The sequence below is a fragment of the Oncorhynchus masou genome, chromosome 9 (genome assembly GCF_036934945.1).
Source record: "Oncorhynchus masou masou isolate Uvic2021 chromosome 9, UVic_Omas_1.1, whole genome shotgun sequence".
Lineage (NCBI taxonomy): Eukaryota > Metazoa > Chordata > Actinopteri > Salmoniformes > Salmonidae > Oncorhynchus > Oncorhynchus masou.
Window position 1 is genome coordinate 74,263,257 of NC_088220.1, and position 72,089 is coordinate 74,335,345.

At 44.6% G+C, this 72,089-nt stretch overlaps 3 protein-coding genes across 4 annotated transcripts; 2 read left to right on the forward strand and 1 right to left on the reverse strand.

Moving 5' to 3' along the window:
* Nucleotides 1–7,320: 7,320 nt before the first annotated feature.
* LOC135546619 (retinol-binding protein 2-like) lies at nt 7,321–17,408 on the forward strand. 2 transcript variants are annotated; one of them, XM_064975190.1, is made up of 4 exons: nt 7,321–7,482; nt 15,935–16,113; nt 16,940–17,041; nt 17,207–17,408. In XM_064975190.1, exons 1-4 carry the CDS (start codon nt 7,410–7,412, stop codon nt 17,258–17,260), a joined length of 408 nt encoding a protein of 135 aa, XP_064831262.1. In that variant the 5' UTR covers nt 7,321–7,409; the 3' UTR covers nt 17,261–17,408. The 2 variants fall into 2 exon arrangements, with proteins under 2 accessions (XP_064831262.1, XP_064831261.1); XM_064975189.1 differs by lacking the exon at nt 7,321–7,482 and adding an exon at nt 9,760–9,922.
* Nucleotides 17,409–18,199: 791 nt separating this feature from the next.
* Nucleotides 18,200–38,430, forward strand: LOC135545085 (coatomer subunit beta'-like). Its single transcript, XM_064972726.1, has 13 exons — nt 18,200–18,448; nt 19,539–19,575; nt 19,731–19,877; nt 22,134–22,399; nt 30,327–30,446; nt 30,556–30,686; nt 31,350–31,412; nt 31,523–31,604; nt 32,231–32,341; nt 35,968–36,166; nt 36,480–36,600; nt 37,416–37,532; nt 38,026–38,430. The coding sequence occupies exons 4-12, from the start codon at nt 22,304–22,306 to the stop codon at nt 37,420–37,422; spliced, it is 930 nt and encodes a 309-aa protein (XP_064828798.1). The 5' UTR covers nt 18,200–18,448; nt 19,539–19,575; nt 19,731–19,877; nt 22,134–22,303; the 3' UTR covers nt 37,423–37,532; nt 38,026–38,430.
* Nucleotides 38,431–42,299: 3,869 nt separating this feature from the next.
* Nucleotides 42,300–58,834, reverse strand: mrps22 (mitochondrial ribosomal protein S22). Its single transcript, XM_064975191.1, has 7 exons — nt 58,683–58,834; nt 52,029–52,180; nt 51,702–51,866; nt 51,287–51,514; nt 50,595–50,740; nt 42,965–43,073; nt 42,300–42,843 (listed from the first exon to the last, which is right to left on the reverse strand). Exons 1-7 carry the CDS (start codon nt 58,807–58,809, stop codon nt 42,754–42,756), a joined length of 1,017 nt encoding a protein of 338 aa, XP_064831263.1. The 5' UTR covers nt 58,810–58,834; the 3' UTR covers nt 42,300–42,753.
* Between the last annotated feature and the right edge of the window lie 13,255 nt (nt 58,835–72,089).

Sequence of the window (72,089 nt, forward strand, 5' to 3'; positions counted from 1 at the left end):
AAACCCAGCCTTTTTCCTTTTTGTAACAAGCTGTCATACCTGTTTCACCCGCTAGGGACGTTTTCCTTTATGACGTACAACCCTGTGTAGATGAACTAGTGAGAGCTGATCAAACTTTTAGCCATTCTCAGTGCAGGTGGTACATAAAGCCCTGAAATCCTTAGATCAGAGAAAACCTGCAGGTCCAGATCTTTTGGATCCCTGCTTTATAAATCTGGAAGCTGATTTCATAGATGAGCCACTTACATATTTGTTCAATCTAACCCTGGAATGTAATGAAATTCCAAAGATCTGGAAATCAGCTGCCCGATTTAAAAAGCAGGGATCCAAAAGAACAGGACCTGCAGGCTTTCTCTGATCTAAGGATGTCCTACCACTTTTAAAAGGGGGACATCCAACTCTTTTAAATAATTATAGGCCAATCTCAAAGCTGTCACCCCTGGTGAAAATACTTGAAACCCTTGAGTAAACAGCTAAAAGAGTTTTTTACTAACTGTATTTTATCAATGTACCAATCGGGCTTCAGGAAGAAGCATAGCACAATTACAGCAGCCATGGAGGTTTTAAATGATATCACTGAAGCCCTTGACAAAAAACAGCACTGTGTCTCACTTTTTATTGATCTAAGGCTTTTGATACAGTTGATCATGCTATACTAAGGCAGAGATTGTCGATTGTAGGTCTTTCGGAGCATGCAATTGCATGGTTTGCTAACTATCTGTCTAGTAGAACTCAATTTGATGGGTTTATGTCTGTTATATTGTCTGTCTTTAATGGTGTGCCCCAAGAATCTGTACTTGGTCTTCTCTTATTCACTATTTATATAAATAATTTAGACAAAAATGTCCAAAATGCGCAACTTCATTTTTATGCTGATGATACTGTTATTTACTGTTGTGCCTCTGTTACGAATCCCTTTTGGCCCGACAGTCTAGGGGGGGGATGGTAATGAGACCCGTAACATAACTCATGCAAATTATTGTGACAAAGTAAAAGTGTGAACGAAATAACCGTCAAACTCCAGGTTTATTTATAAACACACGGTAATGGGGGGAGCAGGAAAAGGGGCTGAGCTGGACCCAAGGAAAGAAACAGTAAGTTTCAAAAACACCCCTAAGCTAGACTAGCCTACTTTAACAACAGCTAACTAACCAAAAATACAGTGGGTGGTCCGCCCAGTTCTAACTAGTGTATTTAACAAAGTTCACCTACGGGTAGTGTATGCCCATGGGTGACTTGTCTTGGTTTCCCCCTTTCCCCACCAGCAACAAACAAACATATAACCAAAAACAATACTCACAGGTGATGACAAAGTGCTATGAGGTGCTTAAACAAAAGAGAGGTTAAGACACAAAGCGAGAGTGAAACACAGAGACCTACAGACATGGCATTTACAGAGAGATTGAGCTCTAGAACAAACAAATGATGGGGTTTTTAAACCATGGAGAAGGAACTGTGATAGGTTAGGAAATAGGAGGAGGTGTGTCTTCTGATTGATGATTGATTGTTGACTGATTGGGGAGTGATGATTTTCACCTGTGAGGGGAGAAGGAGAGAAAATAAACACACACACAGGATACACACACAGACAGGATAACTGTATCCGTAACACCCTCATCTCTTACAAAAGCTTTCCAGAACTTGCAAACTGCTTTTTATACTGTTCAACATACCTTGTGTCAATTGAAGCTTATCCTCAATACTGACAAAACTAAACTAATGGTGTTTTCTAAAGCAAGAACTAGACCTCTGAACTTTTCACCTATTATGACCTGTCAGGGCATTGAGATTGAGACTGTAACCTCTTATAAATATCTTGGAATTTTAATTGATTACGGCCTCTCTTTTAAATTGAATAAGGCCTGTTTTTCTTTTGAAGCCAGGAAGCTCGTATCAAGTACATTTTTGCCTTTACTCGACTATGGGGATATTTTATATATGACATTTGCAAGCAGTCCATTAGATGGGTTATAGAACAGACTCCTGTGTTAGACCATGAGGATGTGGAATGGGCTGAAGGGAGAGACAGAGAGATAGAACGTCTGATCATGGGAAGAGCATACGTATAGAAATAAAAATGTATTGTTTTTCATGTTACAATACCTCCATCGTGTGGTTAAAATATGGAACAATCCATGTTTGGCATTGAAGTTGCTGGTGAGCCATGTCAATATCAAAAGTAGGGGCTATTGCACAGGATCCTCTATGGCTAGCAGGTAGCCTAGTGAATAGGGTGTTGGGGTAGTAACCAAAGGTTTGCTAGTTTGACTCCCCGAGCTGAAATAGTCACTTAAGCCTAATTGCTCCATGGTCAGACCCTTGCTATGACCCCACTCTCTGAGGGTGTCTCTTCACACATGTACCGACACACAATTGTACATGTGTGAAATAGGAAAACATAAATCACCCACCTAATTAATATGAACCCTCTACTGCATACATTCTTGTTGAAATATATATTCCATCCAATTTTTTGGAAGTTTTAGGCTCTGATAATGTATCAATAATAAAAACAAACGTTTACCCCCCACAGCCAGAATCTTTTTGGGTTGTCTCAGGGCATTGCTGTGCCATAAGGGTACTAAAACACAAAGGAAAACAAATAATAAAAAATAAATCTAATATTTTCAGAACATTCATTAAGTGAAACAGTAGAAACAAGCCCACTGTCCCCAAACCCACTGTCCTCAAACCCACTGTCCTCACTATTAAAGGGTATGATTCCAACTGCTCGATTAGGCTCCTCGCCAATAGAAAATATTCTGTTGCCCTTGGGCAACGATGTGCAAGTAGAGGGTTAAGTACTTGGATGGGTATTCTCCAGGCTTGTGGTTTGGAAATAAAGCAGAATGAGGGAATAGTACTCAGTTGCATAAAAACAGTTCCGTTCCATGACACTTTACTAAGTTGTCAATGCTGGGGTGACAGTTCAAATGATAAGTGTTATTTTAATCTTATCAGAGGGATGATACATTTCAGACATCGACCTTTGACCCCTTCAAAGCAACTCAAGTGGTCAAGTCACATCACAGTCTGTAATGAACACGAGGGGAGACAGAGAGCTGGTTTCAAGTGCAGGTGTTTATTGCAAAGGAGCACAGGAGGAGGCAGGTGGCTGGGTCCAGGGGCAGGCAGAAGGTCATACACAGGAGGAGGCAGGTAGCTGGGTCCAGGGGCAGGCAGAAGGTCATACACAGGAGGAGGCAGGTCATACACAGGAGGAGGCTGGGTCCAGGGGCAGGCAGGAAGGTCAGGGGCAGGCAAACAGGAGGAGGCAGGTAGCTGGGTCCAGGGGCAGGCAGACGGTCATACTGGGGTCCAGGGGCAGGCAGAAGGTCATACACAGGGGGTCCAAAAGGACAACAGTACAGACAGGGAGAAGGCTAGTAACGTAGCGCGGGAGATCAAGCAATAGGTAGATAACAGGAAATCTGATAGGCAAAAGGTGTCATTAGTGGGGCTGGCCAAAACTATCATACACAGGATGAGTAACTCACAGGAAACCCAGTGCTCCAAAAGACATGTGTCACAAACAAACAATACCTCACAGTGATGGGGTGCAAAGAACTGAACTAAATAGTGTGTGATAATGACATACAGGTATGTGAACAGGTGATTAGAATTCAGGTGATTGGGATCTGGAGAGTGAGCTGCGTTCAGGGGATCTTTGCGTTTGTGGGTGTGCGTTGGAAGCAGACAGTACACAGTCAAACTGTCAAACTGTTATTTTGATGTGATGCAAATGCAATAATCGCTGGTTCTAAATAACTGCACAATTTCAATTTGAATTCAGTTTCAACTTTATTGTCCCCGCAGGTAAATGAATTGTGCAGTCAGGAGCACAGTACATACAACACAATCTATGCAGAGCCGTTGTTCAACTGCTGTTGATTGCAATATGGAATAGGATTTATGGAATAGGATTGTGGATTTATGGAATTGTATGTTTGTGGAATAGGATTTTGTATTTATGGAATAGGATTGTGGCTAAGTTGACCCTATCTATTGTCTTAATGCACTGTTTATGAGCTCAAGGTCACATTAGGAATATTAAATGACTATGGGCCAAGGCAGAAACATCATGCACATTACTGTAAACATATGGAAATATCATGAACATTACAGTAAATATAACATACAAATTACTGTAAGCATACCATGGCAAAAACATCATGCACATTACTGTAAACATGCCATGGAAACATCATGCACATTTCTGTAAAAGTGTAATGGAAACATCTTGCACATTACTGTAAACATAATATGCATATTACTGTAAACACACCATGGCAGAAAAATCATGCACATTACTGTAAACATACCATGGCAGAAACATCATGCACATTACTGTAAATATACCAAGGCAAAAACATCATGCACATTGCTGTAAACATACCATGGCAGAAACATCATGCACATTACTGTAAACACACCATGGCAGAAACATCATGCACAGTACTGTAAACATACCATGGCAGCAACTTCATGCACACTACTGTAAACATACCATGGCAGAAACATCATGCACACTACTGTACACACACCATGCAACAAGTTCTTCATATGCTTTAGGTTTGAAAGATAGAGGCATATTATTATTTTGTCTTTGTTTTAGACCTTAAGAGAGGTTGAATTCTCTCATGTTCACTTCCTCTCTCTCTCAATGTCTCTCTCTCTCTCTCTGTCTGCGTGTCCCTCTCTGTCCCTCTCTCTGTCCCTATCTCTGTCCCTATCTCTCTCTGCCTGTTCCTATCTCCATTGATTATGGGGCCATCACATAGGGCTGATAACAAAGTAATCAGTAATCTGGAGAGTGAGCTGCGTTCAGGGGATCTATGTGTTTGTGGGTGTTGGAAGCAGGCGTTACACAGTCAAACTGTCAAACTGTTATTTTGATGTGATACAAATGCAATAATCTCTGGTTCTAAGTAACTGCACCATTTCAATTTGAATTCAGTTACAACTTTATTGTCCCCACAGGTAAATGAATTGTGCAGTCAGGAGCACAGTACATACAACACAATCTATGCAGAGCCGTTGTTCAGCTGTTGTTGGTTGTGTGTATTTAGGGAATAGGATTGTGGCTAGGTTGACCCTACACCAAGCTCATGCATTATCTATTGTCTTAATGCACTGTTTATGAGCTAAAGGGCACATTATGAATATTAAATGACTATGGGCCAAGGCAGAAACATCATGCACATTACTGTAAACATATTATGGAAATATCATGAACATTACAGTAAACATAACATACAAATTACTGTAAGCATACTATGGCAAAAACATCATGCACATTACTGTAAACATGCCATAGCAAAAACATCACAAACATTACTGTAAACATGCCATGGAAACATCATGCACATTACTGTAAAAATGCAATGGAAACATCTTGCACATTACTGTAAACATAATATGCACATTACTGTAAACATACCATGGCAGAAACATCACGCACATTACTGTAAACATATCATGGCAGAAACATCATGCACATTACTGTAAATATACCAAGGCAAAATTATCATGCACATTACTCTACACATACCATGGCAAGAAACATCATGCACATTACTCTAAACATACCATGACAGAAACATCATGCATATTACTGTGAACATCATGCACTTTACTGTACAAATGCAATAGAAACATCATGCACATTAGTGTAAACATAATAAGCACATTACTGTAAACATACCATGGCAGAAACATCATGCACATTACCATAAATATACCAAGGCAAAAACATCATGCACATTACTGTAAACACGCCATGCACATTACTGTACACATACCATGGCAGAAACATCATGCATTTTAGTGTAAACCTATCATGGCAGAAACGTCATGCACACTACTGTAAACATACCATGGCAGAAACATCATGCACACTACTGTAAACACACCATGCAACAAGTTCTTCATATGCTTTAGGTTTGAACGATACAGGCAATTATTATTTTCTATTTGTTTTAGACCTTAAGAGAGGTTGAATTCTGTGTACCCACTCTCATGTCCACTTCCTCTCTCTCAATGTCTCTCTCTGTCTCTCTGTCTCTCTGTCTCTCTCTCTCTCTCTCTCTCTCTCTCTCTGTCCTTATCTCCCTCTGTCTCTCTGTCTCCCCCCTGTTCCTATCTCCATTGATTATGGGGCCATCACATAGTGCTGATAACAAAGTAATCTGCTTTGTATCTCTCTCTCTCTCTCTCTCTCTCTCTCTCTCTCTCTCTCTCTCTCTCTCTCTCACACACACACACACAGATAATCTCTCACTCACAAATCAAATTGACATTAGCATTAATCATGACAAAGGATTTCAAGTCAGAAATATGGTAGGTTATTGTAATTCCTTAGGAAGACTTGAAGTCAAAGCAAATACAACTACAAACCATTTATAGCTACAGAGGTAATTGGCAAATATGCAATCAGAACTGGTGGAAGTGTACAGAAAGGGTTTCCTCTTCCCCTGCAGATTGCATCTAGCCTGGTTGCCAGATCAGTTTCCCAAATGTATTTATGTTTTATTGATTTATATTTTCAGGGAAGATAATCTTTAGTAGTGCAGAGATAGATTTAAATTCCATCAATGTAATTGTCTGCATCATTTCCCTTCAACATATATTTTTTTGTAAAACATATTTTCCTTCATTATTTTCCTCTAACATTATACACCCCTCTCCTAATTGGAGTAATCTAATGGACAACAACACTTAGGCTTCTACTTCCAGTTTATACATATTCTATACCTTTTACAGACACAGTTGTCTGTTTGTTTTAATCCCATCCCTAGCCAGTTTCCCTTAGCTAAATCGTAGGAGTTAGCTAAAGCACGAACACATCTGGCAACCAGGCTACATTGCAGGTTAAATGCAAATGCCAGTGTGTTGCTTTGACTTAACATGAAGAAAATAGTCAAATGGAATCCTATTCTTTTTTCAGAAGAGAGAAATTACTTTCTGACCTTCTCCTCAGCATTGCTTTTTAGTGTCGGTGTTTACAGGTGACAGTGGAACTAGCTCTCATTGTTCTAGCTGGTGCTCTCCATCTTGTTTCCTTTCTGCATCAATACAATGAACAAGTGATCCGGATAGCCTGTTAAGAGTCAGTGGGTTAGCTGATGCTAAGTGCCTCCACACTTGACACACACACACACACACACACACACCACACACACACACACACACACACACACACACACACACACACACACACACGCCCCTTCTCTTTCAAAGAAATAGAGTGCAATCAGGCGAACCCTGCCCCTTAATTCCACACGTAAACAGGCTGTATATAAAGGGTTGGGCCAATAGAATCTACCTCTTGCATTGTGTTTGCGTGTGAGAAAAATCCCCATAGACATATATAGGGCATATACAGTAGCACAAACCCAGCCGTTGCCAAGATGCCTGCAGACTTCAATGGACAGTGGGTGATGGTCACCAACGAGAATTTTGAGGATATCATGAAGGCCATTGGTAAGCTGTTCTTCTAATGTCTGTTGGAAAATAGCAGAGATACAGACATGCAGAGAGAGATGGTGGAGAGGGAGGGAGGGAAGGAGTGAAGAAGAGAGAGGGAATTGATAGAGAAAGAGTGTGTTGTGTGTGTGCATGTGTGCATATGTCATTGGGTTTGTGTGCAAGAGTGTGTCTGATTGAGAGGAGGATGTCGGAGATAACGTTTGTGTAAAGACTATTTAAGTGTGTTGGTTAGTGAGATTGTGATAGACAGTGAGAGTGTGTGAGGGAGAGAGGAAGAGAGATAGAAAGGATTCTCTAGTGCTGCTTCATTTACTTACTGAGCTGCTGTCATGGCGACTTAACCTTGACTGTTTGTGTGAATGGGTCATACTTGTTACCACGTTGAATAAATATAGATTTACTCTTTTCCACATTTAACATCCTCCCCATTCCCATTCCCCTCCCGAGCTCTGCCAAGCGGCATCTGCATGTCACTGGCAAGCGAAGGCCCCCATCCATCCATTCAGCATGGCGTTGATCAACCACAAGTCTTTTATTATTCACGACTTTATCTGCAATTCATAAGTCCCTCCCGCTCAACCCAGAAAAATCCCCCAAAACAAACAATCCAAGGCGTCTCATTCCGTGTCGCTCTCTCATTTCCATGAGCGGATCGAAAATTACACCCATATGGAAATAGAGGGAGGAAGAAAAATATTTGGACAGGTAAATAAAAGAGCCTCATCAAAAAGAGAGATGGGTAGAAATTGAATTTGCACTTTGTGGCCAATGCAATATGAATATCAAAATGAAAGAGGCTGGCACTTCTGCAGGCTCACAGTTTACCTTATTTAGCTCTATTTCTGGTACAGTGCTATTTTTAAAGGGTAAATTAGATTGTCAACAGAGCTGGTTTGAGTGGAATAGTAATTCTAGGACTTGAGCTGCAGTCTCATAACTGAAGAGGAGGACTGGTGGCTTATGCACAAGGGAGCACAATAAAACGTATACTATACACACACCTCACTGTCCAACCAAGGTGAACAGAATCTATATGAAAACAGACTGGATACTTATCCTGAGTGTACAAAATATTAGAAACACTTTCCTAATATTGAGTTGCACCCCCTGTTGCCCTCAGAAATGCATCAATTTGTCAGGGCATGGACTCTACAAGGTGTCGAAAGCATTCCACAGGGATGCTGGCCCATGTTAACTCCAATGCTTCCCACAGTTGAGTCCAGTTGGCAGGATGTTCTTTGGGTGGTGGACCATTCTTGATAGACATGGGAAACTGTTGATCGTGAAAAACCCATCAGCGTTGCATTTCTTGACACACCAGTGGGCCTGGCACCTACTACCATATCCCGTTCAAAGGCACTTCAATATGTTGTCTTGCTCATTCACCCTCTGAATGGCACACAGACACAATCCCTGTCTCAATGGTCCCAAGGCTTAAACATCCATATTTAGCCTGTCTCCTCCCCTTCATCTATACTGATTGAAGTGGATTTAACAAATTAAATTAAATGTATTTGTCACATGCGCATCAGGTGTAGACCTTACAGTGAAATGCTTACATACATGCCCTTAACCAACAATGCAGTTTTAAGAAAATACTAAAAAAAATAAAGAGATAAGAATAACAAATAATTAAAGAGCAACAGTAAATAACAATAGTGGGGCTATATACAGGGGGTGCCGGTACAGAGTCAATGTGCTGGGACACCTGTGTCGAGGTAATTGAGGTAATAAACTCAACAAAAAAAGGAACGGCCCTTTTTCAGGACCCTGTCTTTCAAAGATAATTCGCAAAAATCCAAATAACTTCCCAGATCTTCATTCTAAAGGGTTTAAACACTGTTTCCCATGCTTGTTCAATGAACCATAAACAATTAATGAACATGCACCTGTGGAACGGTCATTAAGACACTAACAACTTACAGACGGTAGGCAATTAAGGTCACAGTTATGAAAACTTAGGACAGTAAAGAGGCCTTTCTTCTGACTCTGAAAAACACCAAAAGAAAGATGCCCAGGGTCCCTGCTCATCTGCGTGAACGTGCCTTAGGCATGCTGCAAGGAGGCATGAGGACTGCAGATGTGGCCAGGGCAATAAATTACAATGCCCGTACTGTGAGATGCCTCCACACTTGACACACACACACACACACACACACACACACACACACACGCCCCTTCTCTTTCAAAGAAATAGAGTGTAATCAGGCGAACCCTGCCCCTTAATTCCACACGTAAACAGGCTGTATATAAAGGGTTGGGCCAATAGAATCTACCTCTTGCATTGTGTTTGCGTGTGAGAAAAATCCCCATAGACATATATAGGGCATATACAGTAGCACAAACCCAGCCGGTGCCAAGATGACTGCAGACTTCAATGGACAATGGGTGATGGTCACCAACGAGAATTTTGAGGATATCATGAAGGCCATTGGTAAGCTGTTCTTCTAATGTCTGTTGGAACATAGCAGAGATACAGATATGCAGAGAGAGATGGTGGAGAGGGAAGAGATAAGAATAACAAATAATTAAAGAGCAACAGAAAATAACAATAGCGGGGCTATATTTACATTTACATCATTTAAGTCATTTAGCAGACGCTCTTATCCAGAGCGACTTACAAATTGGTGAATTCACCTTCTGACATCCAGTGGAACAGCCACTTTACAATAGTGCATCTAAATCATTTAAGGGGGTGAGAAGGATTACTTATCCTATCCTAGGTATTCCTTGAAGAGGTGGGGTTTCAGGTGTCTCCGGAAGGTGGTGATTGACTTTGCTGTCCTGGCGTCGTGAGGGAGTTTGTTCCACCATTGGGGGCCAGAGCAGCGAACAGTTTTGACTGGGCTGAGCGGGAACTGTACTTCCTCAGTGGTAGGGAGGCGAGCAGGCCAGAGGTGGATGAACGCAGTGCCCTTGTTTGGGTGTAGGGCCTGATCAGAGCCTGGAGGTACTGCGGTGCCGTTCCCCTCACAGCTCCGTAGGCAAGCACCATGGTCTTGTAGCGGATGCGAGCTTCAACTGGAAGCCAGTGGAGAGAGCGGAGGAGCGGGGTGACGTGAGAGAACTTGGGAAGGTTGAACACCAGACGGGCTGCGGCGTTCTGGATGAGTTGTAGGGGTTTAATGGCACAGGCAGGGAGCCCAGCCAACAGCGAGTTGCAGTAATCCAGACGGGAGATGACAAGTGCCTGGATTAGGACCTGCGCCGCTTCCTGTGTGAGGCAGGGTCGTACTCTGCGGATGTTGTAGAGCATGAACCTACAGGAACGGGCCACCGCCATAATGTTGGTTGAGAACGACAGGGTGTTGTCCAGGATCACGCCAAGGTTCTTAGCGCTCTGGGAGGAGGACACAATGGAGTTGTCAACCGTGATGGCGAGATCATGGAACGGGCAGTCCTTCCCCTCCTATATACAGGGGGTAGCAGTACAGAGTCAATGTGCTGGGACACCTGTGTCGAGGAAAAACACCAAAAGAAAGATGCCCAGGGTCCCTGCTCATCTGCGTGAACATGCCTTAGGCATGCTGCAAGGAGGCATGAGGACTGCAGATGTGGCCAGGGCAATAAATTGCAATGCCCGTACTGTGAGATGCCCAAGACAGCGCTACAGGGAGACAGGATGGACAGCTGATGATCCTCGCAGTAGCAGACCATGTGTAACAGCACCTGCACAGGATTGGTACATCCGAACATCACACCTGCGGGACAGGTACAGGATGGCAACAACAACTGCCCGAGTTACACCAGGAATGTACAATCCCTCCATCAGAGCTCAGACTGTCTGCAATAGGCTGAGAGAGGCTGGACTGTGGGCTTGTAGGCCTGTTGTAAGGCAGGTCCTCACCAGACGTCACCGGCAACAACATCGTCTATGGGCACAAACCCACCGTCGCTGGACCAGACAGGACTGGCAAAACGTGCTCTTCACTGACGAGTTGCGGTTTTGTCTCACCAGGGGTGATGTTCGGAATCGCATTTATCGTCGAAGGAATGAACATTACACCGAGACCTGTACTCTGGAGCGCGATCGATTTGGAGGTGGAGGGTCCGTCATGGTCTGGGCAGTGTGTCACAGTGTCATCGGACTTAGCCTGTTGTCATTGCAGGCATTCTCAACGCTGTGCGTTACAGGTAAGACATCCTCCTCCCTCATGTGGTACCCTTCCTGCAGGCTCGTCCTGACATGACCCTCCAGCATGACATTGCCACCAGCCATACTGCTCGTTCTGGGCATGATTTCCTGCAAGACAGGAATGTCAGTGTTCTGCCATGGCCAGCGAAGAGCCCGGATCTCAATCCTATTGAGCACATCTGGGACCTGTTGGATCGGAGGGTGAGGGCTAGGGCCATTCCCCGCAGAAATGTCCGGGAACTTGCAGGTGCCTTGATGGAAGAGTTGGGAAACATCTCACAGAAAGAACTGGCAAATCTGGTGCAGTCTATGAGGAGGAGACGCTCTGCAATACTTAATGCAGCTGGTGGCCACACCAGATACAGACTGTTACTTTTGATTTTTTTCCTCCCCCCTTTGTTCAGGGACATATTATTCCATTTCTGTTAGTCACATGTCTGTGGAACATGTTCAGTTTGTCTCAGTTGTTGAATCTTGTTATGTTCATACAAATATTCACACATGTTAAGTTTGCTGAAAATGAACACAGTTGACAGTGAGAGGATGTTTCTTTTTTGCAGAGTTTATGTACATGTAGGTAGAGGGGGGATAGTGTGGGTAGCCAATCCATTAGGTGTCGAGGAGTCTTATGGCTTGGGGGTAGAAGCTGTTTAGAAGCCTCTTGGACCTAGACTTGGCACTCCGGTACCACTTGCCATGCAGTAGCAGAGAGAACAGTCTATGACTAGGGTAGCTGGAGTCTTTGAAAATGTTTAGGGCCTTCTTCTGACACGCCTGGTATAGAGGTCCTGGATGGCAGAAAGCTTGGCCCTGGTGATGTACTGGTCCGTACGCACTACCCTCTGTATTGCCTTGCGGTCGGAGGCCGAGCAGTTGCCATACCAGGCAGTGATGCAACCAGTCAGGATGCTCTCGATGGTGCAGCTGTAAAACCTTTTGAAGATCTGGGGACCCATGCCAAATCTATTCAATCTACTGAGGGGAAATAGATTTTGTCGTACCCTCTTCACGACTGTCTTGGTGTGCTTGGACTATGTTAGTTTGTTGGCGATGTGGACGTCAAGGAACTTGAAGCTCTCCACTTGCTCCACTGCAACCCTGTCGATGAGAATGGGGGTGCACTCGGTCCTCCTTTTCCTGTAGTCCAAAATCATCTCCTGTCTTTATCACATTGAGGGAGATGTTGTTGTCCTTGCACCACACGGTCAGGTCTCTGACCTCCTCCCTATAGGCTGTCTCGTCGTTGTCGGTGTTCAGGCTTGCCACTGTTGTGTCATGGGCAAACTTAATGATGGTGTTGGAGTCGTGCCTGGACGTGCAGTCATGAGTGAACAGGGAGTACAGGATGGGACTGAGCACTCACCCCTGACGGGCCCCTGTGTTGAGGATCAGCGTGGCGGATGTGTTGTTACCTACACTTACCACATGGGGTCAACCCGTCAGGAAGTCCAGGATCCAGTTGCAGAGGGAGGTGTTTAGTCGCAGGGTATTTAGCTTAGTGGTGAGCTTTGAGGGTACTATGACGGTGAACGCTGAGTTGTAGTCAATGAATAGTATTCTCTCATAGGTGTTCCTTTTATCCAGGGCTGAATGGGCAGTGTGGAGTGCAATAGAGATAGCTTCATCTGTGGATCTGTTGGGGCGGTATGCAAATTGGAGTGGGCCTTGGGTTTCTGGGAAAATGGTGTTGATGTGAGCCATGACCAGCCTTTCATAGCACTTCATGGCTACAGACATGAGACTAAGGGTCTGCTTAAAACATGTTGGTATTACACACTCAGACAGGGAGAGGTTGAAAAGGTCAGTGAAGACACTTGCCAGTTGGTCAGCGCATGCTCAGAGTACACATCCTGGTAATCCATCTGGCCTTGTGACTGTTGACCTGTTAAAAGGTCTTACTCACATCGGGAGCAGAGAGATTGATCACATAGTCATCTGGAACAGCTGATGCTCTCATGCCTTTTTCAGCGTTACTCTGCCTCGAAGCAAGCATATAAGTTATTTAGCTCATCTGGTAGGCTCGTGTCGCTGGGCAGCTCTTGGCTGTGCTTCCCAATGTAGTCTGTAATAGTTTGCAAGCCCTGCCACAACCGAGTGTCAGAGCTCGTGTAGTACGATTCGATCTTAGTCCTGTTTTGACGCTTAGCCTGTTTGATGGTTCGTTGGAGTCCCACTCCTTGAAAGCAACAGCTCTACCCATTAGCTCAGTGCAAATGTTGCCTGTAATCCATGGCTTCTGGTTGGGGTGTGTACGTATTCAAATCAAATCAAAAAATCAAATCAAATTTTATTTGTCACATACACATGGTTAGCAGATGTTAATGCGAGTGTAGAGAAATGCTTGTGCTTCTAGTTCCGACAATGCAGTAATAACCAACAAGTAATCTAACTAACAATTCCAAAACTACTGTCTTATACACACAAGTGTAAGGGGATAAAGAATATGTACATAAAGATATATGAATGAGTGATGGTACAGAGCAGCGTAGGCAAGATACAGTAGATGGTATCAAGTACAGTATATACATATTATTATTTTTTTACCTTTATTTTACTAGGCAAGTCAGTTAAGAACAAATTCTTACTTTCAATGACAGCCTAGGAACAGTGGGTTAACTGCCTGTTCAGGGGCAGAACGACAGATTTGTACCTTGTCAGCTCAGGGATTTGAACTTCCAACCTTCCGGTTACTAGTCCAACGCTCTAACCACTAGACTACCCTGCCACCCATATGAGTTTACTATGTAAACAAAGTGGCATAGTTAAAGTGGCTAGTGATACATGTATTACATAAGGATGCAGTAGATGATATAGAGTACAGTATATACGTATACATATGAGATGAATAATGTAGGGTATATAAACATTATATTAGGTAGCATTGTTTAATGTTGCTAGTGATATATTTTACATCATTTCCCATCAATTCCCATTATTAAAGTGGCTGGAGTTGAGTCAGTGTGTTGGCAGCAGCCATTCAGTGTTAGTGGTGGCTGTTTAACAGTCTGATGGCCTTGAGATAGAAGCTGTTTTTCAGTCTCTCGGTCCCAGCTTTGATGCACCTGTACTGACCTCGCCTTCTGGATGATAGCGGGGTGAACAGGCAGTGGCTCGGGTGGTTGTTGTCCTTGATGATCTTTATGGCCTTCCTGTGACATCGGGTGGTGTAGGTGTCCTGGAGGGCAGGTAGTTTGCCCCTGGTGATGCGTTGTGCAGACCTCACTACTCACTGGAGAGCCTCACGGTTGTGGGCGGAGCAGTTGCCGTACCAGGCGGTGATACAGCCCGCCAGGATGCTCTCGATTGTGCATCTGTAGAAGTTTGTGAGTGCTTTTGGTGACAAGCCGAATTTCTTCAGCCTCCTGAGGTTGAAGAGGCGCTGCTGCGCCTTCTTCACGATGCTGTCTGTGTGGGTGGACCAATTCAGTTTTGTCACTGTGGGGACGACGTCATCGATGCACTTATTGATGCACTTGTTGATAAAGTACTCCTCTATGCCATCGGAAGAACATGTTCCAGTCTGTGAGAGCAAAACAGTCCTGTAGATTAGCATCTGCTTCATCTGACCACTTTTTTTGTAGACAGAGGCACTGGTGTTTTTTGCTTGTATGCAGGAATCAATGGGATAGAATTATGGTCAGATTTGCCTTCTGGGGGGCAATGGAGAGCTTTGCACACATCTCTGTGTGTGGAGTAAAGGTGGTCCAGAGTTTTTCCCCTCTGGTTGCACATTTAACATGATGATAAAAATGAGGTAAAAGTGATTTAAGTTTCCCTGCATTAAAGTCCCCGTCCACTAGGAGCGCTGCCTCTAGATGAACGTTTTCCTGTTTGCCTATTGCGGTATACAGCTCATTGAGTGTGGTTTTAGTGCCAGCAACGGTCTGTGGTGGTATGTAGACAGCTACGAAAAATACAGATGAAAACTCTCTAGGTAGATAGTGTGGTCTATAGCTTATCATGATATACTCTACCTCAGGCGAGCAAAACCTCGAGAATTCCTTAGATATCATGCACTAGCTGTTGTTAACAAATATGCATAGACCCCCCCGTGTCTTACCAGAGGCTGCTGTTCTATCCTTTCGTTGGAGTGTAGAACCCGCCAGCTGTATATTATTAATGACATCGTTCAGCCACGACTCGGTGAAATATATAATATTTCAGTTTTTAATGTTCAGTTGGTAGGATATACGTGACAAATTACATCAATAAGGGATCATAGCTATCACTTGTATTCACCTGGACAGTCTGTGTCATGGAATGAGCAGAACATCTTTAAATGTTGACGTTGTTTCACTGTGTTTCCTCCAGATATTGACTTTGCCACCCGTAAGATCGCCTGTCACCTGACCCAGACCAAGGTGATCGTCCAGAATGGAGACAAGTTTGAGACCAAAACTTTGAGCACCTTCAGGAACTACGAGGTCAACTTCACCGTTGGGGAGGAGTTTGAGGAGGTCACTAAGGGACTGGACAACAGGACAATCCAGGTCAGAGAGACACTTTGTCACTGCACTCCGTTTCTCTCAGATTAGAATAAAAGAGATAGTCATAAGCACTGCTGTGAGTTGTTGACCCTGGCTTTATGGAAACATACACACATATCTTCATCCTGGACTAAGGGGTAGACGTAACATAGCAAACTAAAATCCTGGACACTCAAATTAGTGATGATATGTTACATTTGGTATGGCATTTATTAATTTCCTTCATCCATTTCCTATGATATGTTACAAATTGCAATTTGTGATATGTTATGAATAACATTTAGAACACAAAGCCATTAGCTTGCCAGACGTTGAAGTTACATGCCCACTCAGCCAACCCGACCAACTACCCTCCTTTAGTTTTTGCCTTTTTTATTTATTTTACTAGGCAAGTCAGTTAAGAACAAATTCTTATTTTCAATGATGGCCTAGGAACAGTGGGTTAACTGCCTGTTCAGGGGCAGAATGACAGATTTTGTACCTTGTCAGCTCGGGGATTTGAACTAGCAACCTTTCAGTTACTAGTCCAATGCTCTAATCACTAGGCTACCCTGCCACCCCTTTAATTACCTTCTGTCTTATGCAACAAAACCAAACGTAACATATACTTATTTGAGTGTCCCAAATGTTTATTATGCTACGTCTACTCTATGCTACCGACCTGATATCTTAGCTGTGGGGAATTTGGGCAAATGTGTGTCTACGGTAAGCTGACTGTGTGTGTGTGTGTGTGTGTGTGTGTGTGTGTGTGTGTGTGTGTGTGTGTGTGTGTGTGTGTGTGTGTGTGTGTGTGTGTGTGTGTGTGTGTGTGTGTGTGTGTGTTCTTCAGACACTGGTTACCTGGGATGGAGACAAGTTGGTGGCTGTGCAGAAGGGAGAGAAGGCCAACCGTGGCTGGATGCAATGGATAGAAGGAGACCTGCTACACCTGGTGACTGAGAGAAAGATGGAGGGGGGGGTTAGAAAGAGAAAAGAGAGGAATGTCCTAGACTTCAACGTCAAGATACAGAACATTACAGATTCTTCATACCTAAGACAAGGGGTATATGTTATTTGATTGTCTCATTGTCTTTCTGGTGGTCTCTTTTTCTTTCAGGAGATCCACGTTGAAGACAAAGTCTGCAAACAAGTATTCAAGAAGAAGCCCTGAAACATCTGACATAACCTTTTTTATTGTAAAATGACCTTCACGTGTTTCTGCCTGCATAATTATGTAATGTACTTATGATGTGATTGTACATACATTTAATAAATACGTCATGCATCCCAAGCAGATGGGAGGCATTGACTTTGGTCAATGCATTAACTGATTATTTATATGGGTGGATATTGACCAGAGGTAACACTACTTGCAAATATAAACAAACAATATCAACTTTTAAAAACACAACATACTGTACCTTCTCAAATTAGCATGTCATTGTGAAAGAACAGAACTATGTGTAAATGTGCAAATCCCAAATATTGTACAGTAGATGACCAGAACAAGACATATATGAATAGCGTACAGTATATGATGTTAATCAGTTGGGTTGTGAAGGCCTGCGACCTTATCTACTACTTCACAGGGACGGATCTACGTGATTATCAATGACAGAACACCAGGTCTACGAAACCTTTCAACATGCAATAGTGAGGAAGTGTGGACTTTGAATACAAGATTGGGAGATGATTCCTCACACCACCCAGTGTTTCTTATCAAGACCTGATTGATTTCAAAACCTCAACAGAGGGTGCAGTTAAATGATTTAAAGTAGAACACATCGACCATAAAGCTTAATAAGCACAGAGCTGGAAGCATATAACATTCTAATTGTTATGACACAAGTACTTCTTGCAACACCAGCATGGTTTGATTTCTGCGTGGACTATACTGGGTAGACCAGAGTACTGTAGCCTAATACACATCTGCAATACCATTCAGTAATCAAGTCAGTGTAGAAACGGAGATATCATTTGGACAAATAGGAATTTAGGGAATGTTTTATATGTTCAAATGAATTATTATCTTTATTATTCATTCATCTATTCGTTTTTATTTATTTATATATATATATATATTGAAGGGGTGAGTGGGTAGCTTACATGCAATTTGCCTGTAGCAAGCGTCCATACATGTCTCTGTAACCTGCATAAATACTGCATAGTATAGTCAAGTCATGCTAGGTACAGCCTGTACAGTACGAGTTCTCCACCGGATCTAGCGAAGTGCAGCCAGGAAGCTCAATAGATTCCACGTCGCTAAGACTCTCCGCTCCAAACCAATCTAACAGCCTGACTCGTGTCTCAGGGTGGTCGGGCACTTTGACTAAACACTATCTGTAGTCGTGGAAACGTGGTAAGGAAATGAAAACATAGATTTAGAATGAAGTGCAACATAGATTTAGAGTAAAATGCTATATAAAGATCTGCCGCGGCTCAGGCCAGTAGTTTTAGGCATTGTTTTCTTCTTTAAGATGTGCATTTGCGTATTTTACGATTGCTACCCGATTGAAAACATACATTTAGACCACATTCAATGAATAAACCTATGCCTGGCTAGTTGTGAATGATCGAGTATTTAAAGATATTGCAGAAACTCGAGAAATAGCAACAGTCTAACAATAGCAGTATGGTATTCAAAAGAGTCATGAAGTCGCCGATCGATTGGTCATCTAACATATGTTTTGTAACGTATGTTAGTACTTCAATCTTCAACTTCATATAACGATTTCAGATCAGAGCAAATCATTCATGCACATCAAAGTGGTGGAATGAACATCAGTAAACAGACACGCCCACTTATTAAACATCTCTGCACGCTGAACAGTTGTGGTTCGACTTTGTGTAACTTTGTATCTACAGTGGGCCTACGCGTGTATAGCTGTTATAGGTTGGATATACTTACAGTTTTATTTATATGCATAGTCAGACTAATTTGAATAGATGTAAAAATATATCTATATATATATGTTTTAAAAAATACATTCTGGTACCTGTTTCTGTCAAAGCAAACTTGTCTCAAATCTGGTCTCTGTCATATCAGATGTTTTATTTCTTGTTCCCGTTCTACTGATCTCCATATAAATAGGAGTAAAGAGTAATCTGGTTAATATCGAAATAAGATACTGTGTCTAGTATTGTTTCAGTGAGGAGTCAGAGGTAGAATATGACTTAATACATTGGGTTCTCTCTCAATTCAATTCAATTCAAGGGCTTTATTGGCATGGGAAACATGTTAACTTTGCCAAAGCAAGTGAGGTAGATAATATATAAAGTGAATATATAAAGTGAAAAATGTGAAAAAAGTGAGAAAAAAATTAACAGTAAACATTACACATACAGAAGTTTCAAAACAATAAAGACATTACAAATGTCATATTATATATATACAGTGTTTTTACAATGTACAAATGATCTCTCTCTCTCTCTCTCTCTGTCCCACTCAGCCTCTCCGGTTGGACATCAAGTGGAGAGGCTGGGGCAGTAAGTGTTATAACACCCTTATAACTGCTTAAAATGCATCTATTCTATTCAGAGTTCAGTGTTCTCCCATATCTCTCTCTCTGAGTTCTGCCATATTTTGACCTTCTCTACCCTGTCTCTCTTCACCTTCTCCTGCCCCTCTCTCTGGTACTTAGAGGATGACATGCAGATCTGCGTGTTTATCTACAACACTCTGGAGAGAGCTCACATGTCTCTCTCCCCCCTCCTCTCTCTCTCTCCCCTGCCCACTCTGACTACATCCGCTGCATCGCAGTTCACCCAACACAACCTTACCAGCAGCGGTATGTTGTGTTTCTCTCCCTCTACCTCTCTCTCTCTCTCTCCCTCCCCCTCTCTCCTCTCTCCCTCTCTCCCCCTCCCCCTCCCCTCTCCCTCTCTTTTCTCCTCTCTCTCTCTCTCTCTCTCTCCTCTCTCTCTCTCTCTGTCTCTCTCTCCCCCCCTCTCTCTCTCTCCCCCCCCCCCCCTCTTTTTCTCCCTCTCTCTCTCTCTCCCTCTCTCTCTCTCTCCCTCTCTCTCTCTCTCTCTCTCCTCTCTCTCTCTCCCTCTCTCTCTCTCCCCCTCTCTCTCTCCCTCTCTCCTCTCTCTCTCTCTCCCCACCCTCTCTCTCTCTCTCTCTCTCTCTCTCTCTCTCTCTCTCTCTCCCCCTCCTCCCCCTCTCTCTCCCCCTCTCTCTCTCTATCTCTTCTCTCTCCCACTTTCTCTCTTACTCTCTCTCTCTATATACATGAATTACAAACATCAATCACAGAATATTGTGAACATGGGTGTGTCTCTCTCTCTCCCCCCTACTCCTCTCTCTCTCTCTACCACTGACGTATCCCACCCCCTTCACTCTGGAGGGCCATGAGAAAGGAGTCAACTGTATCGACTATGACACTGGAGGGGACAAGCTCTCTCTCTCTCTCTATATATATATATATATATTTAAAAAATTCAGACACTCTCAAACACAGAATGAAACACATATGCATATGCACACCACACACACATTTCAGATCAGAATATACAGTGCCTTCGAAAGTATTCGGCCCCCTTGAACTTTGCGACCTTTTGCCACATTTCAGGCTTCAAACATAAAGATATAAAACTGTATTTTTTTGTGAAGAATCAACAACAAGTGGGCCCATGATCACTCTGGATGAACTGCAGAGATCTACAGCTGAGGTGGGAGACTCTGTCCATAGGACAACAATCAGTCATATATTGCACAAATCTGGCCTTTATGGAAGAGTGGCAAGAAGAAAGCCATTTCTTAAAGATATCCATAAAAAGTGTTGTTTAAAGTTTGCCACAAGCCACCTGGGAGACACACCAAACATGTGGAAGAAGGTGCTCTGGTCAGATGAAACCAAAATTGAACTTTTTGGCAACAATGCAAAACGTTATGTTTGGCGTAAAAGCAACACAGCTCATCAACCACAACACACCATCCCCACTGTCAAACATGGTGGTGGCAGCATCATGGTTTGGGTCTGCTTTTCTTCAGCAGGGACAGGGAAGATGGTTAAAATTGATGGGAAGATGGATGGAGCCAAATACAGGACCATTCTGGAAGAAAACCTGATGGAGTCTGCAAAAGACCTGAGACTGGGACGGAGATTTGTCTTCCAACAAGACAATGATCCAAAACATAAAGCAAAATCTACAATGGAATGGTTCAAAAATAAACATATCCAGGTGTTAGAATGGCCAAGTCAAAGTCCAGACCTGAATCCAATCGAGAATCTGTGGAAAGAACTGAAAACCGCTGTTCACAAATGTTTTCCATCCAACCTCACTGTGCTCAAGCTGTTTTGCAAGTAGGAATGGGAAAAAATTTCAGTCTCTCGATGTGCAAAACTGATAGAGACATACCCCAAGCGACTTACAGCTGTAATCGCAGCAAAAGGTGGCGCTACAAAGTATTAACTTAAGGGGGTGGAATAATTTTTGCACGCCCAATTTTTCAGTTTTTGATTTGTTAAAAAAGTTTGAAATATCCAATAAATGTTGTTCCACTTCATGATTGTGTCCCACTTGTTGTTGATTCTTCACAAAAAAATACAGTTTTATATCTTTATGTTTGAAGCCTGAAATGTGGCAAAAGTTCAAGGGGGCCGAATACTTTCGCAAGGCACTGTATATACAGTACATGTACAGTATTCTATATATACACCCAGTATGTAATTTAGCTTAGCAGATGCTTTTATCCAAAGCTACTTACAGTCATATGTGCATGCATTTTTATTTAAGGATGGCCCCGGGAATCGAACCCACAATCCTGGTGTTGAAAGCATCATGCTTTACCAACTGAGCCTTACAGGACCATTAATGTACAGTAAATGTGTGTGTGTCAGTGGAGGCTGCTGAGGGGAGGACGGCTCATAATAAAGGCTGAAATTAAGTCAATGGAATGGTTTACAAGTGCTTGATACCATTCCATTGACTCCTTTTCAGCCATTACTATGAGCCGTCCTCCCCTCAGCAGCCTCCACCGGTGTGCAATCAGACACTAACAAGTGTGTGTGTGTGGGTGTGGGTGTGTGTGTGTGATGCAGGTTTGTGGCGGTGTGTGAGGAACAAGAGCTTCGGTTCAGCACAGGAGTTTGTCTGGGGCCACGACTCCTCAGATTAAATCAAGTCAACCCCACCTAGACCACTCATACAAGTCCTCTGTAGTCCATCCACGGTCTAGTCTGGTCAGGCTGACTTAAACACTTTTGTTTCTATGGCAGGTATGCTACTCGGGAGAGCACCAGCATGGTCAAAATATTCAAAAACTTCAAGCAGAAGAAGTCTTTTAAACCAGACTCTGGGGCAGAAGGTGAGACAAACATATCACAGCGACCCAACCCTCCTCCATAGCGACCAACCCTCCCGTAACCCCTTACCACAGTGACCCAACCCCCCTCTAACTCCATCCCAACAACGCCCCAACCCTCCTCTAACCTCCTCCCAACAGCGACCCAACCAACCTCTTACCTCCTCCCCACAGCGACACAAGACTCCTCTAACCTCCTCCCCAAAGAGACCCAACCCCCCTCTAACTCTGTCCCAACAGCAACACAACCATCCTCTAACCTCCTCCCCACAGCGACCCAACCATCCTCTAACATCCTCCCCACAGCGACCCAACCCTTCTAACTCCATCCCAACAGCGAACCAACCCCCCTCTAACTCCGTCCCAACAGCTACCCAACCCTCCTCTAACCTCCTCCCCACAGCGACCCAATCATCCTCTAACCTCCTCCCCACAGCGACCCAAGCCTACTTTAACCTCCTCCCCACAGCGACCCAATCATCCTCTAACCTCCTCCCCACAGCGACCCAAGCCTACTCTAACCTCCTCCCCACAGCGACCCAATCATCCTCTAACCTCCTCCCCCACAGCGACCCAACCATCCTCTAACCTCCTCCCCACAGCGACCCAACCATCCTTTAACCCCCTCCCCACAGCGACCCAATCATCCTCTAACCTCCTCCCCACAGCGACCCAATCATCCTCTAACCTCCTCCCCCACAGCGACCCAATCATCCTCTAACCTCCTCCCCACAGCAACCCAACCATCCTCTAACCTCCTCCCCACAGCAACCCAACCATCCTTTAACTTCCTCCCCACAGCAACTCAACCCCCCTCTAACCTCCTCCCCACAGCGACCCAAGCCTCTTCTAACCTCCTCCCCACAGCGACCCAACCCTCCTGTAACCTCCTCCCCCACAGCGACCCAATCATCCTCTAACCTCCCCCACAGCAACACAATCATCCTCTAACCTCCTCCCCACAGCGACCCAATCATCCTCTAACCTCCTCTCCACAGGGACAAACCCTCCTGTAATCTCCTCCCCACAGCACCCCAAACTTCCTCTAAACCCCTCCCTACAGCGACCCAACCCTCCTGTGACCTCTGCTCTACTGTGACCCAACCCTACTGTTACTTCCTCCCTACAGAGTTCCAACCCACTTCTAACCTCCTCCCTACAGCGACCAAACCCTCCTGTAATCTCCTCCCCACAGCACCCCAAACTTCCTCTAACCCCCTCCCTACAGCGACCAAACACTCCTCTAACCCCCTCCCTACAGACATCCAACCCTCTAAACTCTTCCCCACAGCGACTCAAATCTCCTCTAACCTTCTCCCCACAGTTACCAAAGCCTCCTGTAACATCTTCCCCACAGCGATCCAACCCTCCTGTGACCTCTGCTCTACAGTGACCCAACCCTCATGTTACTTCCCCCTGACAGACCCTCCAACCCACAGTGACCAAACCCTAACCTCCTCCCCACAGTGACCAACCCTCCTGTAACCTCCCCCCACAGTGACCCAACCCTCATGTAACCTCCCCACAGTGACCAAACCCTCCTCTAACCTCCTCCCCACAGTGACCAAACCCTCCTCTAACCCGAACCTCCTGAAGCATCCTCCCCACCGTGACCCAAACCTCCTGAAGCATCCTCCCCACCGTGACCCAAACCTGCTGAAGCATCCTCCCCACCGTGACCCAAACCTCCTGTAACTTCCTCCCCACCGTGACCCAGACCTCCTGTAGCTTCCTCCCCACTGCGACATGATCCTCCTGTTACTTCCTCCCCACAGAGTTCCAACCCACTTCTAATCTCCTCCCCACAGTGACCCAACCCTCATGTAACCTCCCCACAGTGACCAAACCCTCCTCTAACCTCCACACAGCGATCCAATCCTCCTCTAACCTCCACCACACAGCGATCCAACCCTCCTCGTACCTACTCCCATAGCAACCAATCCCTCCTCTAACCTCCTCCCCACAAAGATCCAACCTTCCTCTAACCTCCTCCCACAGACATCCAACCCTCCTCTAACCCCCTCTCTACAGCAACCGAACCCTCCTGTAACCCCTTACCACAGTGACCCAACCCCCCTCTAACTCCATCCCAACAGCACCCCAACCCTCCTCTAACCTCCTCCCCACAGCGACCCAACCATCCTCTAACCTCCTCCCCACAGCAACCCATCCCTCCTGTAATCTCCTCCCCACAGCACCCCAAACTTCCTCTAACCCCCTCCCTACAGCGACTGAACCCTCCTGTAATCTCCTCCCCACAGCACCCCAAACTTCCTCTAACCCCCTCCCTACAGCGACCGAACACTCCTCTAACCCCCTCCCTACAGCGACCCAACATCCAACCCTCCCCAAGACATCCAACCCTCTAAACTCTTCCCCACAGCGACTCAAATCTCCTCTAACCTTCTCCCCACACTTACCAAAGCCTCCTGTAACATCTTCCCCACAGCGACCCAACCCTCCTGTGACCTCTGCTCTACTGTGACCCAACCCTACTGTTACTTCCTCCCTACAGAGTTCCAACCCACTTCTAACCTCCTCCCTACAGCGACCGAACCCTCCTGTAATCTCCTCCCCACAGCACCCCAAACTTCCTCTAAACCCTTCCCTACAGCGACCGAACACTCCTCTAACCCCCTCCCTACAGCAACCGAACCCTCCTCTAACCCCCTCCCCACAGTGACCAAACCCTCCTCTAACCTCCTTCCCACAGTGACCAAACCTTCCTCTAACCTTCTCCCCACAGCGATCCATCCCTCCTTGTACCTCCTCCCCACAGTGACACAAACCTCCTGTAACCTCCTCCCTACCCTCCTTCAGCCTACTCCCCACCGTGACCCAAACCTCCTGAAGCATCCTCCCCACCGTGACCCAAACCTCCTGAAGCATCCTCCCCACCGTGACCCAAACCTCCTGAAGCATCCTCCCCACCGTGACCCAAACCTCCTGAAGCATCCTCCCCACCGTGACCCAAACCTCCTGAAGCATCCTCCCCACCGTGACCCAAACCTCCTGAAGCATCCTCCCCACCGTGACCCAAACCTCCTGAAGCATCCTCCCCACCGTGACCCAAACCTCCTGAAGCATCCTCCCCACCGTGACCCAAACCTCCTGAAGCATCCTCCCCACCGTGACCCAAAACTCCTGAAGCATCCTCCCTACCGTGACCCAAACCTCCTGAAGCATCCTCCCCACCGTCACCCAAACCTCCTGAAGCATCCTCCCCACCGTGACCCAAACCTCCTGAAGCATCCTCCCCACCGTCACCCAAACCTCCTGTAGCTTCCTCCCCACCGCGACATGATCCTCCTGTTACTTCCTCCCCACAGAGTTCCAAACCACTTCTAATCTCCTCCCCACAGTGACCAAACCGTCCTCTAACCTCCTCCACACAGCGATCCAATCCTCCTCTAACCTCCACCACACAGCAATCCAACCCTCCTCGTACCTACTCCCATAGCAACCAATCCCTCCTCTAACCTCCTCCCCACAAAGATCCAACCTTCCTCTAACCTCCTCCCACAGACATCCAACCCTCCTCTAACTCCCTCTCTACAGCAACCGAACCCTCCTGTAACCCCTTACCACAGTGACCCAACCCCCCTCTAACTCCATCCCAACAGCACCCCAACCCTCCTCTAACCTCCTCCCCACAGCAACCCAACCCTTCTCTAACCTCCTCCCCACAGCAACCCAACCCTCCTGTAATCTCCTCCCCACAGCAACCCAACCCTTCTCTAACCTCCTCCCCACAGAGACGAACAATCCTGTAATCTCCTCCCCACAGCACCCCAAACTTCCTCTAACCCCCTCCCTACAGCGACCGAACCCTCCTCTAACCCCCTCCCCACAGACATCCAACCCTCTAAACTCTTCCCCACAGCGACTCAAATCTCCTCTAACCTTCTCCCCACACTTACCAAAGCCTCCTGTAACATCTTCCCCACAGCGACCCAACCCTCCTGTGACCTCTGCTCTACTGTGACCCAACCCTACTGTTACTTCCTCCCTACAGAGTTCCAACCCACTTCTAACCCCCTCCCTACAGCGACCGAACACTCCTCTAACCCCCTCCCTACAGACATCCAACCCTCTAAACTCTTCCCCACAGCGACTCAAATCTCCTAACCTTCCCCCCACAGTGACCCAACCCTCATGTAACCTCCCCACAGTGACCAAACCCTCCTCTAACCTCCTTCCCACAGTGACCAAACCTTCCTCTAACCTTCTCCCCACAGCGATCCAAACCCTCCTTGTTACCTCCTCCCCACAGACATCAAACCTCCTGTAACCTCCTCCCTACCCTCCTTCCCCTACTCCCCACCGTGACCCAAACCTCCTGTAACCTCCCCACAGTGACCCAAACCTCCTGAAGCATCCTCCCCACAGTGACCCAAACCTCCTGAAGCATCCTCCCCACCGTGACCCAAACCTCCTGAAGCATCCTCCCCACCGTGACCCAAACCTCCTGAACCTCCTCCCCACCGTGACCCAAACCTCCTGAAGCATCCTCCCCACCGTGACCCAAACCTCCTGAAGCATCCTCCCCACCGTGACCCAAACCTCCTGAAGCATCCTCCCCACCGTGACCCAAACCTCCTGAAGCATCCTCCCCATCGTGACCCAAACCTCCTGAAGCATCCTCCCCACCGTGACCCAAACCTCCTGAAGCATCCTCCCCACCGTGACCCAAACCTCCTGAAGCATCCTCCCCACCGTGACCCAAACCTCCTGAAGCATCCTCCCCATCGTGACCCAAACCTCCTGAAGCATCCTCCCCACCGTGACCCAAACCTCCTGAAGCATCCTCCCCACCGTGACCCAAACCTGCCTGAAGCATCCTCCCCACCGTGACCCAAACCTCCTGAAGCATCCTCTCTACCGTGACCCAAACCTCCTGAAGCATCCTCCCCACCGTGACCCAAACCTCCTGAAGCATCCTCCCCACCGTGACCCAAACCTCCTGTAGCATCCTCCCCACCGTGACCCAAAACTCCTGAAGCATCCTCCCCACCGTGACCCAAACCTGCTGAAGCATCCTCCCCACCGGGACCCAAACCTCCTGAAGCATCCTCCCCACCGTGACCCAAACCTCCTGAAGCATCCTCCCCACCGTGACCCAAACCTCCTGAAGCATCCTCCCCACCGTGACCCAAACCTCCTGAAGCATCCTCCCCACCGTGACCCAAACCTGCTGAAGCATCCTCCCCACCGTGACCCAAACCTCCTGAAGCATCCTCCCCACCGTGACCCAAACCTGCTGAAGCATCCTCCCCACCGTGACCCAAACCTCCTGAAGCATCCTCCCCACCGTGACCCAAACCTGCTGAAGCATCCTCCCCACCGTGACCCAAACCTCCTGAAGCATCCTCTCTACCGTGACCCAAACCTCCTGAAGCATCCTCCCCACCGTGACCCAAACCTCCTGAAGCATCCTCCCCACCGTGACCCAAACCTCCTGAAGCATCCTCCCCACCGTGACCCAAACCTCCTGAAGCATCCTCCCCACCGTGACCCAAACCTCCTGTTGCATCCTCCCCACCGTGACCCAAACCTGCTGAAGCATCCTCCCCACCGTGACCCAAACCTCCTGAAGCATCCTCCCCACCATGACCCAAACCTCCTGTACTTCCTCCCCACCATCACCCAAACCTCCTGTAGCTTCCTCCCCACCGCGACCACGATCCTCCTCTTACTCTCCTCCCCACAGAGTTCCAAACCACTGTAATGATCTCCCCACAGTGACCAAACCGTCCTCTAACCTCCTCCACACAGCGATCCAATCCTCCTCTAACCTCCACCACACAGCGATCCAACCCTCCTCGTACCTACTCCCATAGCAACCAATCCCTCCTCTAACCTCCTCCCCACAACGATCCAATCCTCCTCTAATCTCCTCCCCACAGCGACCAAACCCTTCTGTAACCTCCTCCCCATAGCAACCCAATCCTCCTGTAATCTCCTTCCCACAGTGACCCAAACCTCCTGCAACCTACCCCCACCCACCTGTAGCCTCCTCCCCACCTCGACCCAACCCTCCTGTAACCTCTGCCCCACATTGACCCAACCCTCCTGTAACCTCCCCCCACAGTGACCCAACCCTCCTGTAACCTCCCCCGACAGCGACCCAACCCTTCTGTAACCTCCCCCCATAGCGATCCAATCCTCATCTTACCTCCACCACACAGACATCCAGTCTTTCTGTAACCTCCTCTTCACAGCAACCCAACCCTCCTGTTACCTTCTCCCCTAAGCTATCCAACCCTCCTGTAACCTCCCCCCACAGTGACCCAACCCTCCTGTAACCTCCCCCCACTGCGACCCAACCCTCCTGTAACCTCCTCCCATAGCGACCCAATCCTCATGTTACCTCCACCACACAGACATCCAGTCTTTCTGTAACCTCCTTTTCACAGCAACCCAACTCTCCTGTTAACTTTCTCCCTAAGCTATTCAACCCTCTGTTACCTTCTCCCTAAGCTAGCCAACCCTCCTGTTACCTTCTCCCTAAGCTATCCAACCCTCCTGTTACCTTCTCCCCTAAGCTATCCAACCCTCCTGTTACCTTCTCCCCTAAGCTATTCAACCCTCCTGTTACCTTCTCCCCTAAGCTAGCCAACCCTCCTGTTACCTTCTCCCCTAAGCTATCCAACTCTCCTGTTACTTTCTCCCCTAAGCTATTCAACCCTCCTGTTACCTTCTCTCCTAAGCTAGCCAACCCTCCTGTTACCTTCTCCCATCTTTTTAAGTAGAACCCTCCTGTTACCTTCTTCCCTAAGCTATCCACCCTCCTATTACCTCCCCAAGCTATCCAACCCTCCTGTTACCTTCTCCCCTAAGCTATTCAACCCTCCTGTTACCTTCTCCCCTAAGCTAGCCAACCCTCCTGTTACCTTCTCCCCTAAGAACTATCCAACCCTCCTGTTACCTTCTCCCCTAAGCTATCAAACCCTCCTTTATAGTCCTTCAAGGGAAGTCCCCTAAATGTATCCAACCCTCCTGTTACCTTCTCCCCTAAGCTATCCAACCCTCCTGTTACCTTCTCCAAGCTATCAACCCTCCTTTTACCTTCTCCCCTAAGCTATCCAACCCTCCTGTTACCTTCTTCCCTAAGCTATCCAACCCTCCTGTTACCTTCTCCCCTAAGCTATCCAACCCTCCTGTTACCTTCTCCCGTAAGCTATCCAACCCTCCTGTTACCTTCTCCCCTAAGCTATCCAACCCTCCTGTTACCTTCTCCCCTAATCTATCCAACCCTCCTGTTACCTTCTCCCCTAAGCTATCCAACCCTCCTTTTACCTTCTCCCCTAAGCTATCCAACCCTCCTGTTACCTTCTTCCCTAAGCTATCCAACCCTCCTGTTACCTTCTCCCCTAAGCTTTTACAACCCTCCTGTTACCTTCTCCCCAAGCTATCCAACCCTCCTGTTACCTTCTCCCCTTTTGTCGAAGCTATCCAACCCTCCTGTTACCTTCTCCCCTAAGCTATCCAACCCTCCTGTTACCTTCTCCCCTAAGCTATCCAAAACCCTCCTGTTACCTTCTCCCTAAGCTATTCAACCCTCCTGTTACCTTCTCCCTAAGCTATCCAACCCTCCTGTTACCTTCTCCCTTAAGCTATCCAACCCTCCTGTTACCTTTGCCCCTAAGCTATCCAACCCTCCTGTTACCTTTGCCCCTAAGCTATCCAACCCTCCTGTTACCTTCTCCCCTAAGCTATCCAACCCTCCTGTTACCTTCTCCCCTAAGCTATCCAACCCTCCTGTTACCTTTGCCCCTAAGCTATCCAACCCTCCTGTTACCTTCTCCCCCGAAGCTATCCAACGTCCTGTTACCTTCTCCCTACATAAGCTATCCAACCCTCCTGTTACCTTTGCCCCTAAGCTATCCAACCCTCCTGTTACCTCCTCTTCTTCTCTTTCCTCGGGGAGCTGGTGTGTATTGCCACGGTGGAGTCTTTCTTTATGCTGCGCTACCTGGCTGAGAAAGTGGCAACAGCACAGGAGACCGAGGAGGGAGTCACCGAGGACGGGATAGATGACTTCTTCGAGGTGAGACTACACTACAGCTAGATATTTGATTCTGGACAGGAGGATTTCATTAGTTTTTCTGCTATAACATTTCTCTATTTCTCTCCCAACCCCCTGCCCCTCTCTCTAGGTGCTGTGTGAGATTCAGGAGGTGGTAAAGACTGGTCTGTGGGTGGGAGACTGTTTCATCTACACCAGCTCTGTCAACAAACTCAACTACTACGTGGGAGGAGCGATCGTCACCATCGCCCACCTGGACAGGTAAGGCTATACCTACCTGCTGGGACTGATACATTGACCTTTTCACCTCAAACTACCTGTTATGCAAGTGTTTCAATATGTCAAATATTTCTCAACTCTTATAGTGCCCTAGGGCCAAGAACATGAAGGATTCATGCCTTACAAAATGTAATGTCAGAATGTCACTGTGTGTCTAGACATGGTTTCTTTTCATTCTAGCTATGTGCTCACCTTCTTAATACTGGTGTTGTATTAACTCCCCTGTCTGTGTGTCCTATACGACTATATACTGTACCTGTCGGTCAAAAATTCTGTAGTTGTATTGACTCCCTGTCTGTCTGCTATAGAACCATGTACTGTATCTGTCAGTATAAAATATTGGTGTTGTATTGACTCCCTGTCTGTCTGATACAGAACTTTGTACCTGCCGGTCTAAAATACTGGTGTTGTATTGACTCCCTGTCTGTCTGATACAGAACTATGTACCTGTCTGTCTAAAATACTGGTGTTGTATTGACTCCCTGTCTGTCTGATACAGAACTATGTACCTGCCGGTCTAAAATACTGGTGTTGTATTGACTCCCTGTCTGTCTGATACAGAACTTTGTTCCTGTCGGTCTGGAAATACTGGTGTCTGTGTACTGCCTTGACTGGTGTTGTATTGACTCTGTCTGTCTGATACAGAACTATGTACCTGTTGCGACTGGTGTTGTATCCCTGTCTGAGGGTGACCGTGACTGTATCTGGGTGATAAGGAGCTGAACATCGTCACTTACTCTCTGCTGGTGGTGTGGCAACTGCAGACTGGCAACTCCATGCAGACTGGCAACAGAGTACTAGACAGCTGTAATGAGGAGGGACTTTGGGATGGCCGACAGGGTCCAACCCACCATCCCTAAAGAGATGAGGACCAGGGTCGCCGACTTCCTAGAGAAACAGGTGAGACTTGGAAGGAGGGTGTATTTTTACATTGGTATTTGTCTTAACGCACACCATTTCTGTGTTTCCTTTCTTGTGTATGTGTGTGTTGTACAGTGAGGCAAAAAGTAGTTAGTCAGCCACCAATTGTGCAAGTTCTCCCACTTACAAAGATGAGAGAGGCCTGTAATTTTCATCATAGGTACACTTCAACTATGACAGACGAAATGAGAAAAAAAAATCCAGAAAATCACATTGTAGGATTTTTAATGAATTTATTTGCAAATTATGGTGGAAAAATAAGTATTTGTTCACCTACAAACAAGCAAGATTTCTGTCTTTCACAAACCTGAAACTTCTTCTTTAAGATGCTCCTCTGTCCTCCACTCGTTACCTGTATTAATGTCACCTGTTTGAACTTGTTATCAGTATTAAAGACACCTGTCCACAACCTCAAACAGTCACACTCCAAACTCCACTATGGACAAGACCAAAGAGCTGTCAAAGGACTCCAAATTACAGACCTCTCTCATCTTTTTAAGTGGGAGAACTTGCACAATTGGTGGCTGACTCAATACTTTTTTGCCCCACTCTATATATATATATGTGTGTGTGTAACCCTTTCTCCTCTATCTCTCTCGCTGCAGGGTTTCAGGCGGCAGGCCCTGACTGTGTCAACAGACTCAGAACACAGGTTTGAGTTGGCTCTGCATCTAGGAGAACTGAAGATCGCCTACCAGCTGGCTGTGGAGGCCGAGGTGAGACACCACTTAAAGGGAAAGGCTGGGGAAAATGTGGACAAACTGGGAATTATAGTCCTGGAATGCAAGGGAAGTATTGATAAATGTAGGTCCAACTGCGGATATCTGGATACATAAAGTACTGTGGAAGGTTTTAGGCAGATGTGGAAAAAAGGCTAAAATAGACATGTTAATAGATTATATTTATCAATTAACTAAATGCAAAGTGAGTGAACAAAAGAAATCTAAATCAAATCCATATTTGGTGTGACCACCATTTGCCTTCAAAACAACATCAATTCTTGTAGGTACACTTGCACAAAGTCAGGGATTTGTAGGCATATAGTCAGGTGTATGATTAAACAAGTATACCAAATAGGTGCTAATGATCATCAATTCAATATGTAGGTTGAAACAATCATTAACTGAAACAGAAACAGCTGTGTAGGAGTTATAAAACTGGGTGAGGAACAGCCAAACTCAGCTAACAAGGTAAGGTTGCTGAAGACAGTTTACTGTCAAAAGTCATACACCTTGCAAGACTGAGCACAGCAACAAGACACATGGTAGTTATCCTCTTGGCGCACCGATCCCTTTAGCGGGATCATTTTCGTCAACATCCGCTGAATTGCGGAGCGACAAATTCTAATTAAATTACTAAAAATATTTAATTTTCATGAAATCACAAGTGCAATATACCAAAACATAGATTAGCTTGTTGTTAATCCACCTGGTGTGTCATATTTCAAAAAAGCTTTACAGTGAAAGCAAACCAAGCGTTTGTGAGGACAGCTCTCAGCAGACAAAACATTACAAACAGCGAGCTTACCTTTGCTGATCTTCGGATGTTTGTACTCACGAGACTCCTAGTTACACAAATGTTTGTTTTGTTCGATAAAGATTATTATTATATCCAAAAACCTCCATTTGGTTGGCGCGTTTTGTTGAGTAATCCACAAGCTCATGCAGGTCACGACGGGCAGATGAAAATACTGTCCGTAAAGTTCTATGTCTAAAGACTGTTCACACCTTGTGGAAGCCATAGGGAAGTGAATCTGGTTGATATCCCTTTAAATGAATGGTAGGCATGCAATGGAACAGAGAGGTCTCAGAATAACAGCACTTCCTGGTTGGATTTTCCTCAGGTTTTCACCTGCAATATCAGTTCTGTTATACTCAGACAATATTTTGACTGTTTCGGAAACTTTAGAGTGTTTTCTATCCTAATCTGCCAATTATATGCATATTCTAGCTTTGGGTACGTTTTTCATCCAAACATCAAAATACTGCCCCTAGTCTCAAGAGGTTATACTGCATAAGCAAGGTCTCTCCCAGGCAGAAATTTCAAAGCAGATAGGGGTTTCCAGATGTGCTGTCCAAGCTCTTTTGAAGAACCACAAAGAAACAGGCAACATTGAAAGACCGTAGAAGCAGTGGTCGGCCAAGGAAACTTACTGCAGCAGATGAAAGACACATTGTGCTTACTTTCCTTTGCAATCAGGAGATGTCCAGCAGTGCCATCAGCTCAGAATTGGCAGAAAACAGTGGGACCCTGGTACACCCATCTACTGTCTGGAGAAGTCTGGTCAGAAGTTGCCTTCATGGAAGACTTGCGGCCAAAAAGCCCTAACTCCGACATGAAAACAAGGCCAAGCGACTCAACTATTTACGAAGACACAGGAACTGGGGTGCAGAAAAATGGCAGCATGTGCTCTGAACTGATGAGTTAAAGTGTGAAATATTTGGCCGCAGCAGAAGGAAGTTTGTACGCCGAAGGGCTGGAGAGCGGTACACGAATGAGTGTGCAGGCAACGGTAAGCTTGGTGGAGGTTCTTTCCAAGTTTGGGGCTGCATTCCTGCAAATGGGGTTGGGGATTTGGTCAAAATTAATGGTCTCCTCAATGCTGAGATGTAAAGGCAGATACTTATCCATCATGCAATACCATCAGGGAGGCATCTGATTGGCCCCCAAATGTATTCTGCGGCATGACAATGACCCCAAACAGACAGCGAAAGTTATTAAGGACCATCTTCAGCGTAAAGAAGAACAAGGAGTCATGGAAGTGATGGTATGGCCCCCACAGAGCCCTGATCTCAACATCATCAAGTCTGTCTGGGATTACATGAAGAGAGAGAAGCACTTGAGGCTACCTAAGTCCAGAGGAAATGTGGTTAGTTCGCCAAGATGTTTGGGACAACCTACCGGCCGAGTTCCTTCAAAAACTGTGCAAGTGTACCTATATGAATTTATGCTGTTTTGCAAGCAAATGGTGGTCAAAACCAAATATTGATTTGATGTAGATTTTTCTTCTTTAAACTCACTTTGCATTATGTTAATTGATAAATGTCTATTTTTATTTTTGAAAGCAAACTTATGCACGGTACTATTTGGAGACATACACTACCGTTCAAAGCCAGTTTGCTCTGTTCTGTGAAGGGAGTAGTACACAGCGTTGTACGAGATCTTCAGTTTCTCACATTTCTCAGAACAAGAATAGACTGACGAGTTTCAGAAGAAAGTGCTTTGTTTCTGGACATTTTGAGCCTGTAATCGAACCCACAAATGTTGATGCTCCAGATACTCAACTAGTCTAAAGAAGGACAGTTTTATTGCTTCTTTAATCAGGACAACAGTTTTCAGCTGTGCTAACATAATTGCAAAAGGGTTTTCTAATGATCAATTAGCCTTTAAAATTGTAAACTTGGATTAGCTAACACATCGTGCCATTGGAACACAGGAGTGATGGTTGCTGATAATGGGCATCTGTACGCCTATGTAACTGGTGTGAAATGGCTAGCTAGTTAGCAGGGTGAGCACTAATAGTGTTTCAATTGGTGATGTCACGCTCTCCGAGACCTTGAAGTAGTTGTTTTTGTGGAACAATGGGTAACGATGCTTCAAGGGTGACTGTTGTTGATGTGTGCAGAGGGTCCCTGGTTTGAGCCCAGGTAGGGGCGAGGAGAGGGATGGAAACAATAATGTTACATTGATGCTGTTGACCCGGATCACTGGTTGCTGAGGAGGTCATAGGGGGATGAGTGTAACCGGTGTGAAATGGCTAGCTAGTTAGCGGTGTGCACGCTAATAGTGTTTCAATTGGTGACATCACTCGTTCTGAAACCTTGAAGTAGTTGTTTCCCTTGCTGGGCAAGGGCCGTGGCTTTTGTGGAGCGATAGGTAACGGTGAGTCGAGGGTGACTGTTGTTGATGTGTGCAGAGGGTCCCTGGTTCGAACCCAGGTAGGGACGAGGAGAGGGACGAAAGCCACACTGTTACACCTATGTAGATATTCCATTTAAAATCTGCCGTTTTCAGCTACAATAGTCATTAACAATGTCAAGTCTGTATTTCTGATCAATCTGATGTTATTTTAATGGACAAAAAAATGTCTAATTTAAAAAACAAGGACATTTCTAAGTGACCCCAAACTTTTGAACGGTAGTGTATATTATAAGATGAAATGAGAATAACTGTAGTGAAGGATATATCTTATCTTAAACTAATCAAAAGTAAATATGACTTTTAATGTCTTTCCAACATGGCATAACTGTTCCTTCTCTCTCTCTGTTTCCCCCTCCCTTTATCCCTCTCTCTCTCTCCACATCTCCTCTTCTCCTCTCTCGCTGGCATGGTGGCCCTCCAGTCAGAGCAGAAGTGGAAGCAGTTGGCAGAGCTGGCCACCACTAAGTGCCAGTTTGTCCTGGCCCAGGAGTGTCTGCACCATGCCCAGGACTATGGGGGGCTACTGCTGCTGGCCACAGCCTCGGGCAACACCACCATGGTGGGCAAGCTGACAGAGGGGGGAGAGAGATGGCTTTCCTCACCTATTTCCTCCAGGCGAAGTAAGTGTGTTTAGGGAGAGAAGGGTGCGGGGGGTGGATGGTACAGAGGGACATGAGGAGGAGTGAGCAGAGTGTTCAGGTTGAACTTTTATGTGTACGTCATCTGTTAATAAATTGTTGTTGTTTAATCATTGCTAATTCATTATTGGATCTAGGTGCCCTTTATATGCTCATGATCTAGAACTGTATGTATACATTTTTTTTGGTTTCATCATTAGTAATTGGGCGTAATTGGGCTTCCGAGTGGCGCAGCGGTCTAAGGCACTGTATCTCAGTGCTAGAGGCGTTACTAAAGACCCTGGTTCGATTTCAGGCTGTATCATAGCTGGCCGTGATGGGGAGTCCCATAGGGCGGTGCTCAATTGGCCTACAGGAGGCCTTCCTGGCCGAAGACTACCTCAGGTTGAGGCCCGCCGCAGAGTACCCTCATCACAGTGAGTAGATGCACACACATCTTGGGCACATTGTACCAAAATGTTTGCAGATGTTTTCTGTCATTTTTTTCTGTTTCATACAAATTTAACACAACCCTGATTGAACATGTTCTTTCCATCATTCATAAACACAACACTTACATTGTTGGTCCCATGTTTCATGAGCTGAAATAAAAGATCCCAGAAATGTTCCATACCCACAAAAGGCTTATTTCCCTCAAATGCAGTGCACAAATGTGTTTACATCCCTGTTAGTGAGCATTTCTCCTTTGCCAAGATAATCCATCCACCTGACAGGTGTGGCATATGAAGAAGCTGATTAAACAGCATGATCATTACGTGGGTGCACCTTGTGCTGGGGATAATAAAAGGCCACTTTAAAATGTGCAGTTTTGTCACACATCACAATACCACAGATGTCTCTGGTATTGAGGGAGGGTACAATTGGCATGCTGACTAGGAATGTCCACCAGAGCTGTTGCTAGATAATTGAATATTCATTTATCTACCATAAGCTGCTTCCAACGTCGTTATAGAGGATTTGATGATGCCAATGTTGTGAACAGAGTGCCCCATGGTGGGGCTGGGGTTGTGGTATGGGTAGGCATAAGCTACGGACAACGAACAATGGCAATTTAAATGCACGCATGTTTTAGCAATGATAATGCACGGCCCCATGTCGTAAGAATCTGTACACAATTCCTGGAAGCTGAAAAATGTCCCAGTTCTTGCATGGCTTGCATACTCACCAGAAATGTCACCCATTGAGCATGTTTGGGATGCTCCAGAATGACATGTACGACAATGTTTTCCAGTTCCTGACAATATCCAGTAACTTCGCACGGCCATTGAAGAGGAGTGGGACAACATTCCACAGGTCACAATCAACAGCCTGATCAACTCTATGAGAAGGACATGTGTCACACTGCAAGGTGGTCACACCAGATACTGACTGGTTTTCTGATCCAATCCCCTATGTTTTTTTAAGGTATCTGTGACCGACTGTATTCCCAGTCATGTGAACTCCATAGATTAGGGTCTAATGAATTCATTTCAGTTGACTGATTTCCTTTTATATGAACTGGAACTCAGTAAAATCTTTGAATTGTTGCGTATACATTTTTGTTCAGTATAGTTGTTACTATAGTGTATTAGCAATACCTAGTGGTTTAGTAGCAGCCGAGCACTACAGATATGTGCTGCACCGATGAAGGGGCTCAATGTCTGCGACCACCAGTAAAATACAGGTCAATGATTTGAGTCAAAGCAATACTTTACAGTTACCATAACTATTTTATACCTCTGCCATTGTTTTCTAGTCAAGTAATTTTATAATAATGCTTATTCTAATAGTATAAGCCTTGTTCCCTGTACCTGTAATAGTACTATTGTAATACTGTGCTGTTCTGTCTCTCCACTCTGCAGCCCAATGAGGATAGGAATATCCTGGAGGAATCTGCAGCCTGTGTGCCAAAAGAGTGTCAGCTAAACCAGAAGTAAAGTCGAAATCTCACACCTACTGTAATACTGGACATGACCATAGCTGTTGTGTTTAGTGCTACTTACATAACCCCTAGTTTAGATACAATCATTAATTTTGATTTGTCAACTTGTTATTCAATCCAAAGTTAAATCTAGAATTGGCTTCCTATTTCGCAACAAAGCATCCTTCACTCATGCTGCCAAACATACCCTTGTAAAACTGACCATCCTACCAATCCTCGACTTTGGCGATGTAATTTACAAAATAGCCTCCAATACCCTACTCAAGAAATTGGATGTAGTCTATCACAGTGCAATCCGTTTTGTCACAAAACCCCATATACAGTGCCTTGCAAAAGTATTTGGCCCCCTTGAACTTTGCGACCTTTTGCCACATTTCAGGCTTCAAACATAAAGATATAAAACGGTATTTTTTTGTGAAGAATCAACAACAAGTGGGACACAATCATGAAGTGGAACGACATTTACTGGATATATCAAACTTTTTTAACAAATCAAAAACTGAAAAATTGGGCGTGCAAAATTATTCAGCCCCTTTTAATACTTTGTAGCGCCACCTTTTGCTATTTTGCACACCTGAATTTTTTCCCATTCTCTTGCAAAACCTGAGGTTGGATGGACATTTGAACCATTCTTTCAATTCTCGATTGGATTCAGGTCTGGACTTTGACTTGGCCATTCTAACACCTGGATATGTTTATTTTTGAACCATTCCATTGTAGATATTGCTTTATGTTTTGGATCATTGTCTTGTTGGAAGACAAATCTCCGTCCCAGTCTCAGGTCTTTTGCAGACTCCATCAGGTTTTCTTCCAGAATGGTCCTGTATTTGGCTCCATCCATCTTCCCATCAATTTTAACCATCTTCCCTGTCCCTGCTGAAGAAAAGCAGACCCAAACCATGATGCCTGTTTGACAGTGGGTATGGTGTGTTCATGCATTGTTGCCAAAAAGTTCAATTTTGGTTTCTTTTTCCACATGTTTGGTGTGTCTCCCAGGTGGCTTGTGGCAAACTTTAAACAACACTTTTTATGGATATCTTTAAGAAATGGCTTTCTTCTTGCCACTCTTCCATAAAGGCCAGATTTGTGCAATTGTTGTCCTATCTCCCACCTCAGCTGTATCTCTGCAGTTCATCCAGAGTGATCATGGGCCTCTTGGCTGCATCTCTGATCAGTCTTCTCCTTGTATGAGCTGAAGGTTTAGAGGGACCCAGGTCTTTTTTTCTACTGTGTGCTCCTTGGGATGTTTAAAGAAATCTTTTTGTTCCAAAACCGGCTTGTTTACTCCATGATGCTAACTCTGTGTTGTTTATATGGAGACTGTTACACACATCAATAGTCATTTAGGTCAACATTGGATCATTCAGAGATCCTCACTGAACTTCCGGAGAGAGTTTGCTGCACTGAAAGTAAAGGGGCTGAATATTTTTGCACGCCCAATTTTTCAGTTTTTGATTTGTTAAAAAAGTTTGAAATATCCAGTAAATTTCGTTCCACTTCATGATTGTGTCCCACTTGTTGTTGATTCTTCACAAAAAAATACAGTTTTATATCTTTATGTTTGAAGCCTGAAATGTGGCAAAAGGTCGCAAAGTTCAAGGGGCCGAATACTAAACTGTACTACCCACCATTGCGACCTGTACGCTCTCGTTGACTGGCCCTGAGATCTACAAGACCCTGCTTGGTAAAGTCCCCCCTTATCTCAGCTCGCTGGTCACCATAGCATCTCCCACCTGTTCTCCAGCAGGTATATCTCTCTAGTCACCCCCAAAACCAATTCTTTCTTTGGCGCCTCTCCTTCCAGTTCTCTGCTGCCAATGACTGGAAAAAAAATAAATAAAAATAAATCTGTCAGAGCAGCTCATAGATTACATTTGCTCAAACATCGTATTTAATTTATTTTGACTTTGCACCCCATTTTTTTATTTCTACTTTGCACATTCTTCCATTACAAATCTACCATTCCAGTGTTTTACTTGCTATATTGTTTGTTTTTTTTGCCTTTACCTCCTTATCTCAGCTCATTTGCTCATGTGACTTGTTTATACTGTATTATTGACTGTATGTTTGTTTTGCTCCATGTGTAACTATGTGTCGAACTGCTTTGCTTTATTTTGGCCAGGTCGCAATTGTAAATGAGAACTTGTTCTCAACTTGCCTACCTGGTTAAATAAAGGTGAAATAAAAAAAATCTCAATTAAAATATGCTATTATCACTGTTCTATGTGCAGGAGGTTGCAGGGAGCATGGATGAAACCCCCGTATTGGCAGCATTGGTAGAAACCCCCTAATGGCAGAAGTAGTAGAAACCCCTGTAATGGCAGCAGTGGTGGAGGCTGCTGCTCCAGTAGTGGAAGAGTCCATTGTCATGGAAGAGGTAGACCAGAACCTGTTACCATAGAAGCGGTGGTGGAAGTAAAAGCACCCATTGCCGCAGCAGTACGAGAAGCCATAGCAACAGAACCCACGGTTACAGAGGAAGTAACAAAACCCATAGCAACTGAACAAGCACCTGTTACCATTGAACAGAAGCACCCAATACTGAGGCAGTAGCAGAAACCATAACAGCAGCTGAAGAAGCCCCAGTCATTGCAGAAGAGAATGAACCTGCCCCAGCCATAGACCCAACCCCAGTCCTAGCCCCAGCCTTAAACCCTACCCCTGTCCTACACCCAGTCATAGACCTTACCCCTCTCTTACCCCCAGTCACAGACCTATCCCCAGCACCACTCATAGACCTAGCCCCAGCACCACTCATAGACCTATCCCCAGCACCACTCATAGACCTAGCCCCAGCACCACTCATAGACCTAGCCCCAGCTGTAGAGCCCCTACCCAGGTGCTTCCACCAGAGCCAGCCCCTGCAGCCGTCCTCTTAGAGGGTAACTGAGTGGAGCCAGCCCCTGCAGCCGTCCTCTTAGAGGGTAACGGAGTGGAGCCAGCCCCTGCAGCAGTAGCATCCATGGACCTGCTGGGCCTGAATGATAAATGGAATGAAGAGGTAAACCTGGCCTGGCCAGAGTTGATACATCCTGCCAAGACTTACACAGTATTTAGAATGCTAATCTATATTGGAAATCACCTTTTGATTTATGATATTGAATAATGATGAATGAATATTAAGGGATAACAGTGTACCAGTAAGGTAGTTCACCCTCACTCACAGTCTTCCACTGACTCATCACTCATATACATTGCTTTTCCCTCCAGGGCCTTGACGATCTGGACCTGGACATCGACTTCTTAGACTGAAAGTGTTGGAGGAATGTCCTTAAAGTGACCAAAGAACACGTAGTGTTGTTCATACTCCTAGTGAAAGGGCGGGGGAGGTGGGGTTTTGACCTTTACAGTGAAACTGGTGAAAGTCCGGTGGAGTTGGTCTTTCTGTCTTTAAACCGTGAAACATAAGGGGGTTTGTAGAACGCTTTGGGTGAGAATGGATGGACAGGGTCCCATTCATTAGGAACAAACGCAGGAAATGTTTTGCAATGGAAAAAATATTTGTATATTTTTGAACAGGTACAAATTTACTGTGTCGAATCAATTTCTGGTTAAATGCTGAACGCGACTCCGGGGTGTATTCATTAGTCAGATTTCATTGCATAACATTTGGTCTGTTGCTAAATGTTTTTGCAATGGATAACAAGTTTCTGTTGGACAAACTCAAGTAGGTCCCTCCCCATTTCATTTGCTTCCTAGAGTAAACTCTTTCCTTTGCAAAACATTTAGCAACAGAATCCAACTAACAAATACAACCCGATTTTGAAATCCTTTGTGCAGTACCTCATCGTCCACTCTCACATTGACCCACAGTATAGAATGAAATGTAGTTTGAACGAGAGGGGTTCATTGGGTTGAAATGTTTACCTTATCCAATCACATAGGAAGCTGGGAATAGAGTAGTTATCTACACTACAGTAAGTACGTCTTACCCCTAGATAACCAGGCTTCCAGGGTCTCTCTCTCCACAGGTGTTGAGCTTGTGTTCAGTATACCTCTACTTGTCTGGGCACGCATGTTGCTCTGCCATGGTCTAGTGCCTTAGGTCTGTGCTGTTTTTATAGGGAACCTACTTCATTGTTATAGATGTGAATCCAAGTGCCTTCTGTATGACTGGTCTGGAAAAGGGAAGGAAATGTTATCAACTCAATAAATATGACAAGTGTCTGAATCAGGCCATAGGAATAATTCAGAGACTGTAAATAAAGACATTTTTATTTTGAATGTACATACATCATGAGAATTAAACAGCTTACTCAGTTCCAATGTGAGACAGTATGATTAAGGTTATGGACAAATGACAAGGTTGAAATGCAGAAGTGAATATCTGCACTGCATCGTGTGCCCTTCCACCAAATGATAAAAGACTGAAACTTGAAGGACCCCAGTTATGTGCACATTTTGATGCCATGTATTGCCAATGGACACTTGGCTTGCAAGTGGTTCATATGAGCTCCATAGTTTAAGGACTAAGTTATTCTCTTTGCTCACCCAAATTGTCCAGTTGATGAAAGTTTTGATCATGGATAGGCAGGCCATTGGGGATAATATCACAGCTCTGTTGGTGTGAGGTGTATGGGGCAGTCAGACTGAGCTCTGCTGTGATGTGACACAGCTGTCCTGTGGTTGGTGTGGTGATGCATGACGGTCAGACGGTGCTCTCCGCGGAGGTCTGCTCGTAGGCCTGCAGGGCCAGCTCTACGTATCCTGCCCTCTGGGACTCCCGCTTAGCGTAGATCTGGTGGGGAACAGACACAGAGGTTAAACAAAGGGTTTACTGGGTAACATGGCTACCAATACGTTGACTGGTGCATCAACCAGGTTCTGAGATGCACTAGTGTCTGCTGATTGGGCCTCACCTTGAGCAGGTCCAGTCCGTAGGCCTGTTGGCTAGAGGCCTCCTGGGCTGTGTCACTGTGTGGATGGACCTTGTTGAACAGACCTACCAGACTCACTGCATCCTGCAACCTAGAACAAAGAGAACAATACAGCCACTGTTAGAGTGGCTACTCTGGGCTAACAATGACAGCTATGGTGTTAAATCACTACTTGTCACATTTAGGGCTGAAGTGGTCACAAAATTTAGTCTGCCAGTTGACCGTTAATTAACAAACACATGTAGCATCTCCTGGCTTCCACACAGCCTTCAAGCCATTTTAAATAGTTGAATAAATCCTTGTAATATAGCATACACCTTCACAATAAATACATGATGTATTTTAGACAGGTCTAAAGAAACATGATATGAAGAACATGTAGGCTATTTCAGAAGAACAGAATAGCATACTCTGATATGTCCTTATATGGCTGTGGGCTAAACTAGTTCATTTAGCAGACAAAATTTGCCTATTATTACATGGCATTATTTTGTAGTATGAAGAATACAACTGAACAAAGCTGAATAAAATATAAATATTTCTCCAAACGTTGAGGGAATGAACACACGCGCCTATTCTGTGTCGAGCAGATAACAAAAATAGGTACTCCTACAGTGGGGCAAAAAAGTATTTAGTCAGCCACCAATTGTGCAAGTTCTCCCACTTAAAAAGATGAGAAAGGTCTGTATTTTTCATCATAGGTACACTTCAACTATGACAGACAAAATGAGGGAAAAAAAATCCAGAAAATCACATTGTAGGATTTTTAATGAATTTATTTGCAAATTATGGTGAAAAATGTAGTTCTACAAACATTGGGCAATACATTTTGATTTTTAATACATTTTAAGGCTGCATGATGAGACTAATGGTAATTTGAAAAAAAGTCACTTGAAAGGCATGAGCTCTGCTTAGTTTTTTGTGCAGGCTGTATGCACTCCAAGACTCATTCACAATTTTACAAGCACTTGCTCGTGACTCGAATATCACGACTGCATCCCCTTTGTGGCTGTAACACACCCTAAAAGAATCCAAGCCTTTTGCGGCCCTGAATGCTGCATTGTGCCCTACTCTGAGTGTGCTGCGCAATCCGAAACGCGTCTCACTCACATGGCTGTCCATCATGTGACCAGGTCTTTCCCACAGGCTACAAGTAAAGCCAGACACATTGGACGCAACTGTGCGTCCTTATCCAATACCAAGGTGCATATTGAAGATATTGGAAGAACTGGACACATTTACTTTTCAGCTAATAAGACGAGTAGGCCTAACAGGCTGACTACACCGCTCGCGTTGCGTGTGCAAAATAAAATTAGAAATCTATATTATTCAATTATTGCACCCACACTGCTCGAGCGTCTGCGTTGCCAAGGGCTAAAATAGAAGTCAGTTCTATTTGTGAGATCGTGCTGCAAGTCCTGCCTCTCCCATCTCCTCATTGGTTTATAGAAGCAGGTACCCACGTGCCATCTCCTAATTGGTTATACCCACTTGGGTGACTGAAAGATGAACAAGGTCAGTGGCAGTAATGCACCTAATTTATGAAAGTTGCCAATCGCAATATGAAATCAAGAGAAGAAAAAGCCTGGAAAAAAGAGAGATGACTAGAAACGATTCGGTTGACTGTTTTACGTGTGGATTAATTGGCGGAATAGAGGACCTTGTGCATTTCAGGTAAAATAACAACAATGTTTATATCCCAGGACAAATTATCTAGCAACAGCAAGCTAGCTCAATAGGACAAAAAGTGCAAGCTAACTAGCTAAATTGCCATAAATGTTTAATGCTTTACGACCCGTCCCCGAATTAATATAATTGGTTCAGAGTTTGTTTTGATATTTTAACCTGCGTGTCGTGATCGCGTTTGGTGTGGGGGGGACAAAATGCATTAATGCACGATGGCGCACCCCTCGCAGCCGGTTTGGGTTCCATGTTAGGCTCTACATCCGCTTGTAAAGCAGATTAAGTTATTTGACCACTTTAGTTGTGATACAAATCTTATTAAAACATATAGGCCTATGGGCTAGGCTACATGAGGTGTGCGACTATGATTTTAACAAGTCACAAAAGGCATTGTTTCTTATGCTGGGCATCATTTACAAGTGATAATATATAATTCAGTGATAGGATAATAGTCACCCATCAGACTATTCTTGATTTGATCTTGTCTTTACATATACTAAATAATATATTACATATCTATGTGTGTGTGAGACATCCCTGTGGTTTATTTTCAAGCCAGCCAGGTATATTGTAAATATAAGCAATGTGCTTAATATTAGGAATGTTGAGAAATAAATATAGTAGACCTAGCCTATAGAAAGCTGATGGGATACTCTTTTTACTAGCGGCCATCACTCTGTTTTCTCCCACAATTACACAGCCTATAGAAATGTTGAGCAACATTAGCTCATGGGCTCTCATGAAGTGTTTGATTAGATTTTTGAATAAATTTGCATTGATGTCAGAGTGATTAGAAGGCCAATAGAGTGCTGAGTACCAGGCAGTTAGAAAGTTTGGTAGGTTACTAATGACCATCAGCAGCATCAGAGCTTGGAGAACCTTCATTTGACTGCCTTCATAACGGCTGGTGTGGTGGTAATACAGTCACTGCAACAGCCCTAGTCACAATGCCTACAAAACACTTGTACAACATATGGCATTTGGAGTCAAACAGATGGCATGGGGTATCATAGTTTTATTAAAGTTGGAGAAAAACCAGGAGGTACTAGGACCCCTGGGGTTACTTGGCCTATCCACAGGGGGTACTAGGACCCCTGGGGTTACTTGGCCTATCCACAAGGGGTACTAGGACCCCTGGGGTTACTTGGCCTATTTACAGGGGGTACTAGGACCCCTGGGGTTACTTGGCCTATTTACAGGGGGTACTAGGACCCCTGGGGTTACTTGGCCTATTTACAGGGGGTACTAGGACCCCTGGGGTTACTTGGCCTATTTACAGGGGGTACTAGGACCCCTGTGGTTACTTGGCCTATCCACAGGGGGTACTAGGACCCCTGGGGTTACTTGGCCTATCCACAGGGGGTACTAGGACCCCTGGGGTTACTTGGCCTATTTACAGGGGGTACTAGGACCCCTGGGGTTACTTGGCCTATCCACAGGGGGTACTAGGACCCCTGGGGTTACTTGGCCTATTTACAGGGGGTACTAGGACCCCTGTGGTTACTTGGCCTATTTACAGGGGGTACTAGGACCCCTGTGGTTACTTGGCCTATTTACAGGGGGTACTAGGACCCCTGGGGTTACTTGGCCTATTTACAGGAGGTACTAGGACCCCTGGGGTTACTTGGCCTATTTACAGGAGGTACTAGGACCCCTGGGGTTACTTGGCCTATTTACAGGGGTACTAGGACCCCTGGGGTTACTTGGCCTATTTACAGGGGGTACTAGGACCCCTGGGGTTACTTGGCCTATTTACAGGGGGTACTAGGACCCCTGGGGTTACTTGGCCTATTTACAGGGGGTACTAGGACCCCTGGGGTTACTTGGCCTATTTACAGGGGGTACTAGGACCCCTGGGGTTACCTGGCCTATTTACAGGGGGTACTAGGACCCCTGGGGTTACTTGGCCTATTTACAGGGGGTACTAGGACCCCTGTGGTTACCTGGCTTAACCACAGGGGGTACTTGGGAAGATTCATGATACCATAGGCTAACTGGTCAAATTCACATGAGGGGGTACTTCAGGGGTACTCCGTGCAGAGCTAAATTCAGTAGGTTAGTGGTTCCCAAACTTTTTATAGTCCCGTACCCCTTCAAACATTCAACCTCTAGCACCAGAGTCAGCACACTCTCAAATGTTGTTTTTTGCCATAATTGTCAGAAAAATCATGTTCTCAATCAAATAAACGTGTGAACACTTGAAACGCTTGAACCTTCACATGATTTCAATGCCAACCTCAAGTTTTGCCTGCCACACACACTACACGACACATTTATTAAACATAAGAATGAGTGTCAGTCTATACTCTGAGCACAGCCCAATCCAGAAATCTGGCAGTGGCTTCTGATTAAATTCAAATTTTACAGAACTGCTTTTTGCAACTTCGATGAGGCACTCTTGTTTAGATATCAGTAAGTGGACTGGAGGCAGGGCATGAAACGGATAACAAATCAAGTTGTTTGTGTCATCCGTTTCGGGAAAGTACCTGTGTAATTGCGCACAGAACTCAGGTGCTTTGCTATATCACATTTGACATTGTCCGTAAGCTTGAGTTCATTTGCACACAAAAAGACCTGTGTGTGGTCCTTGTTAATGCAGACAGAAAAAAGCTCCAACTTCTTAATCATAGCCTCAATTTTGTCCCGAACATTGAATATAGTTGCAGAGTCCCTGTAATCCTAGATTCAGATCATGCAGGCGAGAAAAAACATCACCCAGATAGGCCAGTCGTGTGAGAAACTTGTCATCATGAAAGCAGTCAGACAAGTGAAAATTATGGTCAGTAAAGAAAACTAAGCTAATCTTTCAATTAAAAAAAAAAATGTGTCAATACTTTGCCCCTTGATAAGCGTTACATGGTCGCTGCCCATATCCTTGCATAGTGCAGAAAATACGGCAGTTCAGGGACCTTGCTTTAACAAAGTTAACCATTTTCACTGTAGTGTCCAAAACATCTTTCAAACTGTCAGGCATTCTCTTGGCACTGAGAGCCTCTCGGTGGATGCTGCAGTGTACACAAGTGGCGTTGGGAGCAACTGCTTGCATGAGTGTTACCACTCCACTATGTCTCCCTGTCATGACTTTTACGCCATCAGTACAGATACCAACACATCTTGACCACCAAAGTCCATTTGATGTCCAGTACTTTAAAAATATCCTCTCCTGTTGTCCTGGTTTCCAGAAGAGGATGTCTTCCTTAATTGACCACGTATAAATGTAACAGACATACAGTTGAAGTCAGAAGTTTACATACACTTAGGTTGGAGTCCTTAAAACTCATTTTTCAACCACTTCACAAATGTCTTTTTTACAAACTATAGTTCTGGCAAGTCGGTTAGACATCTACTTTGTGCATGACTGACACAAGTAATTTTTCCAAAAATTGTTTACAGACAGATTATTTCACTGTATCACAATTCCAGTGGGTCAGAAGTTTATATTGACTGTGCCTTTAAACAGCTTGGAAAATTCCAGAAAATAATGTCATTGCTTTAGAAGCTTCTGATAGGCTAATTGACATAATTTGAGTCAATTGCAGGTGTACCTGTGGATGTATTTCAAGGCCCACCTTCAAACTCAGTGCCTCTTTGCTTAACATCATGGGAAAATCAAAAGAAATCAGCCAAGACCTCAGAAAAACAATTTTAGACCTCCACAAGTCTGGTTCATCCTTGGAAGCAATTTCCAAACACCTGAAGGTAACACGTTCACCTGTACAAACAATAGTATGCAAGTATGAACACCATGGGACCACGCAGCCGCCATACCGCTCAGGAAGGAGACGCATTCTGTCTCCTAGAGATGAACTTACTTTGGCACAAAAAGTGCAAATCAATCCCAGAACAACAGCAAAGGACCTTGTGAAGATGCTGGAGGAAACATGTACAAAAGTATATATATCCACAGTAAAACAAGTCCTATATCGACATAACCTGATAGGCGGCTCAGCAAGGAAGAAGCCACTGCTTCAAAACCGCCATAAAAAGCCAGACTACAGTTTGCAACTGCACATGGGGACAAAGATTGTATTTTTTGGAGAAATGTCCTCTGGTCTGATCAAACAAAAATAAAACTGTTTGGCCAGTGACCATCGTTATGTTTGGAGGAAAAAGAGGGCTGCTTGCAAGCCGAAGAACACCATCCCAACCGTGAAGCGCGGGGGAGGCAGCATCATGTAGTGGGGGTGCTTTGATGCAGGAGGGACTGGTGCACTTCACAAAATAGATGACATCATGAGGAGGAAAATGATGTGGATATATTGAAGCAACATTTCAAGACATCAGTCAGGAAGTTAAAGCTTGGTCGCAAATGGGTCTTCCAAATGGACAATGACCCCAAGCATACTTCCAAAGTTGTGGCAAAATGGCTTAAGGACAACAAAGTCAAGGTATTGAGTGACCATCACAAAGCCCTGACCACAATCCTATAGAAAATGTGTGGGCAGAACTGAAAAAGCATGTGCGAGCAAGGAGGCCTACAAATCTGACTCAGTTACTCCAGCTCTGTCAGGAGGAATGGGCCAAATCTCACCCAACTTATTGTGGGAAGCTTGTGGAAGGCTACCCGAAACATTTGACCCAAGTTAAACAATTTAAAGGCAATGCTACCAAATACTAATTGAGTGTATGTAAACTTCTGACCCACTGGGAATGTGATGAAAGAAATAAAAGCTGAAATAAATCACTATTATTCTGACATTTCACATGCTTAAAATAAAGTGGTGATCCTAACTGACCTAAAACAGGGGATTTTTACTCAAATTAAATGTCAGGAATTGTGAAAATCTGAGTTTGAATGTATTTGGCTAAGGTGTATGTAAACTTCCGACTTCAACTGTATACCAGGAGCTGGTCTGTTGACTCATCCAGCTGTAACGCATAGAATTCACTGGCTTATATGCCACTGATACGTCGTGAAACAGTGTTGTTTGATGAAGTCATTGTCTGTATAGTTTTTTGGGCCATTTCCCCTCAGCATTGTCCCAGCCATACCCGCGGCAGCAGGAAGAATGAAGTCCTCCACAATAGTATGTGGCTTGCCTGTCCTGGCCAGGCCACTCAGTAGCTCACCATATAAGACGCTTCTAGCCTCTTCTTATTAATGGTATCTGTTGCTTTTATACGTCTTACTAAATGAAAGTCACCTTAATTCTCACTCAAAAAACTCCCTTGGCTTATTCTCCAAATTGGCATGTTTTGTTTCTAAATGTCTGCACAAGAGTGAAGGTTTCATCTAGTTGTGAGATAGTACTTTTGCACATATAACACACAGTGGCTGAGGAAAGGCACTACTCCCAAAATAATTTAACCACAAATCAATGTTGTTCTCATCATATTTTTGCCTCTTCGATGGTCCAACGTCCCCATCTGTTGTTCGGTGCTTTCCTGGGTAAGGGGTTAGTAGCTCTTTGGCTGCATCAGATTCACAACTGTCAGTGTCCATGCTAGCTGGGCTAACAACAAATGTAGAATTACTGATGCTAGCATTGGATGTGCTCGTGGAAGCAAAACATCTTGTGTCGTTGACAGGTGAAGGTGTAATACTGCTGGTAGTAGCAGTATTACCAGTAGAGCTGGTATGTGTCTCTATGGACGTGGGCCTTACTTTTTTAACCATTTATCAATTTTCGAGCAAACGGAATGAGCAGCAGCAATGTTTTGCAACATACAGACCATTAGTGGAATTCCCGCAAGAGAGTAATGGTTGTGACTGGGTGTTAATTATTTGACTAGGCTACCTGTATTTGACATTGTGTGTTATTTCACTGAACACTATTTTTGGCAGTGAAATGAGGCTACTCCGGCGAGGAAAAAAACTCAACACGTTGGAAAATATAAATGGTCTGTTTGCAAATGAGAAGGGAAAAAAAGTAGGTGGTACAGTAACCAAAAAAGGTTGGCAACCCCTGCTCTTACACAAGATACTCACAGGTCTTTCTGCAGCATGTCTATCATGAGTCCGTCCACCCTCCTGGCATTGACCAGGTACCAGACCAGGCCTCCAAAGTGTCTGGTGGAGCGCAGCAGATCATACTTCCCCATCTTCTCTAGATCCTCATAGGTGGCTGCATGCACCTGGACAACAGAGCACAGCCAATAGGGAGAGAGATTTACTAACTGCTAATGGGTAATAACTGAACCATACATCTGGACAACAGAGCACAGCCAATAGGGAGAGAGATTTACTAACTTCAAATGGGTAATAACTGAACCATACATCTGCACAACAGAGCACAGCCAATAGGGAGAGAGATTTACTAACTGCTAATGGATAATAACTGAACCATACATCTGGACAACAGAGCACAGCCAATAGGGAGAGAGATTTACTAACTGCTAATGGGTAATAACTGAACCATACATCTGGACAACAGAGCACAGCCAATAGGGAGAGAGATTTACTAACTGCTAATGGGTAATAACTGAACCATACATCTGGACAACAGAGCACAGCCAATAGGGAGAGAGATTTACTAACTGCTAATGGGTAATAACTGAACCATACATCTGGACAACAGAGCACAGCCAATAGGGAGAGAGATTTACTAACTGCTAATGGGTAATAACTGAACCATACATCTGGACAGCCTGTTGAGGAGTGTGAAGGTAGTGGTATTTTACCCTGATGTATTCTGAGGAGTCAGGTTCAAACTGGACCTGGCACAGATCCAACATATCCTCATGACGATCCTGGCCAAACACCATCTTCAGGTTCTCCTCCTTGAAGACAGGGGGTGCTGTGAGCCTGCGGCCCTCTTTAGGAAAGTAGACCTGCAGGAACCTATCCCTCTCCTCCCACGATGCCTTCCTCAGAGTCCCAGTTGGTTCCCGGATCACTATGAACCGCTCCTGGAAACAACCATTGAAGAGAGGACAAAACTAGACAGTGCGAAGACTAAAGAGCACTAATTGTGAGGCATTGTAAATGATAACCAACATTTATGTTGGACACAAGCCATTACGCACACTTTGCTTGTCGTGCATGTTGAATATGCCGTTGGTGGACACAAACACACTCTCTTCCTCTCTCTCCTACCCTGTGTGGTATGTTGAAGGTGATGTCAGTGAAGACGTATTTGGCTGTGTCCATGCCCTCCAGGATCTTGTCCTCAGACAGGACGTCGTTGATGGGCTTCCTCTCCGGCAGCACTGGAGGCATCTTCAGCAGCCTCTGGGCCTGCTCCCTGGCACTCTGGGTCGCCTACAACACAAACACACAGTGTGACGCATTAACAAGAATGACACCAGCTATACAGGGATGTAATCTGCCAAATGAAATGTTCAGAATGTTGCAGTAGATGTTGTAGAGCCATTCTCTACTCTGCATGACAGACAAACTATCTGCCCTACTGTGTGTGTGTACCTCTTCCAGCTGTGCGTCTGTCATGAGTTTGTACTTGGGGGGCTTCAGCTCCTGTTTGATGGGTCTGAACACCTTCTCCAGGTTCAAGCCTGTGATTCTGGTTAGGATGTCCTGCACCTCTGAATCTAGAAACTGGGGCTTCACATGGGCATCTGGAGAACCAAAAAACAAATTAATGACTTCAGAGATGGATGAAGCTAGCTCTGGTCTAAGATCTGCAGGTACGGCCTGCATCAGAGCTAGTCACACTGTGCATATTGACACAGGAAGTGACCTCACTGATGACGCAAAACAGGAAGAATGGCGCCAAGAACAAACCAAAGATTACGTACAAACCTTCTGAATACAAGCCTTCTAGATATTTTTCATAATTGCACTTAATCTTCAACTACGAGAATGATTGTTCCATGTTCTCCAAAGAATCTTAAGACGGACTCTGTACTTAAAGATCAGAAATCAAACTTGACGAGAGTGAGCAGGAATATAAGTCGTAAATATACAAATGTATTTTACCTAGGGATGAAATAGCTATGGAGATAGGTGTCTTTCAAATCTTGCTCAAGGTAATTCTGGCAAAGTGGAATTATGATTTTGGGGGGAAAAAGTGTGTCCCTGCCTTTTTGGGTAAGTTACAAAAGTATCTATATTGAAGCCAGTCACTAAACAAATCAAGGACAACCAACCGAGCCACAGTCTGTTCACCACGCTATCATCCAGAAGGCGAGGTTAGTACAGGTGCATCAATTTACTTCCGGCGCCAATAAAGATGGCCGCCTCGCTTCGCGTTCCTCGGAAACTATGCACTATCAAGACTATCAACTATGCACTATCAAGTCCTTCTGTTCACCTGATTTAGAATTCCTCACAATCAAATGTCAACCGCATTATCTACCAAGGGAATTCTCTTCGATTATAATCACAGCCGTATATATTCCCCCCCAGGCAGACACATCGATGGCTCTGAACTAACTTTATTTGACTCTTTGCAAACTGGAATCCATACATACTGAGGCTGCATTCATTGTAGCTGGGGATTTTAACAAGGCTAATCTGAAAACAAGACTCCCTAAATTGTATCAGCATATCGATTGCGCAACCAGGGCTGGAAAAACCTTGGACCATTGCTATTCTAACTTCCGCGACGCATATAGGGCCTGCCCCGCTCTCCTTTCGGAAAAGCTGACCACGACTCCATTTTGTTGATCCCTGCCTACAGACAGAAACTAAAACAAGAAGCTCCCGCGCTGAGGTCTGTTCAACGCTGGTCCGACCAAGCTGATTCCACACTCCAAGACTGCTTCCATCACGTGGACTGGGATATGTTTCGTATTGCATCAAACAACAACATTGACGAATCGGTGAGCGAGTTCATTAGAACGTGCGTTGAAGATGTCGTTCCCATAGCAACGATTAAAACATTCCCAAACCAGAAACCGTGGATTGATGGCAGCATTCGCGTGAAACTGAAAGCACGTACCACTGCTTTTAATCAGGGCAAGGTGACCGGAAACATGACCGAATACAAACAGTGTAGCTATTCCCTCCGCAAGGCAATCAAACAAGCTAAGCGTCAGTATAGAGACGAAGTAGAATCTCAATTCTACGGCTCAGACACAACAGCTATGTGACAGGGTCTACAGTCAATCACGGATTACAAAAAAGAAAACCAGCCCCGTCACAGACCAGGATGTCTTGCTCCCAGGCAGACTAAATAACTTTTTTGCCCGCTTTGAGGACAATACAGTGCCATGGACACGGCCCGCAACCAAAACATGCGGACTCTCCTTCACTGCAGCCGACGTGAGGAAAACATTTAAACGTGTCAACCCTCGCAAGGCTGCAGGCCCAGACGGCATCCCCAGCCGTGCCCTCAGAGCATGCGCAGACCAGCTGGCTGGTGTGTTTACGGACATATTCAATCAATCCCTATACCAGTCTGCTGTTCCCACATGCTTCAAGAGGGCCACCATTGTTCCTGTTCCCAAGAAAGCTAAGGTAACTGAGCTAAACGACTACCGCCCCATAGCACTCACTTCCGTCATCATGAAGTGCTTTGAGCGACTAGTCAAGGACCATATCACCTCCACCCTACCTGAAACCATAGACCCACTCCAATTTGATTACCGCCCAAATAGGTCCACAGACGATGTAATCTCAACCACACTGCACACTGCCCTAACCCATCTGGACAAGAGGAATACCTGTGAGAACGCTGTTCATCGACGACAGCTCGGCATTCAACACCATAGTGCCCTCCAAGCTCGAGACCCTGGGTCTCGACACCGCCCTGTGCAACTGGGTACTGGACTTCCTGACGGGCCGCCCCCAGGTGGTGAGGGTAGGCAACAACATCTCCACCCCGCTGATCCTCAACACTGGGGCCCCACAAGGGTGCGTTCTGAGCCCTCTCCTGTACTCCCTGTTCACCCACGCCTGCATGGCCACGCACGCCTCCAACTCAATAATCAAGTTTGCGGATGACACAACAGTGGTAGGCTTGATTACCAACAATGACGAGACGGCCTACAGGGAGGAGGTGAGGGCCCTCGGAGTGTGGTGTCAGGAAAATAACCTCACACTCAACGTCAACAAAACTAAGGAGATGATTGTGGACTTCAGGAAACAGCAGAGGGAACACCCCCCTATCCACATAAATGGAACAGTAGTGGAGAGGGTAGTAAGTTTTAAGTTCCTCGGCTTACACATCACAGCAAACTGAATTGGCATCGCGAAGACAGACGGCATCGCGAAGAACACCCACACAGACGGCATCGCGAAGAAGGCGCAGCAGCGCCTCTTCAACCTCAGGAGGCTGAAGAAATTCGGCTTTTCACCAAAAGCACTCACAAACTTCTACAGATGCACAATCGAGAGCATCCTGTCGGGCTGTATCACGGCCTGGTACGGCAACTGCTCCACCCACAACCGTAAGGCTCTCCAGAGGGTAGTGAGGTCTGCACAACGCATCACCGGGGGCAAACTACCTGCCCTCCAGGACACCTACACCACCCGATGTCACAGGAAGGCCATAAAGATCATCAAGGACAACAACCACCCGAGCCACTGCCTGTTCACCCCGCTATCATCCAGAAGGCGAGGTCAGTACAGGTGCATCAAAGCTGGGACCGAGAGACTGAAAAACAGCTTCTATCTCAAGGCCATCAGACTGTTAAACAGCCATCACTAAAATTGAGTGGCTGCTGCCAACACACTGACTCAACTCCAGCCACTTTAATAATGGGAATTGATGGGAAATGTAAAATATATCACTAGCCACTTTAAACAATGCTACCTAATATAATGTTTACATACCCTACATTATTCATCTCATATGTATACGTATATACTGTACTCTATATCATCTACTGCATCTTTATGTAATACATGTATCACTAGCCACTTTAACTATGCCACTTTGTTTACATACTTATCTCATATGTATATACTGTACTCAATACCATCTACTGTATCTTGCCTATGCTGCTCTGTACCATCACTCATTCATATATCTTTATGTACATATTCTTTATCCCATTATACACACAAGTGTAAGGTAGTAGTTTTGGAATTGCTATATAGATTACTTGTTGGTTATTACTGCATTGTCGGAACTAGAAGCACAAGCATTTCGCTACACTCGCATTAACATCTGCTAACCATGTGTATGTGACAAATAAAATTTGATTTGATTTGAAAGCTGTGACAGAAGCTGTTTTTCTGTCTCAATCTCAAGGCCATCAGACTTAAATAGCCATCAATAGCCAGCTTCTACCCTGTAACCTGCCTTGAACTTAGTGCCTGCCATCCGGTTACTCAATTCTGCACCTTAGAGGCTGCTGCCCTATGTACATAGAATCACTGGTCCCTTTAGTAATGTTTACATACTGTGTTCTAGTCATTGCTTGTCCTAATATATATATATATATAAATTTTCTTTTAGATGTGTGTATTGTTGTGAATTGTTAGATACTACTGCACTGTTGGTGCTAGGAACACAAGCATTTCAGTACACCCGTAATTACATCTGCTAAATATGTATGTGACCAATAAAATTTGATTTGAGCTTAAAAGGAAAGATTCAGCCATTTTGAATGTTATATTGTTTTTGACAATTTCCTTTCGATTCCCTGGGTCATTTCATGTTTATCTGAGCTATTGCCGTTCAAGCAGGCAGAAATTCAGCCATTATGACGTAGCATTGTGATAAATCCGCTCTCACTACACTGAACTAAAATATTAAAATATTAAACGCAACATGTAAAGTGTTGGTCCCATGTTTCATGAGCTAAAATAAAAGATCCCAGAAATGTTCCATTAAAAAATAAGTTAGTGAGCCTTTCTCCTTTGCCGAGATAATCCATCCACCTCACAGGTGAGGCATATCAAGAAGCTGATTAAATGGCATGATCATTACACAGGTGTACCTTGTGCTGGGGACAATAAAAGGCCATTAAAATGTACAATTATGTCACAAAATACTGTCACAGATGGCTCAAGTTGAGGGAGCATGCAATTGGCATGCTGACTGCAGGAAAGTCCACCAGAGCTGTTGCCAGAGGATGTAATGTTAATTTCTCTACAATAAGCCACCTCCAACATAATTTTTGAGAATTTGGCAGTACATCCAACCAGCCTCACCACCGCAGACCACGGCTATGGCATCATGCAGGCGAGTGGTTTGCTGATGTCAACGTTGTGAACAGTGTCCCAAGGTGACAATGGGGTTATGGTATAGGCAGGCATACGCTACAAACAATGAACACAATTGCATTTTATCAATGGCAATTTGAATGCACAAAAATACCATTCTGAGTTTAAGTACCATTTTTTAAAGGAATCTGACCAACGAGATGCATATCTGTATTCCGAGTCATGTGAAATCCATAGGTTAGGGCCTAATAAATAAATTCACATTGACTGTTTTCCTCAGACGAACTATAACCCAGTAAAATCTTTGAAATTGTTGCATGTTGGGTTTATATTTTTGTTCACTATAATAGAAATACGACTTTTAGATGGCGAAAACGTCTATCAAGTCATATTTCAATACTGGCCGATGTCATAACGTGGGAGGTTGTCTTCTCTCAAATGAGCCATTGATCATATTTTTAAAAATATTCCTACCTCGAAAAGTTAGCCTGTTCAGGCCATGGTAGCCAGATACAATGTCTGTGATGCAACGAGTCTGATTGCTGTCACGTTCAAAACAACTTTGAACTCGGATATCAGAAATCTCCCACTCCCAAAAGGTCAAAACAACTTTGAACTCGGATATCAGAAATCTCCCACTCCCAAAAGGTCAAAACAACTTTGAACTCGGATATCAGAAATCTCCCACTCCCAAAAGGTCAAAACAACTTTGAACTCGGATATCAGAAATCTCCCACTCCCAAAAGGTCAAAACAACTTTGAACTCGGATATCAGAAATCTCCAAATCCCAAAAGGTCAAAGCAACTGGGAACTCAGGAGAAGAAAAACGTGCTTCCGAATGGAAAAAATTATTTCCAACTCAGAAAATGTCAGAAGCTCTGGCATCTTACAAGAGCTTTTACGTATTTAATTTAACTAGACAAGTCAGTTAAGATAAAATTCTTGCTTACAATGATGGCCTACCATAAGACAAAAGGCCTCCTGTGGGGTAGGAGGCTGGTTTTAAAACACATTTCATATAAAAAAATAGGACAACATACACATCACGACAAGCGAGACAACATAGCAAGGCAGCAACACATGACAACAGCACAAAACACTGTACATACATTATGGAGCAGACAACAGCACAAAAGGTGGAGACAGCAGTACATCGCGCAAAGCAGCCACACCTGTCAGTAAGTGTCCATGATTGAGTTTTTGAAGAGATTGAGATAAAACTGTCCAGTTTGAGTGTTTGTTGCAGCTCGTTCCAGTCGCTAGCTGCAGCGAACTGAAAAGAGTGACCCAGGGATGTGTGTGCTTTGGGAACCTTTAACAGAATGTGACTGGCATAACGGGTGTTTGATGTGGAGGAGGGCAACAGTAGATATCTCAGATAGGGGAGGGAGGCCTTAAGAGGGTTTTATAAATAAGCGTCAACCAGTGGGTCTTGCGACGGCTTTACAGCGATGACCAGTTTACAGAAGAGTGTAGAGTGCAGTGATGAGCTCCGACTTCCCCAAAAAAATGTCCCAGTCTTGAAACCACCAGTAGTTTGTGCTAAATTAAAATGCTAATGATACTTTCAAGACTAGTGGAAAATCCCTTTTTTTAAACAGAGGTCAAAGCATAACGTCAGTTATCTTCAGGTCGGAAAGTCGAGTCTCTAGAAAGATGACCGTGTTCGTCTTGGAATTCCTAGTTGGATGACAGTTAACGATTTTAAGTCTGAACTTCTCCGAGTTCGCAGTTATCTTGAACGCGCTGAATTCGGAGATTTCAGAGTTCCCAGTTGTGAACGCAGCATAATGTACGTTCTTGTCAACATGTGTGTAAATAGCTCCTAGGATAACAGCTAGCTACCAGTACCATTCAAGTGATTCAAATACTAAAAAGTAAACGCTAGCAAAGTTTTCGCATAGGCAGCTAGCAGTAGGTAATAATAGCTGCACATGCTACAAGGTCAGTGGTAGAGCTCCAGTTTCTCAGTGTCGCCACAACATTGTAAATAAACGACTTACTGCTGTCAGACGGTGCACTGCACAACATCCTTCTGCTACATCTGATAAGTATTCCTGTGTTTTGATCGATATTTTTGACACGAGAATAGCTCCTAAAGAGGCACCGTGCTACACTAAACGCGGCCATGTTTGTAGCTACCTCATCTATTACACTATCGTGACCAAATACGTACGACGTGGGGATCATGGGAGATGGAGTCTTCCGATTGTGTGACAGTTTTATAAAGGATGTTCACCAGATGGCGCAAATTGACCACGTATTCTGTGTCCACTTGCAATGTGTTCATGGTTACAGTGGCGATGCTCATGATACTGACATGTTGTCCAAGGTTGGAATAAGTACGAAAATGTATGCATTCACTACTGTAAGTTGCCCTGAATACGAGCGTCTGCTAAATGACTAAAATGTCAAATGAATAAGGAATTTAGTATTGTCCTCATTGTAAGTACCGTAAACATGTATTATGTTTGTCTGACCAATACAGACTGTCTTTTCTCATTACAAAAATGAATACAATAAAAAACGTATTCCACTTAGATGCCATGAGTCTCAACATGTTGGGGTGCCAACAAAAAAACAAGTATCTTGCCCTCTCTCTGCATGGTAGAATTGTGTCTGATGTAAGAAGTCAGCTATTCCTATATTCAGCAATTTGGTTGTTATTCTGCACTGCTGTGTGATGTCTGCCTATCCTTGAGGCATAGCTTTGAGTTCAGAGTACTAGACATTCCTACACCATCGTTACAATGTGTTCCTGCATTGTCTGATAGATAGCTGAGAAATCTGTCTGGATGATAGGAGCACACACACACACTTTTTCATGCAGACATACAAAACCCTTTCTCATGCAGACATACTCAAAAACACAGACACTTAACGTTGCACTTTAGCAAAGATTTACTAACAAACACCTTATGATTTGGTTTGTGAAAAATTATCTCCAAGTATTTTTTTTAAACATTCTTAATAATAAATGATCGTGGGATAGATTCTCGGGCAATATTTTTTTGTTTGAAAACATTAAGGAAGTCACAAACATTTTGTTAGATAGTTATTCATTTGTACCCATACGTCAGCAGCTGATTGGACAGTTCTATAATGGTAGGCAATTGAATTTTGATTGTACACAATAGTGTATTCCACAATATAAGGAGAGTGAAACCAAAGAGACTGTTTGTGGACTTTTGAGTATTTATTCAGAGAGAAAGAATAGGCTAGCTTTGGCAGACATTCTCTGGTCGTCCATGGTAACATGTAGGAGTGAAGCCTTGATCACTGCTAAGATCTTCTAAAGAGGGATTATGTCAGACCAGGTGGCTATCTCTAACAGTGAGCCCACAGTACACACACACACACAAAAGCCACCACCATATTATACAGTCATGTAACCAGAGATACCTATCTGTATGTCATCATCAAAAACAGCATGTGTCACACATAAATCCTTCCCCCGGGGAAGGGCTAGACAGTAGATGGGGGATGTAAGATAGAGCAAGGTAAAGGTGTGTGTTTGTCAGTAAAGAGGTGATGTGTAGCACGGCAGAGTAAAGCAGGGCAGACAGTGGTGTAGCTGTAGCTAGCTGTATGTAACGATGTGAGGATTGAGCTGTAAGGGACCTATGGCTCCAGATGTACGCAGCTGTCGCCCTGCTGACAGCCCTAATCCTGCTACCCACAACTGAGTGCCCTGAGAGGGATGGCGAGAGCGAAGGGGAGAGCGGGAGAGAGGTGGTAAATGCTTTCTGCATTTCTGATTCTCCTCTGTTTTCTCTTTATTTTTCTGTAAGATAGAGAGAGTGATGGAGAAGAAATCTGTCTTTTTCTACATAAACTACATGACCAAAAGTATGTGGATGCATGGCGAGTGGTACCGGTGCGCCAAGTCTAGGACCAAAAGGCTCCTTATCAGCTTCTACCCCCAAGCCATAAGACTGATGAACAATTAATCAAATGGCCACCTGGACAATTTACATTGACCCCCCGCCCCTCTTTGTTTTTACACTGCTGCTACTCACTGTTTATTATCTATGCATAGTCACTTTACCCCTACCTACATGTACTAATTACCTCGACTAACCTGTACCCCCTGTATATAGCCTCATCATTGTTATTTTATTCTGTTACTTTTTATAATTTTTTACTTTAGTTTATTTGTTAAGTATTTTCTTAAACTGCATAGTTGGTTAAGAGCCTGTAAGTAAGCATTTCACTGTATGGTCTACATCTGTTGTATTCGGCACTGTCACACCCAGACCTGAGATATCTGTTTTCTTTATATTTTGGTTAGGTCAGGGTCTGACTTGGGTGGATATGTTAGTTTTTGTATTGTATAGGATTTTTGTATGTCTAGGGTTTTGTAGGTCTAGGTATTTGTATGTTTATGGTGGCCTGATATGGTTCCCAATCATAGGAAGATGTTTATCATTGTCTCTGATTGGGGATCATATTTAGGTAGCCATTTCCCTTTTGTGTTTCATTGGATCTTGTTCTATGTTTAGAAGCCTGTTTGCACTATTTATATTAGCTTCACGTTTCATTGTTTTGTTAGTTTGTTCAGTGTTCTTTCATTAATAAAAGAAGAATGTACGCATACGACGCTGCACCTTGGTCTCCTTCACACAACGTATGTGACAGGCACACGTGACCAATAAAGTTTGATTTTGAATTGATCTGTTAACCCTCCTCCTCCATTCTCTCTCAGTACAGTGATTGTTGGATTCAAACAGGAAGCTTGACACATGATGAGGCAAGATCAAGTTCAACACACACACACATATATATTTTACATTTACATCTGAGTTAGGGTCAGTTGCATTTAGATTCAGGTAATTCAGCAGGAGATTCATTCGAATTTCATTTAAAGAACTGGAAAGTACAATTAGGGTGTTTTCAGCTCTTGACATGGGATTGACCCCAAATCTGAAGTACCTAGACAAACATGTAGGCCTACATATATTCTCCCACCCACACATTCAATATTGGACTGTTTGAGTGTAAGAGTGTGTATGTGTTACTGTGATTGGGCGCAGCAGAAAGAACAGAGAGGTGAAACCTGAGTGAAGGGGCTCTCTGATAGAGGGGCTGCTATGGCGGGCGGTGAGGGGGGCACTCAGGGAGCAAGTCAGTCAATATTTATTTGTCTTTCTGCACGGTGGACAGAGGAGAATGGGTTTAGAGGTGAAACAGAAAGGTTTGTGACTATGGTGGAGGATGGTCCTTTTGAAAAACTATATGGCCAAAATGTGAGAACAGAAATACTACCAATGCCGTATAGAGGAACAGTATCAGGTCACTAACAGTTAAAATAATGTTTTCATTGAGGGTCAATTGTAATGTGCCAGCAACTTTGACTAGAAAAGCATTTATTGACACTGACAGACAAAGAAGAAAAATCTGAAAGGATACATTTTCCCTAAATCTACCAGTTTTAATTTCTCTCAAATGCTTCGGAAATAAGTGTTAAAAACAACCCTATGGTCAATGTCCGCGTCCCGTTGAAATCCAATTAGGATCATTTAAATATCCCAAAGATCGGTCTTTTCACAAAACCATCTGCAGCGTCCAAACAGTTTGGCCTAAAACTATTACGAAAGACGAGACTCCAGGGTGTTCTCTGTTTTGTCTATGATCCCCACAAGCTTATTGGGACTCGTCTGATTTAGAGTTAGAGGTTAGGGAAAGTAGGAATTTGGATCGGAATCAATTAATTGGTCCCCACAAGGATAGCTATACAAAACTGTGTGTGCATCAGCTGAGAAACAGGGGCATCTGTGGCTTCAGTCTCAAGGACAGCAGCTCCTCCTCTCGTCTTCGTCATTGAACAAAGAGGAGTGAGAATGGGAGAGGAGGAGATAGGAGGACAGAGAAGACAGATAGGGAGAGATTGAGGAGAGGAGAGGGAGGAAGAGAGAAGGGCATAGTGACATAGCGATGGGTTCCTCCACAACTATAATCTGCATCTTTTATAATGATTACCCAGGGATGGTACTGGTTCCCACCATACTGGAAACAGAGAGAGAGAGAGAGAGAAAGAGACAAAGAGAGAGAGTGAGCTAGAGGGTGAGGGGAGAGAGAAAGAGAGAGTGATAGAGAGAGTTATGGAAAAAAAGTTCACCTGCACCCAGATTTCTGACCTCCCTTGACCTACCTACATCTGCTCATGCTCACCGGTTTCTATTCAAGCCCAGACTAGCCCCGTGCCATGCACTAAGCTACAGTATATACCTCCAAAACCTATTATGCTTCTCACACTAAATTTGGCACTTTTTGTCCCGCATTGCACAAACTCACACACACACACACACACACACTACCCCCGAACTCCTTCAAATGAAACTAGAACCAACCAGACATCTCACCCTACTGTACCTCCACCGTTACAAAGGCCTGTAGACTTCATTTGTTTCCAACTAAAGCCTGTCTTGGTTTACATGCAACGAGAGAAAGCCCTCCTCTACACTCCTCTGGTCCACTCCTCTTGTTATTTCATGCTGTTTTTATAATTTAGGCTGGGGGGGTGGGGGGATGGATGGAGATGAGGATGGGGAGTGTGGCTCTGATAAAGAAACTAATACCCTGGCACTGGGGAGGTCAGAGATCAAGCTGGGCGAACTGAGTGGTTAGGGGGGGCTGAGGTGTTGTGAAGTAGTGTTGTGGGAGGCAGGTGGGCTTGTGGTGCCACATACTGGACTTTTAAGGGGAAGAAAGAAGAGAGGAGGGAGAAAGATTGAGTAAAAAGATAGAGGTAGGAAAGGTGCTCCTCCGTTGGGGCTACACTGAGCCGGGGCCTCATTGCGTGCCACATCATCCTGGACTTTTGAGGGACAAGAAGAAAGCAAGCGAAAGAGGGGAGGGAACGCTCTCTCTGGTCAGTGACAGTAATCAGAGCTAGTGTCCCAAAGGAACAGGAAGTCCAATGGGATCCAGCTACTGATCCGCCCCAGCACTCGGAAGCCTCCACTACACCCTGTCCCACACACACACACACACACACACACACACACACACACACACACACACACACACACACACACACACACACACACACACACACACACACACACACACACACACACACACACACACACACACACACACACACACACACACATATCCCTCCCAACTCCCACCACACACACCCGGCTCCAAATTAGCCTGGTGATTGAGCCGGCCACTAATTTTAGCCACAGACGCCCCGTTCCCTCCGAGCGGCCTTTGCATCCTGGCTTTAAATCAGAATTGTCGGAAGAAGAGGTGATCAATCGCTGTCATCCCTGCCACGACAGAATATGGACAAATGCAGAGCGCAGAGGGAGGCTGGAGAATGTTCTGGAAGTGGGGTAGCGCCAGATCCTGACATCTGTTGTTGTTTTTATTATTGTCAGGTAGAGAGATTTGACATTTGTGAGTGTGTGTGTGTGTGTGTGTGTGTGTGTGTGTGTGTGTGTGTGTGTGTGTGTGTGTGTGTGTGTGTGTGTGTGTGTGTGTGTGTGTGTGTGTGTGTGTGTGTGTGTGTGTGTGTGTGTGTGTGTGTCAGCTGAGAAACAGGGGCATCTCTGTGGCTATGAAAAATGTGTGTGAGTGAGAAACAGACAGAGAGAGAGTGAGAAAGAGAGATGTACTTTGTGTTCCCTAGTCTGATGACTCTATGATGGTGAAGAGCAGAGAAGAGGTATACACTGACAACTGACACACTGATAACACCATACAAACACTGTCAACTGACACACTGATAACACCATACAAACACTGACAACTGACACACTGATAACACCATACAAACACTGTCAACTGACACACTGATAACACCATACAAACACTGTCAACTGACACACTGATAACACCATACAAACACTGACAACTGACACACTGATAACACCATACAAACACTGACAACTGACACACTGATAACACCATACAAACACTGTCAACTGACACACTGATAACACCATACCAACAATGTCAACTGACACACACTGATAACACCATACAAACACTGGCAACTGACACACTGATAACACCATACAAACACTGTCAACTGACACACTGATAACACCATACCAACACTGTCAACTGACACACACTGATAACACCATACAAACACTGACAACTGACACACTGATAACACCATACAAACACTGTCAACTGACACACTGATAACACCATACAAACACTGTCAACTGACACACTGATAACACCATACCAACAAACACTGTAACAACTGACAACACACACTGATAACACCATACAAACACTGTCAACTGACACACTGATAACACCATACAAACACTGTTAACTGACACACTGATAACACCATACAAACACTGTCAACTGACACACTGATAACACCATACAAACACTGACAACTGACACACTGATAACACCATACAAACACTGTTAACTGACACACTAATAACACCATACAAACACTGTCAACTGACACACTGATAACACCATACAAACACTGTCAACTGACACACTGATAACACCATACAAACACTGTCAACTGACACACTGATAACACCATACAAACACTGTCAACTGACACACTGATAACACCATACAAACACTGTCAACTGACACACTGATAACACCATACAAACACTGTCAACTGACACACTGATAACACCATACAAACACTGTCAACTGACACACTGATAACACCATACAAACACTGACAACTGACACACTGATAACACCATACAAACACTGTTAACTGACACACTGATAACACCATACAAACACTGTCAACTGACACACTGATAACACCATACAAACACTGTCAACTGACACACTGATAACACCATACAAACACTGTCAACTGACACACTGATAACACCATACAAACACTGTCAACTGACACACTGATAACACCATACAAACACTGTCAACTGACACACTGATAACACCATACAAACACTGTTAACTGACACACTGATAACACCATACAAACACTGTCAACTGACACACTGATAACACCATACAAACACTGTCAACTGACACACTGATAACACCATACAAACACTGTCAACTGACACACACTGATAACATACCATACAAACACACCATACAAACACTGTCAACTGACACACTGATAACACCAAACAAACACTGTCAACTGACACACTGATAACACCATACAAACACTGACAACTGACACACTGATAACACCATACAAACACTGTCAACTGACACACTGATAACACCATACAAACACTGTTAACTGACACACTGATAACACCATACAAACACTGTCAACTGACACACTGATAACACCATACAAACACTGTCAACTGACACACTGATAACACCATACAAACACTGTCAACTGACACACTGATAACACCATACAAACACTGTCAACTGACACACTGATAACACCATACAAACACTGTCAACTGACACACTGATAACACCATACAAACACTGTTACTGACACACTGATAACACCATACAAACACTGTCAACTGACACACTGATAACACCATACAAACACTGTCAACTGACACACTGATAACACCATACAAACACTGTCAACTGACACACTGATAACACCATACAAACACTGACAACTGACACACTGATAACACCATACAAACACTGTCAACTGACACACTGATAACACCATACAAACACTGCAACTGACACACTGATAACACCATAAAAACACTGTCAACTGACACACTGATAACACCATACAAACACTGTCAACTGACACACTGATAACACCATACAAACACTGTCAACTGACACACTGATAACACCATACAAACACTGTCAACTGACACACTGATAACACCATACAAACACTGTCAACTGACACACTGATAACACCATACAAACACTGACAACTGACACACTGATAACACCATACAAACACTGTCAACTGACACACTGATAACACCATACAAACACTACAAACACTGTCAACTGACACACTGATAACACCATACAAACACTGTCAACTGACACACTGATAACACCATACAAACACTGTCAACTGACACACACTGATAACACCATACAAACACTGTCAACTGACACACTGATAACACCATACAAACACTGACAACTGACACACTGATAACACCATACAAACACTGTCAACTGACACACTGATAACACCATACAAACACTGTTAACTGACACACTGATAACACCATACAAACACTGTCAACTGACACACTGATAACACCATACAAACACTGTCTACTGACACACTGATAACACCATACAAACACTGTCAACTGACACACTGATAACACCATACAAACACTGCAACTGACACACTGATAACACCATAAAAACACTGTCAACTGACACACACTGATAACACCATACAAACACTGTCAACTGACACACTGATAACACCATACAAACACTGTCTACTGACACACTGATAACACCATACAAACACGGTCAAAAGCCACACACTGATAACACCATACAAACACTGTCAACTGACACACTGATAACACCATGCAAACACTGTCAACTGACACACACTGATAACACCATGCAAACACTGTCAACTGACACACACTGATAACACCATACAAACACTGTCAACTGACACACACTGATAACACCATGCAATCACTGTCAACTGATACACACTGACAACACCATGCAAACACTGTCAACTGATACACACTGATAACACCATACAAACACTGTCAACTGACAACACACTGATAATACCCAATAACACCATACATGCAGCCACCAGCTGGTCTGACTGGGTTCCCAACAGTCTCTGTAGGCCTGGGGCCTGGGCCACATCAGTCTGGTGACCATTATCTCCACATCTTCCTTCAACTCTTGTAGGCCTGGGGCCCTTTCTCTCCTTCTTCCCTTTACTAGTCTGTCTTTATTTTGTTCTGTGTATTACGTTCTGTATACTTTATGGGGCCTGGGCCACATGTCTCCCCAGCTCCCCCACAGTTGAACACTCTGACTGGGTTCCCAGGTCTCTGTAGGCCTGGGGCCTGGGCCACATATACTGGGTGCTCATTGAGGCCTGGGGCCTGGGCCACATTGACTGGGATATTCTGTAGGCCTGGGGCCTGGGCCACATATCTGTGGGTTCCCTCCTCCACAGTCTCTGCTGTTAATGAGATCCTCCAGCTCTGTAGGCCTGAGGCCTGGGCCACATCTCTGACCCTCCACAGTCTCTGACTGCTGGGCCACATACAGCTGACTGGGTTCCCACTCCTCCACAGTCTGACTGGGTTCAGTCTGACTGGGTTCCCAGCTCCTCCACAGTCTCTGTAGGCCTGGGGCCAGGGCCACATCTCTGTAGGCCTGGGGCCTGGGCCAGTCTGACTGGGTTCCCAGCTCCTCCACAGTCTCTGTAGGCCTGGGGCCTGGGCCACATACAGTCTGACTGGGTTCCCAGCTCCTCAACAGTCTCTGTAGGCCTGGGGCCTGGGCCACATACAGTCTGACTGGGTTCCCAGCTCCTACACAGTCTCTGTAGGCCTGGGGCCTGGGCCACATACAGTCTGACTGGGTTCCCAGCTCCTCCACAGTCTCTGTAGGCCTGGGGCCTGGGCCACATACAGTCTGACTGGGTTCCCAGCTCCTCCACAGTCTCTGTAGGCCTGGGGCCTGGGCCACATACAGTCTGACTGGGTTCCCAGCTCCTCCACAGTCTCTGTAGGCCTGGGGCCTGGGCCACATACAGTCTGACTGGGTTCCCAGCTCCTCCACAGTCTCTGTAGGCCTGGGGCCTGGGGCCTTGGCCATCTGCATCTCAGAGTAGACTTACAATGGCAGGATTGTGGGTGGGTTAGTCAGTCACCTCTCACTCATAATAAGCTCCTCATATCTCACATTGTGGAGGATCCTACAGGATAGGTGGTGGTCTGTTGTTTACTGGATATATTTAGAATATGCAACAACGTTTTACAAACATGTCACATATAGAGTTGAAGTCAGAAGTTTACATACACTTAGGTTGGAGTCTTTAAAACTTGTTTTCAACCACTACACAAATTTCTTGTTAACAAACTATAGTTTTGGCAAGTCGGTTAGGACATCTACATTGTGCATGACACAAGTAATTTTTCCAACAACTGTTTACAGACAGATTATTTCACATATAATTCACTATCACAATTCCAGCGGGTCAGATGCTTACATACACTAAGTTGACTATTCCTTTAAATTCCAGAATTTAGAAGCTTCTGACAGGCTAATTGACATCATTTGAGTCAATTGGAGGTGTCCCTGTGTCTGTATTTCCAGGCCTACCTTCAAACTCAGTGCCTCTTTGCTTGACATCATGGAAAAATCAAAAGAAATCAGCCACAAGTCTGATTCATCCTTGGGAGCAATTTCCAAATGCCTGAAGGTAACACGTTCATCTGTACAAACAACAGTGCGCAAATATAAACACCATGGGACCACGCAGTCGTCATACCACTCAGGAAGGAGACACATTCTGTCTCCTAGAGAAGAATGTACTTTGGTGGGAAAAGTGCAAATCAATCCCAGAACAACAGCAAAGGACCTTGTGAAGATGCTGGAGGAAACAAGAACAAAAGTATATCTTTCCACAGTAAAACGAGTCCTATATCGATATAACCTGAAAGGTCGCACAGCAAGGAAGAAGCCACTGCTCCAAAACTGCCATAAAAAGCCAGACGGTTTGCAACTGCACATGGGGACAAAGATCGAACTTCTTGGAGAAATGTCCTCTGGTCTGATGAAACAAAAATAGTACTGTTCGGCTATAATGACCATTGTTATGTTTGGAGGAAAAAGGGGGAGGCTTGCAAGCCGAAGAACACCATCCCAACCGTGAAGGATGGGGGTGGAAGCATCATGTTGTGGAGGTGCTTTGCTGCAGGAGGGACTGGTGCACTTCACAAAATAGATGGCATCATGAGGAGGAAAATTATGTGGATATATTGAAGTAACATCTCAAGACATCAGTCAGGAAGTTAAAGCTTGGTCGCAAATGGGTCTTCCAAATGGACAATGACCCCAAGCATACTTCCAAAGTTGTGGCAAAAAAACAAAGTCAAGTTATTGGAGTGGCCATCACAAAGCCCTGACCTCAACCCTATAGAAAATTTGTGGGCAGAACTGAAAAAACATGTGCGAGCAAGGAGGCCTACAAACATGACTCAGTTACACCAGCTCTGTCAGGGGGAATGGGCCGAAACTCACCCAACTTATTGTGGGAAGCTTGTGGAAGGCTACCCGAAACGTTTGACCCAAGTTAAACAATTTAAAGGCAATGCTACCAAATGCTAATTGAGTGTATGTAAACTTTTGACCCACTGGGAATGTGATGAAAGAAATAAAAGCTGAAATAAATCATTCTCTCTACTATTATTCTGACATTTCACATTCTTAAAATAAAGTGGTGATCCTAACTGACCTAAAGGAGGGAATTTTTACTAGGATTAAATGTCAGGAATTGTGAATAACTGAGTTTCAATGTATTTGGCTAAGGTGTATGTTAATTCTGACTTGAACTGTGCATATACTGTACATGTGATACATGGATTATGGAGATTTTCTGAGCTCTCTGAGCCTTCGCTCCTTATTAGTGGTAGACATGTAAGATGTTTTTACATGTCTGTCTGCACCAATCACTTTCAACCTGGCTGTTTTCTAACCAATCAATAATTAGCACATGTTCCTATGATGATTATTGATATAACACCTGTTAGTATGGCTACTAGTGTTTTGGCTGTACAGATGTAGGATCTTAATTTGAGCCAGTTTGCTACATCAGCAAAATAATCCTGCAGCAACCAGAAATGTGAATAATTATGTGGATTATAATCCATGGACATTTTTGTAGGGGTTGACATTTTTAGTTCAAGTCTGATTTTCAAAGTGGAAATTACAAACTTTAGAATCCTTTTAAAAACTCAAATACACTTCAAGTTTGCATTTCCTGCTGTGCAGGAAAATGCTCTACAACAAAATCTAATTAAGATCCTACATCTGTATGGGCCTTCACTGAAATAGGGACCGTTGTGCTGAATGTGAAATATCAGTTAAGTAAGTTGAGTTTCTGCAGGAAATATGTGTGCTTGCGTATTTCTGAGTGTTGCATATGTTTTCTGTGTGTGCAAAATATTTGTTTCTCTTTTTGCCTACCTGTCTGCCTCCTGTCAGTCTGCCCGCCTGTCAGTCTGCCCGCCTGTCTGTCTGCCCGCCTGTCTGTCCCGCCTGTCTGTCTGTCTGTCAGCCTGTCTGTCTGACATCAGCCTCTCCACCAGGGTACATGGGCCTGAGTCCGTTCCGTTGGCTGCAGAACACATCTCCCTCTGTGTAGGAGTGGATCGCTTTTGAAGTTGTTGACTGACATCTTTCTGCATTTGGAGTGAGATCTATGCACACATAGCCGCGTGGGCTGGGTTGAGCTGACCGCAGCGCCAACTGTCGGGTTCTGGTCAGGTGACCTTGTCAGGTGACCTGGGTCAGGGCAGCCATTGGCTGTGGTGTCTTGTCCTCTGTCATGCAGTGGGAAAACATTCCAACAGCTGTCCTGGAACGTTCTAAAAACATCTGCAACATTCGCTTGCTTGTTGAGAATCTCCACTCCTGCCCCTTCAAAACACAACCTATAAATAAGAGCGTGTATATATTAAGGGAAATATTCTAAGGACCTTTTTGTGAAGTAAGGTGGTGTCAAAGTTCCAGATGAAGAACTCCCCTTTCCCCTTTACCAGCTTGAATGTAGCTGAGAGTCAGAAGGAGAGAAAACACTCCACATCTTACATAGTGGACTCATCCACAGAGGTGCCAGTGTTACTTCTTATCTCATAGACCATCTGTCTGTGTGTGCGTGTGTCTCTGTCTGTGTGTGAGTGTGTCTGTGCGTGTGTGTGTGAGAGTGTGTGTGTGGTGTGAGAGAGAGAGAGAGAGAGAGAGGAGAGAGAGAGAGAGAGAGAGCACTGTGTAGCCTTTGACATAATGTTAATTTGAAGAATGTTTGAAGTATGATGCAACATCAGCTGCTCTTACTTAGCTTTGAGCTGCTTTCCTCTGAAAGGTCCCCTCCGGTCTCAGATTACCACAGAGACAGCCCTAGTGGGCGCGTGCGTGTGTGTGTGTGTGTGTGTGTGTGTGTGTGTGTGTGTGTGTGTGTGTGTGTGTGTGTGTGTGTGTGTGTGTGTGTGTGTGTGTGTGTGTGTGTGTGCATGTGCGTGTGTGCATGCGTGTGTGTTCACAAATTAATGGGTATTTGTACTAACATATTTATGTTAATATTTGCTTATCCTTCGATGTTTTCTTTCTTGGGATGACTGTTTCGGAAATTGGTAAATGGACATAGTTGCGGTATATCAAATAGTAACAATCCCAAACATGGAAAAGATAAGATAGTGTTCGCATTTCTGTTTTGGAAATGTGTTGTCACTACTAAATAGCATGAGGAACTG

What these genes read in the sequence shown, in the direction of transcription:
- LOC135546619 (XM_064975190.1), top strand. Translation starts at nt 7,410, where the DNA reads ATGCCTGCAGACTTCAATGGACAGTGGGTGATGGTCACCAACGAGAAT. An exon ending in GGATATCATGAAGGCCATTG is followed by an intron (nt 7,483 to 15,934) that starts GTAAGCTGTTCT and finishes TGTTTCCTCCAG; the next exon opens with ATATTGACTTTGCCACCCGT. An exon ending in AAGGAGACCTGCTACACCTG is followed by an intron (nt 17,042 to 17,206) that starts GTGACTGAGAGA and finishes TTTTTCTTTCAG; the next exon opens with GAGATCCACGTTGAAGACAA.
- LOC135545085 (XM_064972726.1), top strand. Translation starts at nt 22,304, where the DNA reads ATGGCAGGTATGCTACTCGGGAGAGCACCAGCATGGTCAAAATATTCA. An exon ending in GGATAGATGACTTCTTCGAG is followed by an intron (nt 30,447 to 30,555) that starts GTGAGACTACAC and finishes CCCTCTCTCTAG; the next exon opens with GTGCTGTGTGAGATTCAGGA. An exon ending in ACCTATTTCCTCCAGGCGAA is followed by an intron (nt 36,167 to 36,479) that starts GTAAGTGTGTTT and finishes GTTCGATTTCAG; the next exon opens with GCTGTATCATAGCTGGCCGT.
- mrps22 (XM_064975191.1), bottom strand. Translation starts at nt 58,809, where the DNA reads ATGGCCGCGTTTAGTGTAGCACGGTGCCTCTTTAGGAGCTATTCTCGT. An exon ending in CAGTGCACCGTCTGACAGCA is followed by an intron (nt 52,181 to 58,682) that starts GTAAGTCGTTTA and finishes TTGGTTCTCCAG; the next exon opens with ATGCCCATGTGAAGCCCCAG. An exon ending in ACTCCTCAGAATACATCAGG is followed by an intron (nt 50,741 to 51,286) that starts GTAAAATACCAC and finishes TCTGTTGTCCAG; the next exon opens with GTGCATGCAGCCACCTATGA.